The sequence below is a fragment of the Rana temporaria genome, chromosome 10 (genome assembly GCF_905171775.1).
Source record: "Rana temporaria chromosome 10, aRanTem1.1, whole genome shotgun sequence".
NCBI lineage: Eukaryota > Metazoa > Chordata > Amphibia > Anura > Ranidae > Rana > Rana temporaria.
This window is the reverse complement of record NC_053498.1, coordinates 103,991,838-104,063,926: the sequence shown is the minus strand read 5'-3', so window position 1 is coordinate 104,063,926 and position 72,089 is coordinate 103,991,838. Positions and strand designations below refer to the sequence as shown.

Here is a 72,089-nt window from a genome sequence, read left to right as displayed (position 1 = left end):
ATTAGGTGATGTGCATCTCTGTAATGGGAAGGTGTGTGGTCTAATGACATCAACACCCTATATCAGGTGTGCATAATTATTAGTCAACTTCCTTTCCTTTGGCAAAATGGGTCAAAAGAAGGACTTGACAGGCTCAGAAAAGTCAAAAATAGTGAGATATCTTGCAGAGGGATGCAGCACTCTTAAAATTGCAAAGCTTCTGAAGCGTGATCATCGAACAATCAAGCGTTTCATTCAAAATAGTCAACAGGGTCGCAAGAAGCGTGTGGAAAAACCAAGGCGCAAAATAACTGCCCATGAACTGAGAAAAGTCAAGCGTGCAGCTGCCAAGATGCCACTTGCCACCAGTTTTGCCATATTTCAGAGCTGCAACATCACTGGAGTGCCCAAAAGCACAAGGTGTGCAATACTCAGAGACATGGCCAAGGTAAGAAAGGCTGAAAGACGACCACCACTGAACAAGACACACAAGCTGAAACGTCAGGACTGGGCCAAGAAATATCTCAAGACTGATTTTTCTAAGGTTTTATGGACTGATGAAATGAGAGTGAGTCTTGATGGGCCAGATGGATGGGCCCGTGGCTGGATTGCTAAAGGGCAGAGAGCTCCAGTCCGACTCAGACGCCAGCAAGGTGGAGGTGGAGTACTGGTTTGGGCTGGTATCATCAAAGATGAGCTTGTGAGGCCTTTTCGGTTGAGGATAGAGTCAAGCTCAACTCCCAGTCCTACTGCCAGTTTCTGGAAGACACCTTCTTCAAGCAGTGGTACAGGAAGAAGTCTGCATCCTTCAAGAAAAACATGATTTTCATGCAGGACAATGCTCCATCACACGCGTCCAAGTACTCCACAGCGTGGCTGGCAAGAAAGGGTATAAAAGAAGAAAAACTAATGACATGGCCTCCTTGTTCACCTGATCTGAACCCCATTGAGAACCTGTGGTCCATCATCAAATGTGAGATTTACAAGGAGGGAAAACAGTACACCTCTCTGAACAGTGTCTGGGAGGCTGTGGTTGCTGCTGCACGCAATGTTGATGGTGAACAGATCAAAACACTGACAGAATCCATGGATGGCAGGCTTTTGAGTGTCCTTGCAAAGAAAGGTGGCTATATTGGTCACTGATTTGTTTTTGTTTTGTTTTTGAATGTCAGAAATGTATATTTGTGAATGTTGAGATGTTATATTGGTTTCACTGGTAAAAATAAATAATTGAAATGGGTATATATTTTTTTTTTGTTAAGTTGCCTAATAATTATGCACAGTAATAGTCACCTGCACACACAGATATCCCCCTAAAATAGCTAAAACTAAAAACAAACTAAAAACTACTTCCAAAAATATTCAACTTTGATATTAATGAGTTTTTTGGGTTCATTGAGAACATGGTTGTTGTTCAATAATAAAATTAATCCTCAAAAATACAACCTGCCTAATAATTCTGCACTCCCTGTATATATATATATATATATATATCAGAGACCCTAGAGAATAAATCGGCAGTTGTATTTAATGTCACACTGTATTAGCGCAGCAATCTTTCAAACACAATTTTTTGGGAAAAAATACACTTTAATGAATAAAAAAAAGTGAAAGATGATGTTACGCAGAGTAAATTGAAACCTAACATGTCATGCTTTAAAATTGTGCACACTCGCGAAAAACTACGATATTTAAAAATCTACTACATTCGAGACACGATTAAAGCGGAGGTTCACCCAAAATGGAACCTCTGCTTGTCGGAAATCCCCCCCCCTCTCCGGTGTCACATTTGGCACCTTTCAGAGGGTGCACATACCTGTATAAAACTTTTTTGTATAGACTCCCACGGGGAAACACACAGGGAAACACACAGCAGGGACCAGTGAGGATGGCGCAACACGACTCGCGCATGCGCAGTAGGGAACCGGGCAGTGAAGCCACAGCGCTTCACTTCCTGATTCCCTCAGCGAGGATGGCGGCAGGGGAAGCCGAGAGCCGAGCGTTGGCTCGGCTTCGGCTGCCGACATCGCGGGCGACCTGGACAGGTAAGTGTCCATTTTTTAAAAGTCAGCAGCTACAGTATTTGTAGCTGCTGGCTTTTAAATACAAATTTCTGGTGAACCTCCGCTTTAAAGCTGATTTCAGCTTTGTTCGGGTCTCTGGCCAGCCGGCGGATGTGCCGGCTGGTCGCTAAGGTCTCCCGATGGGTCAGGAGAAACCGGGCAAATAGAGGAAGGCGGCAGGAAGGGGGACGTCCCCTCCCGCTGCTTGTAGTAACAGCCCAGGACCTTTCCTATTTGCGTTTGTCTACTGTGGCTTGTCAATAAATACGTTGATTTTTTTAAGATTTATTTTACGATTTTTTAAGAGCAACGACCGGATCATCTTTTCTTCAGTAACAGCAAAAAGGCTGCTTAGCTGCATCAGTTGTTATTACACAGAGCAGACCATCAGCTCTAAAAAAAAAAAACAGTACCTGGGTGATACTGGCAGTTGCATTCTAGGGCGCTGAAACACATGTGCCAGAGTTGTGTTGCTTAAAGTGTTACTAAACACACAACAGTAAAATCAGTCTGTATGTGCAGTAAAGCATGCTTGTTATACTCACTGTGGAACCTAGGGGGTTAATCCTCTGCATTGCGTAAAAAGGCTGTTTGAGCCTGTCTTCTCTGATCTCCCCCTTTTCACACTGTCCCCAATCCATCTCCTGATAGAACAGAGCCTTGGGGACACTCTGCACATGCTCAGTTTGGTGTGTATTGCTAAAGAGTTTTTTTCTTGGGAGGGTGCATGTGATTGGTGCAATCAGCACTGTCCAGACAGAAGGTCAGGTCCTGCATCCTCATAGGACAGTCAGAGTAGAATGAAAACTCATCCCACAGGCTTTAATTAGACACTGATAGAAGCACAAGACTGCTTTATACTACTGATGAGAAAAGGTATTTAGCAGTTTATATTTACTAAAATAATAGCATTTTCGTATTCTGTGTATTGTGGGAGACCAGATATAGTGAATGCAGGGTTCTGGCTTTAGTAACACTTTAAGTGTGTTGGTATGTTATTCAAAATAAAAGGCAACAAAACAAACTAACACTTGTAACATGTGTTGCAGTAACACCCCTTCCTGCAATGCACTGAATTGGAGAAGTGTAAACAGGATCTTAAAGTGACCCTGTTGTTGACAAAAAAGTAAAAACTATAAGCACCTGTAAAAAGGACAGTTTATACTTATCTTATCTGGCACCCCTTCATGAAATCTCTGCAGCAGAGTGGATATTCCATGACTAGGTACCGGAATGGGTATAGAAAATAATGGCTCTTATTTAACAGTTGCTGTTCATTTTTAATTGTCTTTATGTCCCTTTAACCACTTGAGGACCGCCGCACGACGATATAGGTCGACAAAATGGCACGGCTGGGCACAAGGGCGTACATGTACGTCCCCTTTAAGAGCCCAGCCGTGGGTCGCGCAGCGCTCCATCGGCGGCACGCTCACGACCTGGTCCTCTCCTTCGTGACTGCCCCCACGGGAACAGCGGACCCGATCGCCGCCGGTGTCCCGAGATCGAGTCACAGAGAGAAAGAACGGGGAGAGGTAAGTGTAAACAAACCTCTCCCCGTGCTTCCTAGTGTGGCTGTCACTGATCGTCTGTTCCCTGTGTTAGGGAACGACGATCAGTGATGTCACACGCACAGCCACGCCCCCCACAGTAAGAACACTCCCTTAGGGCACACTTAACCCCTACAGCGCCCCCTCCTGGTTAACCCCTTCACTGCCAGTGTCATTTTTATAGCACTTTTCTCTGTGAAAATGACAATGGTCCCAAAAATGTGTCAAAAGTGTCCGATGTGTCCGCCATAATGATGCAGTCATGAAAAAAATCACTGATCGCTGCCATTACTAGTAAAAAAAAATATATATTAATAAAAGTGCCATAAAACTATCCCCTATTTTGTAAACGCTATAACTTTTGCGCAAACCAATCAATAAACGCTTATTGCGATTTTTTTTACCAAAAATATGTAGAAGAATATGTATCGGCCTAAACTGAGGGGAAAAAAAATGTTTTATATATTTTTTGGGGATATTTATTATAGAAAAAAACAGAAACCGCAGAGGTGATCAAATACCACCAAAAGAAAGCTCTATTTGTGGGGGAAAAAAATCGCAAAAAGGGGCCAGGTCCTTTACCTGCATAATGGTCCGGGTCTTAAAGCGGGGGTTCACCCTAAAAAAAATTATAACATTACATGGAGCCGACCTATGAGACCGACAGTATGCTTTTTTTTTTTTTTTGCGTACATACCATTATAGGGCTATTTTCACCCCCGGCTTTCCCGCGGGAGTGGGCGTTCCTAATCACAGGCTGTGATTGACGTGCTTCCGACCGGCGCATACTGCGCGTCACGAGTTGCCAAAAGAATCCGAACCGACGTTCGGCTTCTTTCGGCAACTCGTGACGCGCAGTATGCGCTGGTCGGAAGCACGTCAATCACAGCCTGTGATTAGGAACGCCCACTCCCGCGGGGAATAGTGATTGACAGGAGAGAAACTGCTGCAGTACTAAGGTAAGGATCGCGATTAAAAAAAAAAAAATGGATTAGTTATTGTTTATGCCTGCTAGTTTACTTGAGCCAAAGTCAAAATTTAGGGTGAACCTCTGCTTTAAGTGGTTAAGAAAAAAATAACCTTTTATTAATTTTGCTCTATACTTTTGTGATTAATGTTTTAGAGGAGAAAAGGACAGTTTTCAAATCCCTGTATGGGACATTGCCACCGAAACAGATTTTTCATATTTTTGATAGTGGGATCATATGCTGGCTGATTGCCTCTGGAACTCTAATGACAAAAGTTCCTTGCTAGAATTTCGAGTTTCTTCAAAATGCCAGAGCCGTTCCAAAGCCCTGTGATGATTTCACCATATTTTTTGTATTATAGAACAAACAGATATCTATGGAATCCAGCTGACAGAGTGATACCATCATTCTGGCTGGGTGGGAGGGGACAGAGACACAAACAGCTATTATAAGGAATTCCTACTACTTGAGTCACCAAGAAAGATTCCAACTACATCTGTATTATCAGTTCTGGCTGGAGTTCGCTTATAAAGTCCAACCCTAGCCAAACCTTTTTGTTTTGAATAAAACGAGGAAAAGCCAAACTTCAGGATTAACAAATATTGTCTAAATACAAGACGAATGATAATACTTACTTAAATCTGGGTGTGCTTTGTGCATTTCATCAACATCTGTGCAATAATCCTGGGTGAAAATTTGCCTCTGTGCAGGATCTTCCTGTAATAAAGACCAATCTCTCTCCTTGTGCAGGTTGACTGGTCTTCTTTATGCCCCCTCTTGTTTTCTACAGGTAGCCTGCAGTGGGTTGAACTGTTGGGCTCCTCCCAAAGTTCTGCTCTCTGAGCAGACTTTCTATAGCACAGTGATGATGTCTCTGGGCCAGATTCTCAGAGGAGATACGACGGCGTATCTCCAGATACGCCGTAGTATCTCTGAGTCCGGCCGGTCGTATCTATGCGCCTGATTCATAGAATCAGTTACGCATAGATTTCTATTAGATCCGACCGGCGTAAGTCTCTTACGCCGTCGGATCTTAACTGCATATTTACACTGGCCGCTAGGGGCGTGTACGCTGATTTACGCCTAGAATATGTACTGTAAATCAGCTAGATACGCGATTTCACGAACGTACGCCCGGCCGACGCAGTACATTTACGCCGTTTACGTTAGGCTTTTCCCGCCGTAAAGTTACCCCTGCTATATGAGGCGTATATGTGGCGTATCAATGTTAAGTTTGGCCGTCGTTCCCGCGTCGAAATTTGACAAAGTTACGTCGTTTGCGTAAGTCACCCTTGAATGGGGCTGGACGTCATTTACGTTCACGTCGAAACCAATGACGTCCTTGCGGCGTACTTTGGAGCAATGCACACTGGGAAATTCCACGGACAGCACATGCGCCGTTCGGGAAAAACGTCAATCACGTCGGGTCAGGGTTGATTTACATAACACACGCCCACCTCTTCAAAATTTGAATTAGGCGGGCTTACGCCGGCCTATTTACGCTACGCCGCCGCAACTTTCTTTTAAGAATATGGCACTTGCCTGTAAAAGTTGCGGAGGCGTAACGTAAATAGGATACGTTACGGCCGCACAAAGAAACGCCATTCTACGTGAATCTACCCCACTGCTGCCTCCACAAGGCGGGTTTGCAAAGGCATTCCGTGCACACAAAGTGGATTTATATTCTTTGTGGCAAATCAGGAATATATTTCGGAGTTTGGCTTTAAATGCTTTGTGTCCCCTTTAGGGTGTTGTCACCTGGACAGGATGTGAGTGTAAAACTCCCTTATGTGAACACAGACAGCAATCAAATTCTGAAGGTATAGGCTACCATTTTTTTCATAATTTAACTTGATCTATCACAACATCATTGATTATAATATTAACCACTTGCCGACCGCCGCACTCCTATTTAAGTCAACAGAATGGCACGAGCAGGCAGATTGGGCGTACAGGTACGTCTATTTAAATCTGCCGCCCAGCGGGCGCGCGTTGCCCGCCGCGTGCCTCGCGATGTTCGCTGTTCCCGGGAGTCCCGCGATTGTGGTTCGGCAAGAGCAGAACAGGGAAATGCGACACTGTCACTGATGACCGTTCCCTGTGATCGGGAACGGCCATTAGTGACGTGTCACGTGTAGCCCCGCCCCCTTACAGTAAGAATCACTTCCTAGGGAACACTTAACCCCTGCAGCGCCACCTAGTGGTTAACTCCTTTACTGCCAGTGTCATTTTTTACAGTAATCAGTGCATTTTTATAGCACTGATCGCTGTAAAAATTACAATGGTGTCAAAAGTGGCCGATGTGTCCGCCATAATGTCGCAGTCATGATAAAAATCGATGATCGCCACCATAACTAGTAAAAAAAAAATATTAATAAAAATGCCATAAAACAGTCCCCTATTTTGTAGAAGCTATAACTTTTGCGCAAACCAATCAGTAAACGCTTATTGTGATTTTTTTTACCAAAAATATGTAGAAGAATACGTATCGGCCTAAACTGTGGAACGCGGAAGTGCCAGACGATTTTGTGCTTATGCACTACACCTGCCTCAGACCTATAAACAGAACAGCGTGCAGACTGCACGCTGTTCTATTATTGTCGGCCGTAGCCGGCTTGGCTATTATCAAACTACAGGTACCATCAATCCTTAAGCCTGTAAACCATGCCACCCTGGATGCCTGCCTAATTGAAGCTAATGCAGACTGCCATGCTGGGACACCTTAAAGATATCTTCCTCTAGAAGACGCTGCACTACAGAAATCCCATTGCTTCTATCATACTACAAGACTCATCCTCTGCAAACGGATAAGTAGCAACTTTACGTCATTTATACTGCTTAGAGTTACCTGCTTCATATATTGCCCTTATCAAGTACTGTATTGAAATCTGGATTATTGAATACAATCTTGCTGCTTGGGATTACTTAGTGTGTCTTCAGCTGTCCACTGTAGAATATCTTAAAGGGACATACACTATCAGCTCGGCTCAGCTATACTTGCCTCTCCTACGCAAATATTAATTGCATACAGTATTCCTAATTGCTACGTGCTTGACATACGTTCTTAAATGTATATGTGCTTCGTTCCTAAATTGCTGAACATGTTCGCTGTCATGGACATGCAATAATGTCTGGCAGCTTACCTTCTTCTCATGTCTCCATCAGAGGCCTGACTCTCTTCTGACTGCCTTTTTATCACCTCTCCTTCCTGTATGGCCCCACCCCAGGCCATCCCAGGAAGTCTATATTAGCTGTTGCACTGCAGGTCTGCTTTGCTGTTCAACCGTGTTGTTAGCTTAAGTTCCTGTCTCCAGTGTGCTACGTTTACCTTCCTGTGTACCGTTTTTGGCTTGTCCCTGACTTCCCTGTGACCCTGACCTTTTGCCTGTCCCTCGGTTACCCTTGTCTGCCTGTTGCCCTGACCTCGGCTTACCCATCACTATCGCTTGTCCTGGTTGCTGCTTCCCCTCTCTCCCTGCGGATCGTGACCTAGGGGATCCCAGGGGTCGCGACCTGGATCCAGCTGCGGTCATCCTCACCACTAGAGGCTCTGGTGAACACAAAGCTGGGTCTTAGACTCCGCGCCCTGGGAAATCTTGGGTTCACGCTTCCTCTCTGATTGCAGGAGTCGGCTATAGGGTTCACTACCCTGTGGTGCATCCCTGACCCCAACGTGGTGCACTTGTCACCTGGCCATAGGTGACCTGACATTCGCTCTAACTTTTTCATGCTAAGGCTCGAAGGTATCTCATACCTGCTTCCTTAGTAGCCCAATGCATTCCTTTTATGTTAAAGTGATATGATGTAGAGAACCCCCAAACTCCTGTTCTCTGATTGGAGTGACGCCTCGGGTCCTGTACTGATAATCACTTGCATTAGGAAAAGTGCATTGGAGTCTCTAATGCAGTTGTGCTCATTGATCCTTATTGTAATCTTTCTATGCTACAGGTTGGAGGCATGTTGTAGTACCTCCACCCTTAGTAGCTCATCGCATTCCTATATGTGAGAGAGATGACGTAGAGAACCCACAAACTCATGTTCTCTGATTGGAGTGACGCCTGGGGTCCAGTACTGAAATCTCACATAACATACGGAGGGAGGTGCATTGAATTCTTTCCTTAAACCGCAGTTATGATTCACTCCCGTTCACCGTAGTTTGTGACACAGATAGAGAAAGGAGCTGTGTGTTAGTGGGCGTCCTGACTCTCCTGTAGTCCAACACTCCACACCAGGGAGAAAGCCTTGTATTACTGTGTGGAGTTACAGACAGAAGAACAGGAAGTGAGGATTTCTCAGAAGAAATAAGGACATTTAAAAGCAAAATCGAAGGATGAGGTAAGTGAAGGAGGACTGCACTAAGGTAAAGGAAGCTATTTAGGGGAAAAAAATTGTACATTTACAACCCCTTTAAGTAGATGCAATGTTAATTGGCAGACTCAGAGACTTCTATAGGTAGACAGCTATACAGGGGAAGGCTTCCAGCCGGATACCACTTCTGTATAGGTAGGACCGCTGTCTCCTATTGCAACAAATCTTGTAACAGTCACTAACAGTTGTTGTATTTAACTATTGGTAACACAGATAGTCCTCCCCGCACTCTACTGTCTCCCACTGTAGGTCTTCACTCACCGAGCTCCAAGTCTCTCACTAAACTCCCAATCGCCACTGGATCCCCGGAGCTCCTCCACTTCCATAACTCTGTATCTTCCTCAAGTATCACCCCCGCTTCCCTGCTGGGTCCCTGGCTTGGCACTCACAAATGCTCCTCAAGCATCACCCCTGCTCACCCACTAGGTCCCTGGTTTGGCACTTACTGATGCTCCTCAAGTGTCACCTCTGTTGTCCCGGGGGAGGACCTGCCCAATAGGAGACCCAGGAGACCCAGCAAAAGGCTAATGTCTCGGGATAGGCCTGGTGACCCCATTAAGGGGGATCTACAGCTCAAGTTGCCCTACAGTCTTGCCAGGTCGGCTTAAAGGCTCTTTGACTGTATGGCTGGAAGTTCGGGTGTTAAAATCCTGTGGCAGAGGATTCCGGACATTTCGTTTTGCTCATAACCAGTCTGTGGCAGAGACTGTTGCTGATCATTGTTCGTGCATCATTCCGGCTGCTAGGCCAGGTGAGAGGGGCCTTTCCGGGTGAGCAATACCCACTTTAGAGGAAGTGGTGAATGACTATTGGGACTTAGAAGTTTTTCTTCAGTGATCTGTACTGTGCACCTGAACCTTCCCCCATTCATCCTTCTACGTTCCTGCAATTTAAAAGAAAAATAAAACCTAACAGCTTAAGGTTTTACGTCTGGAGCTCTTTACAAACTTTCTTCCCTTAGACCAGTGGTCTCCAAACTGTGGCCCGAGTCCCGGATGCAGCCCTTTGCTTGCCTTTATCTAGCCCTTGGGGCACTATTCCTCCCACTAATACATGGCACTATTCTGCCATCTGACACCGACAATGAAGCACCATTTCTCCCACTGACACAATTAATAGAGCACTATTACTCCCTATGATACCAGCAATGGGGCACTATTCCTCCCTCTAATACCAGATGTTCATCAGCAATGATGCCAGGAAAATTTCTACTCCCGCTTGCCAAAGTCCGGCCCTCCAAGAGTCTAATGGACAATAAACCGGCCCTTTGTTTAGAATGTTTGGAGACCCCTGCCTTAGACGACGAATGTTGAGGTAACGTGCAAGGCCCAAAACTTAAACCAGCAGCTCCTATGGGGGTAGTGCTACACGAGCAACCCTGCCTAAAAACCAGGGTGCTATATCTGATACATTATTATTATTATTATTATTATTATTATTATTTAGGTACTTATATAGCGCCATCAATTTACGCAGCGCTTTACATATACATGGTGTGTATACTCTATATATACACATATGATAAGTCAGGCTCTCTTTAGGCTCCATGCACACTGGAATAAAAAACGTTGCTTCTACAGGAGTTTTGTGTTCTGCCTGTAGAAGCAACTCAAAGTTACCCTTTGTGTCCATACACATTAGGACGTTTACAGGCATATTTTTAAAAACAACGTTTAGAGGCAGCAAAAAAAAACCTTCTCATTCGCGTTTCTGATTGGAGTTCACTGGCAGAAAAAACGTAAAACTCTCCTAAACTCATCTAAACTTTGTACAAAAAATGCTCTATATGGACGTTTTTTACTCCAAAAAGAACAGACGTTTTTTTAAGCACAGTGTGCATGGAGCCTAAAAGTTATCTTCGAACTTTTACTTTCTTTTACTTTTTTTTTTTGATCCACAAAAAGTCTTAGTGCTTGGGCTCCTGCAGACAATATTTGTCTCTTATTTGTGTTCCTTCATACAGTGTAACCCCTTATTTCAGCTGTTGATACTACAATTGCAACACTGACATCTAGAGGGCAGAAAGAAACAGGTTCCACACATCGTCCAACATTTACTTTTACTGATAAGCCCCATGCTTCTTCTACGTTTGTGTACTGCAATTTATTGATTAATAAAATATTGCATTATTTTGAAATAACAGATCCACATCAGCGAACCAACAGCAGTTACTATGCCAGCACTGTATACAGTGAATTTATAATTTGACTCAATCCCAAAGTTTGAGTTGTCGCAGCAATAGGAGTAGAATGGAAATATTCCAAAGGGATTGTTCTGTAGACAACTAAAATTGGGGATAAAATTGGTTTGTTGAGATTTCTCTTTCACATCCTGTTGTCACTACATTAAATGCAGTGAAGGAAAAGAACATCTCTCGACACAGATGGCCCAAATAATTATATATATAGATATATAGATATATTTTAACCATTCCCTACCCTATCCAAAAGGACTTTAAATATACTTTATTTTAAAATTTTAAATAAAAAAGCTAGATGTCTCAACTGTATACCAATATTTTTAGACGCTAACAGACTGGTTAGCTGTGGACAATATCTCTGGAAATCTATCAGAGGAAACGCACATTTTTGTAAAAAAAAAAAAAGCATGAATATAGTCTGGCAGATTAGGTTTATAAAAAGCTGCAGCTCGGCTGTGTGCAAAGAAAGGGGCTCCTTATTCCCATCTACCCACAGCGAGCCATCACACCGCAGGTCTTTAAAAGGAACAGAACAAGCAGAGTGTGGAAAGTTTGTTTTTAACTTGCAGCATTATAAAGTATTCGGAACATTTGCTGTATTTTGGCTGCTGTGGAACTCAAAGACACACGGCTGCTAGATTTGAATCCAAAAGGAAGCTCTTTCCTTTTGTGTTTGAACAAAACAGCTTTAGATTCAAGAAGATGAATTGCAGCTGTTTGATCTTTCATATTTGACAAATGTATTTCAAAATCCAATTGTGCAGATTAACTTTAGTAACAATCAGTGGTGGCTGGTGCTCACAATTTTTGAGGGGGCGCAAACAAACTGAATTAAAAAAAAATAACACAATTGCAGCCACTTTGCTCATCAAACACAGCCACTGTGCCATCAAATGCTGCCAGTGTGCCCATTAATTGCTTCCAGGGTGCCCATCAAATGCTGCCAGTGTGCCCATCATATGCTGCCACTGTGCCAAATGCTGCCAGTGTGCACTTCATATGCTGCCACTGTGCCAAATGCTGCCAGTGTCCCCATCAAATGCTGCCAGTGTGACCCCCGCCCGTTCGGCGTCTGCCCGGAACTTACCCTGTCTTGGTGGGGCAGCGGGTGATGGCTACGAGCAGGGTCCTTCATGTCTCCTGCGGGGCCAGGCACTTCTCCACACCATCCTCATGTCCTGTCAGACGTCCGATAGCGCCGCCTGTTGTTTCAGCCAATCAAGTGACAGGGTAACCAGACCCGGTGCACCTGATTGGCTGAGAGGCGGGTCAGTGTTAGGGAAGCAATGTATTCGGTTCCCTAACACAAGACTGAGTAATCAGCGAACGCACAGCAGTGCGCCTGCTGTTTATCCTTTTGGAAGCCTATTAGAGCCCACAGGCTCTAATCAGGAAGCCTATGAGTGCCTATCCTATGGCTCTAATCAGGCGCTTCCAAAACACACCCGCCGCTGTAATTCATATGCCCGGCAAGGGGCCGGGCACATGAATAGGAGGCGGCAGCGGCGACCATAGATAGATTCATGCAATTCATGAATCTATCTATGTGAGAGAGCAGGAGAGGGGGGCAAGCAGGAGAGGGGGCGGCACTCCTGTCCTTTATGGATGCACTGCCACTGGTAACAATATTCTTACCTTAAAGCAGACCTTCAGTCGTTTTTTCATCTTTCCATATATTAAATCTTCTGCCCTTGTTGTTTTAACTTTGGATAGTTAAAACAACAAGGGCAGAATATTTAATATATGGAAAGATGAAAAAACGACTGAAGGTCTGCTTTAACTTTGGATAGTAGGGGAGCTGCGGTGGCTCAACGCAATTGGCACTGCGCTGACAAGCCATTCACCTCTGCAGCTAGGGGTTCGGATCCCGGTCTCGGCTACATGTGAATTGAGTTTGGTGGTCTCAGCCCAACTCCCGGTGGGTGTGCTATGCGAGGTAAGCTTGCGCTTAGTACGCCCACCCCCCTCCCACAAAAAAACCACCACACTTACACGCACTCGAAATTGGGTTAACATGCATGCACTTTTGACCACGCGGTCTCTAAAAAGAGAGGCGAAGGACTAACGGGGCTGGTTGAGCGGGCTAGATCCTCTCACTCCCTTTGCCTCTCAGTCCCTCTGCCCCGTTGGGTAGGTAGGGCAGGCTGTGTGGGAGGACCCCTTCACACACCCACCATTGCCACCCGGGGCATGGAGAAAGGTGGCAGATTGCCTCTGGGGGAGGCCTGCCTACTCCCAACTCCTGCAGTCCGGCTCCTCTCTCGAGTACACGCACAAAATACACTAAAAAAAAAAAAAAAAAACTTTGGATAGTAAAACATTTTTTTTCTGCCAGTAAATACCTTATACAGCCCACTTCCTGTTTCTTGTTTGGTAATTAGCCTAGATTTATAACATCATGCATAGCTCTCTCTGTCACTCTCGAGAGTTTGCCAGGAAGGGAGAGGGGGGGGGTGAGTCATAAGAGGGCCAATGAGAGCTGCAGGGCTGGAGGTATGTGTCTGTGTAAATCCCGGAAGTGAACAGGCAGCAGCTTCAGGTGCCCACAGTTAAAATGAATAGAGCCATACTTAGTGGGGGGAGATTTCTGCAGCATATTTGGCAAGTACAGAATCACAGTATATATAAAATAATATGCAAAGTGGTTGGAGGAAAGGTTTAGAATGGCAAAGATGTTTTTATTACAAATTGTGTGTGCAGACTGCAGTTCCTCTTTAAAGTGAACCTGTGGTTTGTCCTTGCTGGTTCGAGTGCATGTAGACAGGAAATGAGTGAAAGAGGCTGGAAGAGATCAACATCACAAAATGCACCACCTGTGTTCAGGTGCCATCTATTACATTGACATCTAAATGTGGTGCGGTTTTGCCATGAATGTCACACGATAAATTGCTGCAAACCGCAATGCATGAAGTCTGTCACCCAAAAGAAGCTCCTGCTAATTGCAAATATTTATGATAACCAATGCTTTAGCAATATCAATGCCATCAAATAACATTTTAGATCGAATTTAAAGTGGTTGTTAAGCCACTACTTTAAAAACCTCCCATCCCCTCTGTAACATAAAAATATATGTCTCTGTATCTTTGCTATATAAAAAAAATGCCGATCTGTATCTATATCAGAGCATCTCCCGGCGCTCATGTGACTCTCCAGCGGGTGGGGCCAAGCACTCCCGATGATGTCAGCCAGGGAGGAGAGGGAGAGCCAAAGAGTCACGTAAGCGCCAGGAGATGCTCTGATATAGGTACAGCTCGCATATTTTTTGTATAACACAGGCACAGGGACACATATTGTTATGTTACAAAGGGGATGGGAGGATTTTATAGTAGTTATGAGAGCAGCAGGAGGGGTGGGGGCAGGCACTGACATGAGCAGACAGGCAGGGAGAGGGGGGAAAGGAGGACAGAGAAATACAGAGCAGGGCTGCGGATGACGGAGGCACATAAACTGACCACGGTGTCAGGGCTCAGCTGCCATGATAAACCGTGGTCAGTTTACAGGGGGGAGGTTATAGCCAGGCAGGATCAGTCAGGTTTTTTAGGTGATAGAAGGGGCCAAAATTACACAGCACAAGCACTGTGCTATATAACATGTTTTAATGGAACATTATTATTATTTTTTTTAAGGTTAACAAACACTTTAACAATGACATCACTGTTGTTATGGTCGACTAGTGACTGGGTGTGCAAAGATGAAAGTGCCAAAAGCAGAATGTACAGTATATAATGCAGATTCAATTTTGGTCAACTCTTATATCATAACATTCCAACGCGTTCAAAGGGTCCCCATATATCAGGGTTTTGTACTTTTGAACAAAGTGTGTAGTGGACTGATTAAAAATGGGAGGAATCTTGAGGGGTAATTATTATGATTGTTCCTAATGCTGCTTTAAGCAGCATCACACCCTTGTGACCCAAAAGATAAAAACATAGGTCAAGTCAGAGGTGCAGTCCAAAGCCAACCGCAATGAGTGCTGGTCAGGCTCCATGCTGGGGATGGCCATTATTAAGCTTCAAGAGCAAAACACCTTGGAGGCGTGGCCTGGCCAGAGCCTAGGCTGAGGCTGGCATTTATCATTTCACACTGGTCTGCTTCATGATGTGCGTCTCACAGACATTTTTTCTGCCACAGCATCACACCCTTCATATGTCCCTCCTTTGCATAGTGCCTGTTATACCCTCTGAACTTCTTATTTGCACATACTGCCTGCCATCATACCCTCCACACTTCTTGCCTAAGACATCATAAAACCCTACACACACCTCTTCCTAACATACTGCCCACCTTCATTCCCTCCACAGTCTCTACTGCACATTCTGCCTGCTGTTATTTGCTTTGCACTCCTCTCTGGCACATTATGCCCGCCATCATACCCTCTGCACTCCTCTCCTGTACATACTGGCTGTCATAATACCCTACGTTTTTTTCTCCTGTACGTACTGGCTGTCATAATACCCTACGTTTTTTTCTCCTGTACATACTGCTCGTAATCATACTCTACATACTTCTCTCATACCCTCTGAACTTCTCTCCTGAGCATACTGCCCCCCTTCTTCTCTTGAACATACTGCCCACCATCACAGGGCCATTTGAAGAAATTTGGAGGCCCCAAGCAAAATGTCTGCTTTGTACATTTTTCTTTAATACATATTACCTGATTCAAAAAAGAAGCAATAAGATGGAAATGGGATGGTAAAGAAAGAAAATGGAAAGAAAGCTATGGTAATTGTTTATGATACATATCACCCAGCCAGGTAGAGTTATGGTCAGCAAGCTACCATATTTTTCAGACAAAATGGGTGATGACTGCCTCCCCCCTTACCCCCCCCCATGTTCCTTTTACCCCCCTCCCTACCGCGTACCGTGTGGCAGGAGACTCAGTTTGCTGTTCCTGGCCGTGGACTAAAAGGAAGTGAGCACTTCCTGTCAGTCTGCCCGGGAACAGGAAACTGAATCTCCTGTACTGCGCGGTACCCGGCCAGACTGCAGCAGGAGGAGGGATTCAGGAAGAGGAGCTCAGCCACGCTACAGGCTGCATCATTTATAGGAAGCAGCAGCGCGGCAAGGGCCCGCCCTGCTGGGGCCCCAGGCCAGCTTGGGGGCCCCAATCAATTGCTTGTTTTGCCTGTCCTGTTGCGACAGGCCTGCACCATCATACCACCTGCACTCTTCTCCTAAATATACTGCTACTATCATATCCTCTCTCCACTCCTCTCCTGTACATATTACCTTCTATTATACTCTATGCCCTCCTCTCTTGTACATACTGCTCACCACTTTAACCTCCACAATTAGCTTCTTTACATACTGTTTGCAATCATACCACCCACAATTCTCGAATGTACATCTACATACTAAAATACTTTCTTTCCTTGATATTGTTTGTAATATACCTGAAAAATTCACATTTCTAGTTTGCATGCACCGCTGCAAAGAGCTTTCATTGAATCAGGAATTAATTTAGCAAACTCAGAGTTCACTGGGTACAAACTCTGCAAAAAAAAATTACTTAGTCAAAGAGCCCCATTGGGCTCCCTGTGGAGGCACAGTCAATTATCTAATTTAACTTGCATTATATAACTTAGCGTGTGTAATGTTCACATTGTACTATTCAGTGACATCACTACTTGTGAGACCAGAATTCCCTGTTATGGGTTGACGAGTGTAATTACATCAGAGTTCTAATCTCTGTGACCTGTAGCCATAAGAAAATGTACATTGCACTTCCTGCAGAAAATGCCCCCTAACCTTTTCAACTGTATTTTACCTTACCAAAGCCATATGATATTAACTAGACAAACAAAACATTTCCCGTATGTTGAGTATGTTTGGAAATCTTTTCTGGCTGTCACAGGGCTATATTTCATGTTCAAGGAGTTAGATTTGGGTGGCTATAGACTTCAGTGGGCAAATTCATGCATACACTTATACGTATTTATTATATAAAATGTTTTATAACATTGCTACATGTGATTTTTGGATAATTCTCATGTGGTTTGCTATGTTGGACTCCAACTTCTTGTTGCGTAAGTCTGTGCCACTTCCCTGTGTGTCCCAGAGTCCGTAATTAAATTCCAGTAGATGTTACTTGGAATACCAACCCTGCACCTAGACTTGGCTAATCAACTGATCTGAATCACAGAACCTAGTAGACTTTAAAGTGCACCCGTTATTAAAGTGAGCCCAAACCTTCCTATCCATTACAGCAAGGGAATCTGCCTATGTTTGATCTGTAGTTTTCATGGTGCTGCACTTGCGATCATTTATGACACCAGCCATTTGATGGCGTGACAATTCAGTTGAGAGCACAAGCAACTGTGACAGTTATAGCTCACAGCATGCCTATAATGTAACTGTTTTGGTAACTAGTTCGCTTGATGGGTTTAGCTTTAATTTAAAGTGAGGCTCAACATAATAAAACAATTCCTGCGAGCAGGCAGCTCTTTATTGCAGAACAGACATGCTGCTCTTGTTCAATAAGACACACTTGCCTGTCTGCTTGCAGTCTCTGTTGAACATACACTTAGTGGTTGATTCACTGTAAGTGGAGAGAGCAAAATCTGGTGTGGCTGTGCATGGTAGCCCATTACAGTAGCTTCTAACTTTAGCACACATTGTCATTGAAGTCTAAAAAGGATTTTCTTAATGGCTCCACGGTTACAGAATGGCCGACTTGTTTCATTGTGTAGGTTTGTGAGCTTTGGCATTGGCCAGTCGGATCGATTTACTAACACTGGAGCGTGCAAAATCTGGTGCAGTAGCCAAAAAGCTTCTAACTTCAGCTTGTTTAAGCTTTGAAAAAAAAAATGGAAGCTGATTGGTTTCTATGTAGAACTGCACCAGATTTTGCACTCTCCGCCAGTTTTAGTAAATCAACAGTGAACAGTTTTGAATTACAAATTACATATTATAATACATTTGCTGACTATTATGTGGTCACCTGTGCGTTCCTGCAGGCTGGGTTTGCACAGGCACGACAGCACATTAATTTCAAGAGCTGCCATGCCGACATTTCCCGCAGAAAAAGGTGCATGCACACATGGAAACCACATGGTAATTTTTACCATGCAATTTCCCTGCGACTGCAATTTTATATGCATATGACAGCCTCACGCAATTTCACAGAGCAGCACATTTTCACTGCGGTGCAGTGGTTGCTGGTGTGGAAATTGCTGCAATTGCTGTACCCACAGCCACACACAGAGGAGTGAGCCAAGCGTTAGGGAATTACTCTCCAGTGGTTTCATGCACCAAGACCCAGGAGATTAAAACTAAGTTTCTGTTGTTGCTAAAACTTTTTTCTGTGTGATTTATGTATTGTAATACAGAAATATAAATTGTACCAACCTGTGGAAAGTGGTACCATAGAACAGGGCTCAAAATTTCAAGTCCTGAGCTACTAGCCAGGACTCAAGAGTTACTCGCCACCAGTTGCCCCACCTAATTCATAAACTGCCCTGCGCCTAATTGCACCCGTAAGCACGCCCTCGTAGATTATCTCATGGAATGACAATATTTTATGCAGAATTAAGTACAAAATTAAATATTACCAACATCAACTTTAACAAAATGGGACAGGGCACTGGGGGCAGACCAGAGGGACAGGGCACTGGGGGCAGACCAGAGGGACAGGGCACTGGGGGCAGACCAGAGGGACAGGGCACTAGAACTGTGTCTCTTCAGTATTCTCTTGCTGTCTCCCATGGCTTAATGAGAATTGTAAGGAGAGCACCTGTGTACTACTCTGCCTGTGCGCGGCTCACCAGACTACTTTTCACGAGCATGCACCTTTCCTCTTCGGCCGCCAATCTCATCTGGACTCTAAGTGTAGGCACAGATTGGAGGGAGATTGGTCATGCAGCCCTGTCATCACTCGCCCCCAGCTTAAATCCACTCGCCAAATGCTAGTAGGCGAGTGGAAATTTTGAGGGCTGCCATAGAAAAAAGTATTATCTATTGTGTGCAGTGGGAATACAAATTGTAATACCAAGGAATAATGGAAAGTATTTTGTGCACGCAGTTACTGATTACAATACTGCCAATCCATTTTTCACTTGAAACAATAACATTGTTTCATTGGTTCAGCAGGACACAGCTGATATTCGGATCTTGTGTACCCAGGTTTATTGTTAGTGTAATTTATGTGTTGCCCAAGTCAATTCCTCTTCATCCAAGATGGCCCAGGAAGATCTCAAGGTTGGAAACCCCTGATGTAATACTGATCAGATTGATTTTTCTGTGGTGAGGCAGACATAATGACACTGGGGACATTTGTTGATATCTTCAACTATGTCTTCATTTGAGAATTCTTCCCTAGCAGCAACATACATGGTTACTGTGACCTAACCGCTACTTACCATTATTAAGTCATATTGGGTTATAATGTCAACCAGTGGATTTTGTTTGGATAAACATTTTAAATTCAATTCTCAGTTAGGATCACAAGTCCTTAGCTGACCCTAACGGGAAATAGTAAATTTAGCAAGGAACAAAGCACCAAATACAAAATGCCATAACAACCAATCATATTCCATATTTAATTAATGTGTGTAACAGCAACACCCCCTGGTGGGTCTCGCACAAGAAGCAGAGTCTAAGCCCCCAGAGCTCTTTGTTGTGTGCTGGTACCATGCTACAGAAATAAGTAGCACTCCACCAATGGAGAAGCAAGGACTGGAAAGCTACAGTGTAAAAACAGTACACTAGGTAGACAACAAGAGAATAGTTGGTTCCAGACAGGGCTCCAGACAGGGCTCAAGGGCAGGCAGTAAACAGGTCAGTCTGGGTCAGCACTACTCAGGCAATCCCGCAGTGATTTTCTATCACTTTCACTTTTGATGATAACAATAAACAGTACAAATAAAAAGAGAGAATCTCCCTAATGGGTGCACAGACAGCAATAAAAACACAACAGAAGTTCTAATCCTTCCGCACTCTATTCAAAACTTTAGTTATACTTTAAAGTGATTGTAAACCATTGTTTTTTTTTTTTAAATAACAAACATATCATACTTACCTCCACTGTGCAGTTCGTTTTGCAAAGTGTGGTCCTGAACCTGGTCTTCTGGTGTCCCCCGGCGGCGCTCGCGGCTCCTCACTCACATTGGTAAATACTCTGGGAGAAGCGCTCTCCCTGGGGGTTACTTTATGGGCGCGCTCCCGAGTCCATCATTTGCGCGCACAAAGAATGCCAAACTCTCCCCAACCCCCCGGCGCCCACTGCGCTGCTATCAATTTATCCAATCAAGAGCCAAGAACCCTGGGCAGAGAGGTAGAGTGCGTCTCCACCGAGCAAACAAGCAGGCTCAGGTGAGTAAAACGGGGGGACTGGGGGGCCGGTAGTGTTAGAAGTTTTTTCACCTTAATGCATAGGATTCACTAAGGTGAAAACACACAAGTGTTTACAACCCCTTTAACCTCCCTGGCGGTATGATTAGTTCAGATTTTAGGTTGTGAAAGCGGTACCATTATTTTGCATGGAAATTTGGCGTTTTATATTGTAGGCCTGCAATTCTTAGGAATAACTCACTTAAATCACTAAAATAGACATCACGGGTATAATAAAATGTGAAAATCATAAATTATAATATAATAAATAAATATAAATAATTATAACAAATAATATAATAGTAATAAAAATTATTACTTTTAATTTTTTGATGACGAATTTCCCCAAAATTAAAATAGCTAAATTCTGCAAGTGATTCTAATTTATTAGCTGGTCTAAAACCACATTTGACATAAAGGGACACTTTTTGGTTGCTATGGACTATCTCCAGTTTCCAGGCAGAAAGAACAGTTTTTATTATATAAAAGTGCATGCAGGACACTGGGGACAAGGGGGGTGTGTATTTTTTTCATGAAGTACTGTAATCTATAAGATTACAGTATACTGTATGTATTGTGTTTATTTACTTTTTTAAATTTGGCGCCAATCTCCGCCCTGTGCATCGTAACGTCGCAGGGAACGGAGTTTGGCGGCACACGGGCATTGTGTGAATCGAGCGAGGAGACAGCGCGATCACACAGTGGGGAGGCATCGCAGGATCCAGGGACAAGGTAAGTATTTCCCTGTCTGTGGACACTGCGAGCGATAAAAGTGAGCCTTAAACAACTGTACCCGATAACATTTTGTCTGGAATTTTCTAAAAGTGCATCAGAAACTTTGGAAATGGTCAGGAAAGCTTATGGAGAAGCTGCGCTATCATCTGCATAAGTGTACAGATGGCACAAGGCCTTAAAGGAAGAATGAGAAGGTGTTGAAGACAAACAATTAGGACACCCCTCTTCATAAAAAACGGAACTGAATGTGGATGCAGTGAGGTCTGTTCGCAACCGTGACCAACAGCTCACCATAATCAGAATGATTGCAGAGGAAATGCAACTTACCAAGTCAATTATTCATAAAATCAGGACTTAGGATATGAACAGGACTCAGGATATGAACATGAGAAATTTGTGTGCAAAACGTGTTCCAAAGAACTGGTCATCTGATCAAAAGGAACAGTTGGCTTGTTTGGAAAGAGAGCCTGAGTTTTTGAGCCGAGCCACTAAATAGGCTCTGACTGCTATCCCACTTGAAGACTTTCAGGTATACTATGAAGAATGAAAAATTCACTGGGAGCGATGTGTACACATACAAGGTGCATACAATGTTCAAATGTAAAATGTTACAAATATATATATATTTTTAATATCATTCTCATTACTTTCTGAACACACTTTGTATACATATACCAATTATAACTTTAAGCCCAACTCCGGGCAGTGGGGCTGTGCCTGCACTGCATGGGTCAACTGCTTGTTTTTTCTAGAGGTGAGCACAATGTTTTTTCTCTCCTCATCCGACGATCCTCCAGAAAACTAAGCTCCCCCACTGGAAGATTTATAATAAGCACAGAAACACAACCAGAAGGTATTATTAGTAAATAAAATGTTTTATGCATTTGTTTAGCTAGCTGCAGCTTTTAGTACAGTCTGTTTGTAGTGTTGCAACCCAGCAGCTCTTTCAGACAATACAGTGATAAACAGCAATAATGTTTCAAACACATTTGGCATAAAATATTCAGAAGACTAACTTTCTGCTGTTGAGCCTCTTCATTTGCATATATGCCAAAGTCCTTTTACCCACAAAATATGCTTCAAAGACTGTGCCACCCAAGAGAGCCTTACAGACATGTTAAAAAAATGTAACTGATTACCATGCTTTTTTGCACACAACCTATCTTAAAGAAATCTCCAATTAGTAATTTACTTAGAGTGCAGTGATCAGGAGTATGTTACATTGAACTCAGTGTACAGAATGCAGTGGTCAGGAATATGAAATGTACTGCATTGACTGCATATCCCACACCAGTGTTTCTCAACTCCAGTCCTCAAGGTGCCCCAACAGGTCCCCACACCAGTGTTTCTCAACTCCAGTCCTCAAGGTGCCCCAACAGGTCCCCACACCAGTGTTTCTCAACTCCAGTCCTCAAGGTGCCCCAACAGGTCATGTTTTCAGGCTTTCCATTATTTTGCACAGGTGATGTGATCAGTTTCACTGCCTTAGTAATTACCACAGCTTTTTCATCTGAGGGAAATCCTAAAAAAATTAACTGTTGGGGCGCCTTGAGGACTGGAGTTGAAAAAGACTGTCCCACACAGTGCTGGGGTGAGAGCCATGTAATGTTATCACAAAGAGTGTAGGGACCAGGCTTGTGTAAAGCACAGGCCCGTGTACAGAGTACAACCAAAACTTCCCCCCTCCTCCCAGTACAAATCCCTCTTCCCCTCAAGCCCATATCACCCCAGTACAGCATCTTCCTCACAGCCAGTACAGATTTCCCTCCAGAGTCCTAAAACCCCCACAGCACATACCCTCCTCCCAGTCCCTTCCAGTAAGGAACCCCCCCTCCAGTACAGACCCCTTTCCCAGTACAACCCCCCATTCCCACCAGTACAGGCCGCCTCTCTCTACCAGTACAGACCCCCCTCCAGTAAAGTCCTCCTCCCTCCCCACCAGTACAGACCCCACTCCAGTACAGATCCCCTCTTTCTCCCTAGCAGTACAGACTCCCCCTCCTGTGTATTCCTTCTTCCTCTCAATCAGAACAGGCAGCCCCCCTTCATCTCACCAGTACAGACTAATTTTCCCGCTTTAGTTCACTCATCAGATGCAAAGGAGACAAGCAACAGCAGCAGCAAGCTCTCTCTTCAGCTGTGCAATGTGACTGGTGCTAAAAATGACCTTTCTTCAGTTTTCCTTAATTTGGTTGTAAACCCTTACATATACACAGTGAAGTGACTGACCTCAGGTGATAAGTGACTCATGCTGATATCAGAGGAACATAGCAAACAGAAATTAGTGCTCTGGTTTGAGACAAGTACACAGTATATTGTATAGGGATATGCTTTGTTCATATTTCATGTCTGAGGTTCATAACCACTTTAACCAGTTAAGGACTCCTTCACGCCGATTTACGTCGGCAGAAGGGCACGGCTGGGCACAGGCACGTACCTGAACGTCGCCTTTAAGAGCCCAGCCGTGGGTCACAAGCGTACCGGGGGACGGCGCGACATGGTCCTGTTTTCCGTGATTAAGCCTGCGGGACCCGTGGACCCGATCGCCGCCAGTGTCCCGCGATCGGGTCACAGAGAGGAAGAACGGGGAGAGGTAAGTGTAAAAAACCTTTCCCTGTTCTTCCTAGTGTGGCTGTCGCTGATCGTCTGTTCCCTGTGTTAGGGAACGACGATCAGTGACGTCACACGCACAGCCACGCCCCCACAGTAAGAACACTCCCTTAGGGCACACTTAACCCCTATAGCGCCCCTTCCTTGTTAACCCCTTTACTGCCAGTGTCATTTTCACAGTAATCAGTGCAGTGGCAGTATAGCACCGCTAAAAATAGCAGCGCTATACCGTCGGAATTGCCACGGGATTCGGCCGCTAGCGGTGCGGTATTAACTGCAGAGGCGCATTACCGCGGTTTCCCATTGCTTTAAATGGGAAGGAGCGGTATACACGGCGTTCCTCTCACCGCTCTAAAGATGCTGCTTGCAGGAGATTTTTTTCTCTCCTGCCACCGCATCGCCTCAGTGTGAAAGCCCTCGGGCTTTCTCATTAAGAAGGCTGGGCAGGAGTTTTTCAGGTGGTATTTAGGCGCTATTTTTAGCGCTGTACCGCCTGAAAAACTCAGTGTGAAAGGGGCTTTATTATAGCAAAAAGTAAAAAATATATATATTTTTTTTAAATTAACGCTCTATTTTGCTTATGGCGCAAAAGAAAGCTCTATTTGTGGGAAAAGAAGGACACCAATTTTGTTTGGGAGCCACGTCGCACGACCGCGCAATTGTCAGTTAAAGTGACACAGTGCCAAATCGCAAAAAGGGGCCAGGTCCTTTACCTGCATAATGGTCCGTGTCTTAAGTGGTTAAACCTGGTACACACTAAAAAAATTGTTTTTGTTCAATCCAGCGTGCTGAATGGGAAAAAAAAAGATTTCTGTACCAACATAAGAGATGTTAATGTGGCGATATCGCTTGCTGTTCTATTGTATTCTCCCTCCCCACAAGAACCTATCAGTGCTCATAGCCATTTGCTGCAAACGCTGATTGGATGCTGGTTTTGCATGTCCATTTGACAAAAGCCAGTCATTCTCTGTTGGTTAGGATGCTGTACACACTGATTGAATGTCGGTTTCTGTTGAACTGGCTGATACCAGTCGATATTCGGCCTGTCTAAACCCAACATTATAAATGAGCCGAAGGGGAACATGCATTAAAATGATCCAGTGAAGCTTGTTTGTATGAAAATCTTGCCACGTACTGAGTGTGATCCCATCCCTCCAGCTAACTTACTATGGATTCTTCCCAAGCTACGCGGGAAAATCTGCAATCCAATTATTAAACATTCTCTCTCACTATGGGATAGCTATAAATCCAAGTATTCACTGGTGTCCCCTCTCAACCCACTGCTTTCATTTTATAAAAACCCAACATTTTATCCGGCATGGATCTTCCCTAACACATTCAAGGAATGGGTAAGGAAAGACTGTATATATGTCTATAAATTTTTGGATTCATCGGGTATCATGCCCTTCCCGACAGTATGTAAAAAATACGGTATACCTCAATCAGAATTGTTTCAAATACCTCCAAATAAACATTTTTGTGGAAACACATCTGACTTCTTCGGCTCTGAAAAACCAGATGTCACCTTTTGAAAGTATATGTAAAGATAATCCACATGTAAGAGGTACAATTTCGGTTCTGTACTTGCAGTCACTATCCCACAATAACACAACAAAGCTTCCTTATGTTCAGAAATGGGAGAGTGACCTGGGTATAGAACTTAATGCCTCGGATTGGAATCAAATATGGCGAAACACTAAATCGGCTTCCTCGAATATAATAGCATTGGAAGCGGGCTATAAGGTATTAATGAGATGGTACCTGGTGCCAAGCAGAATAGCTAAATATGCACCAAACTGCACCGGACATTGCTATAGGGGTTGCATCACCGAAGGTACATATTTTCATACTTGGTGGACGTGTCCAATAGTACAGAAATTCTGGGATAAGATTTTCAAGATGGTAAATGCGGTGACTAAATTGAGAATACTTCCAGACCCTAAATTGGCACTACTGAATTTAAAGCCCATCAATCTAACACACACGCACTTCAAGCTACTAACACAACTCTTTACGGCAGCCAAACAAACCATAGCAAAAGCTTGGAAAACTCCAATTTTATCAACGACGGAAACAAAAAATAGAATGAATATTGCTATGACGCACGCCAAAATGGAAGCGTTAGAAACGGACACGATCGCCAACTTTGAAAAAATATGGAACCCTTGGATACAATATGCTATATCAGAAAATTTTAATAAAGGTGTAATGATGCCATGGTAGCTTTCCTATACAAAAATAACCATTGTACATTTCATGCTTTGACGACGGATCCTAGCCCATCCCTGCAGACTTCCTTACCTGACCCCCCCCCCCATTTTCCTTCCTTTTCTTCCCTTCTTCCTTTTCCTGATCTGATACTGCATAAGGTAGTACCCTCGTGTATCTACCGTTAACTTTGAAAAGGTAGCACATTTTAGAAATTTAAAGTTGATAGGTAGTAAGGTTACATTAAATAAGGACGTATTATCTTTGATATATTATCCACTAGCCACTAGGACAAGTTGTAAGGATTACATATTTGGCTATGTTAACTACTTAAACTCTTCCTGCGATAGTACACAGAACATGGCTAAAATATTCCCGTTTATTGTTGTTTAAGAAAGATGATACTGTTAGTCAATCTTATGTTATAATAACCACCTGATTACTGTAATGAATGAATGCTTCATGTACAATTTATTCTTGCATTTAATAAAGATATTCTTGACAAGGAAAATCTTGCCACGTTTTCATGCTAATGCATATCCTATGTCGGGACATACATATGCAAATCCAGTATCGGTTTGCAAATGAATGAGCTGTGGGCACATTGTACTGGGGCAGACCACAGTGCCTATTATGCCCTTATGTATACCACGCAAATGTAGGACTTTGTTCACCAACCTAACATTGCCAGAGTAAACAGAAAATCTCCAAAACAAATTAGATATTCATGTTGTTTGATTGTATTGACTTTAGTAAATGTTTATTGCACAGGTTAATGTCCTTTACATATTGCCTTGTTTATTACATAATAATATTTATTTATTACATAATAATATGTATATTGTATGGTGGATTTGATCATATTGTCTAAATTTCAGCCACTCATGCAATCCACTCTGGCTGTGCCCATCTTATCACTGAAAGCCCAGTTTTAGCTAACAAGTTTTTCTCCACCAAGTACATGTTTTGCTTGAGGATCAAATACTTATTTTTCTGACTGAACTGCAACTCAATTTATAACATTTGTATCATGTATTTTTTCTGGATTTTTGGTTGATATTCTGCCTCTATAATTTAAATTACACCTATGAAATAATGAAATAAATAACGGTAATCCTTCCAACAGTTATATAGAGAATAATGATGCTTCTTTTTAGTAGAGTGGAGATGGGTAAGGATTTTCTGTTTTAAATCACAATTTTTATCCTCATTGGGGACCTGTGTGGTCCCCGGAGCAGGAAGTGAGTGGAAACCTCTCCAACACCGACACAAACAGCTACAAACCTACCTGACAGAGATCTTGGCCTTTTTATATAAATCTATTAGGCCTCCTACAAACGACCGAGTTTCTCGGCAAAAACCAGCAAGAAACTTGCTGGGAGATATTTTTTTGCCGAGGAAACCGGTCGTGTGTACATTTTCGTCGAGGAAACTGTCGAGAAACTCGACGAGCCAAAAAGAAAGCATGTTCTCTATTTCCTTGACGGGAATGGAGAAAATTGGCTTGTCGAGTTTCTCGACGGCTTCACAAGGAACTCAACGTGTTTCGCCCGTCGAGTTTCTCGGTCGTGTGTACGAGGCCGTACAAATAATTTGGCCTATAAGCGGGAAATACCTCAGTGGGTTTCATGCTGAGCTAAAACCTATATCCATATAACTGCCATCGTTGCTGTTTTGTGCTGGAAGTGTGCTCACTCATGTGCCGCTAGCATCATGACTTTGCTGTAACCAATGGCTAAATTGAATTTAACTTTTGTCCAGGCAATGGACATTTGACTATTTAAATATTCTTAACAAGCAGTCGCTTTACAATATTCTAAGTGTTTATACATTATACATTTACTATAAGTGTGAAAGGTCTTCCAGCTAAGTTCAGTATTTTTTATGTTCAGCTAAAACCGTCTAATCACTATAGAGTAATTAGCACTGTTATGTCTTTCTGTAGAATAGGTCACTCTTTATATATACACATATTATATACTGTTTACACTGGATGCATGTGCTCAATGGAAATTTATGATTGTTCACATAGTAAATGGCAGTAAAGCTTTAAATGCTCTCAGACCCTGTAAACTTTCCAACACAAAAACATCTTTCCTTTATATCACTGTAAGGTAATAGCCATGGATAACAAAGTGGACAGATACTAGGTAGATGCATAAAAGATAAGTGGCTACTGCAGTGCCTAATATATTTTCCTTGGACTTGTTCTTCCATTAGGGCCTGCCACTGCATGTCACTAAGGATGAGCTTTGAGTTCGACTCGAACAGGGAACAATTTGGGATGTTCGCGGCAAATTCGAAAAGCCGCAGAACACCCTGGAAAAGTCTATGGGGGAAATCTAAAGTGCTAATTTTAAAGGCTTATATGCAAGTTATTGTCATAAAAAGTGTTTGGGGACCTGGGTCCTGGCCCAGGGGACATGTATCAATGCAACAAAAAGTTTTAAAAAAACGGACGTTTTTTTCGGGAGCAGTGATTTTAATAATGCTTAAAGTGAAACAATAACAGTGAAATATTCCTTTAAGTTTCGTACCTAGGGGGTGTGTAAAGTATGCATGTAAAGCAGCGCTTGTTTCCTGTGCTTAGAACTGTCCCTGCACAAAGTGTAATTTCTGAAGGATAAAAAAGTAATTTAAAATCACTGCTCTCGAAAAAACTTTTTTTTGCATTGATACATGTCCCCAGGGGCAGGATCCGGATCCCCAAACACTTTTTAGGACAATAACTTGCATATTAGCCTTTAAAATTAGCACTATAGATTTCAAACGTTCGAGTCCCATAGACTTTAATGCGGTTCTAAAGTTCACACAAACTTTTGGTCTGTTCGCAGGTTCTGGTGCGAACCGAACGGGGTGGTGTTCGGCTCATCCCTACATGTCACCTGTTACCTGCTGTTTTTAAGAAGCAATGTTTTTTCATGATATGTAATGGTGCCACAGGATGTAAGGTTCTTTTATTTGGAGCTCCCACCTAAAAGTTGCTTGGGGACCATTTCCTCACACTTATACTTTGGAAGCTGGGTATATAGGGAATTGTTGGTGAAGCTTTTGGGCTAGAAATGATTCAATAGAGGTCTTTCATCTTCCTGTCAAAGATGGTCAGACAACATGTTTCTGCATGTGGTGCTGGTGTGCACACCCTCTTTGGGCAGAGCATTTGGATTACTTCACATATGTCAAACACAAGGCCCGCAAGCCAAATCTGGCCCATCAGGCTATGTCATGTGGCTCTTGCACCCAGTTTTGCAGACAGAATGTGGTGAAACTCCATTCTGCAACCTCTTGCTCTCACCCTTCGCTCCCGCCCCCTGCTGTCACTTATAAACACAGAAGGCTTCTATGTTTACAAGAGACAACTTTGCTCTCAGCAGACCCCAGATCTTACAGATCTCTGTACGCACCCTGGCGGGGTCAGATCTCCAGAAAGGACGAGAATGATCTCCAAAAAGTGAGAGGATGATCTCCCTGCAAAACGAACAAAGCTGTCTACACAGGGAGGTGCTAGAGCTGGGCCAGGTAGGAGAGAGAGATGTAAGGAAGCTTTAGGGGGGGGGGGCTGCTTGGGTTGCACACCCTGCACTCTGTACATAACGCACTCTTGAAGCCTGCACCCTTAAATGCTGAACTCTGTACATAGCATAATCTTGAACTCTGCACTCTGTAAATAACTTACTCCTGCTCCTGAAGTCAGCTCTCTGGACACAGCACACTCCTGAGCTCTGCACTCTGTATGTAGCGCAATACTGAACTCTACACTCTGTATGTAGCTTAATCCGGAAACACACCCCTGAACTCTGCATTCTCTACATAGCACACCCCAGAGACTCCACCCTCTTGGTTAAAAGTGTATGTTAGCTAAACCATGGCAAACTGTGTGATTGTGGGTGTGAAATTTGAAGTTTAATGTTTTGGAACTTTGCAAAGTGTATGACCACAGGAGTATGGAAAAATACCTGCACACTCTGTTGATGTTGGATGCTTTGTTACTGAAACTGTGTTTATAATGTTAAACCAGCAGGGGCCAGTAATGAATATGGAGCTGTAATCTGGTTAGGCTAGGTTGGACTTTGCCCAGAGCTCCTAGATGGGTGGTGGTATCCTGTTGTTCCACTCTAAGGGCCACTTCACACCAGGATCGCACAGAAACACGCGAGTTCCCATTTTGCAGCTAATTCATTTGATTCTCACCCTGCTAGCAAACTAACATTAGCTAAGAAATTAGTACCTACAAAATGGTTACCTACTGTATGTAGCAGAATCTTATGGTGTTAAAATAACTGTGGTCTTTGTTCAACCTGACAAGGTTGCTTTACAGTAAGCAAAAATAACCTAAAATATGTATAATACATTTTAATACCCCTATAGTAAACCACTTGTGTTGCAACAGCAAAAGAACCTCTTGCAGTAATACCTCTCAAGACTTTCTTGGTATTTGATTGTCAAAGTCACTGTATAGCTGTCAGTAAGGTTCACTGAACCCTATTTCTGGAGACTTCTATTCTCTCGTAGAACAAGAAAAGCTACAAATGTCACAGATGTCAATCTGTTTCAACCAAAACGACTTCCAGTATTATGTTTTCACTAACACATCTATGCAAGTATTTTTGTTACATGCATAAAGAAGTCACACATCTGGCATTCCATTATGTGTTGTAAATAGAGAGGAATGTCAGGGTGTATTGGATCGGCCACTCCTAGGGTTTGATTCGTCTCAAGGATTGAGCCCAATACATGACCGATGATGTATTTTTGGCACATACATTTAGTTTCTTTTGCACAATAACACTACTAAACACTTATAAAGCAAAATGTTCGTACTGTCACATCCTTCCATCTTGAATGTTTCATAGTGTGATTGGTGGGGTTAAAGCCCAACTCCAATCAAAACATTTTAACAAGTTTAAGAGTAACAACCCCTACCAACATTTATTGATGTCTGTATACCTATTTGTGAGGCTTTTCTTCACCTCTTGTCTGTTGTTTGATGGGTGTCAGACAGAACAGCAAGTTAGGGGAAATCACCCCATCAGTACTCAGACAGCAATAAAAAAAAAGTTGACTTGTAGTGTGAAGAAGGTTTACAAACTCTGTCAAGATTTTATTGCTCTTGTTGACATCATAAAAGAAAATTTCCACCCCTCGCTTCCCCACCAGGTTATTGGTCTCAGAATAGGAACTGAGGCAAAATCTCCTCCTCAATTAGCTTTCACTGGTCTATCAAAAAAAATAAAAAATAAAAAGGTAAATTTATCTGGAGTTGGGATTTACAGCTCGACTCTAGGCAGATATGAAAGACACATATTAAAAAAAGCTTTGTATTTATTAATAAATCACTAAATGTATTTTATTTTAAATTCAAGATGTGTAAGTGCCTGACATCAGCCTGTTAGGCTGGATTCACACCTATGCATTTTTAGTGCTTTTTGCATTTTGCAAGTTTGCACTACAGTCCATTTAACATGGTTTCCTATGGAACACGTTCTGTAGTGCTAATCTGCAAAATGCAAAAAGCACTAAAAATGCATAGGTGTGAATCCAGCCTTAAGCCCTGTACACATGATCGGTTTGTCTGATGAAAACAGACCGATGAACCGTTTTCATCGGACAAACCGATCGTGTGTGGGCCCCATTGGTTTGTTTTCCATTGGTGAAAAAAAATAGAACATGTTTTAAAAGTTTCCTATGGACAATAAACCGATAGAAAAAAATGATCGTCTGTGTGGAAGTCCATCGGTCAAAAATCCATGCATGCTCAGAATCAAGTTAATGCATGCTCGGAAGCATTGAACTTCATTTTTCTCAGCACGTCGTAGTGTTTTACATCACCGCGTTGGACACGGTCGGATTTTTGACCGATGGTATGTAGGCAAGACTGATGAAAGTCAGCTTCATCGGACATCAGACAAAAAAATCCATCGGATTAGATTCCATCAGATATCCGATCGTGTGTACAGGGCTTTATACTGCAGGGCTGGACTGTGAGAGGAAGATGCAGTACAAAAATCCAGTCAGTCAGTCAGTCACTCATGTGCTACAAGAAGCATTCTGATAGGATGAGTGAGCAGAATGTAAGAGAGACAAGCTCATCACGTGTGCTGCTTCTCCTTTTGCTGTCCAGTCACAGGACAGGAGGGGTCCAGGACATCCTGGGCACAGAGGAATTGGGTTTAATGCTGGACAGACGGAGGACATCAAGTGGTAAGTACTGTGGGGGAAATCTATGAATTAAAGGTGAATATTACAGCAAAAGTTATTTTCTTTTTTGTACATCACGGGACACAGGGCCTCGTTAATTACTTAATGGGTTATATCTCACCTTCAGGTGCTAGACACTGGTGTGATCAATAAGACAGGAAGTTTCCTCCCTATATAACCCCTCCCATACCGGGAGCACCTCAGTTTTTTCACCAGTGTCTAAGGTGTTGGTCATGGTTAAAGAATGTGCTAAGAAGAAGCTCTGCTAAGGATCCCTGCAGGGGTTTAAGGAGCTACACAATCCGGATCCATCCAAGAAGGCCAAAATAACGCCAAAGTGCATGGTACCCGGGCCTCGCAGAAGAGCAAGGTTTTGCCTGTAATGTCTCCTTTTTAAGGACTGGACTCTGGGATCCAGCACTTTGTGGCACGTATTAAAAAATGCCCAAAGGTTTCTGGCAGAGTGCCTTACTGGTCCAGGGAAGAGGCCTCCTTTGAGTAGGAACCCAGAACCCTGAAGGTTGGTCCAACACAGCCCCGCTGTGATGGGTGAAGGTTGGAACTGTCTGGTCTTTAGCAGTATCCTGCGGCGGGGATAAGGTAAGTGAGGACAACCCTGGGAAATTCTTGGGGTTCTCTTCTATGAGTAGTTGGATGTCTTACCTGTTTTCTGCATTAGACATCTGCGATTCGTTTTGTACGGATTTATAAGAATTCGTACATTCGGAAGCATCTGAAATACAAATTTTATATGAAATACTGTCACAAACTACGGTGAACAGGAGTGAACCACAACTGCGGTTAAGGAAAGATTTCAATGCACCTCTTTATGTTATGTGAAATTTCAGTACTGGACCCCAGGCGTCACTCCAATCAGAGAACAGGAGTTTGGGGGTTCACTACATCATATCACTTAACATAAAGGAATGCATATTGTGAGATTTTTCAAGACAAGTTGATTTTGCATCCAGTTCCATCTTTTTTTTTGCCATCTGAATTGGAAATTAGTTCTTACTTCATTAGCTTCAAGATTGGTAACAGAGGATTGGTCTAGAGTGGACCTGCTGCAGGTTATTTCCACAAATCTGCAAAGAACAGAGGATTTCAAATTGGTGGGTAATCTGTTCGTCTTACCTGATGGCCCAAAGAAGGGAAAGGTGGCCTCTGAGAATTCTTTCCTCGTTTTATAGTCCAGGCCATTAAGTGGGCATATGTAATTTCAGCCCCCCCCCCAGATGAGGTCTCGGTACATTCTACTAGAGCAACAGCAGCTTTGTGGCGAAGTTATGTCAAGGGGCCCACAGAAGTGGTCTGTAAGCAAGCTGGAAGTCCCCTAATACCTTAAATTGCCATTACCAGCTAGAAGCAGCTTATGGTGCTTTTTTGTCTTTAGGCACATCTGTGCTTTCTTCTGCTCTCTTCATTTGATTAATTAATTCAATTTCCTTGGCTTTAAATTGGCCCAATGTCTTTCTTTTTGATGATGTTGGGTGTGATTTCTTTCTCACCCTATCTGTTTTATGCTCGCTATATCCCAACAGTAGGCTTACATGATTAGTCCCAGGAATATGAAAAATTGTTTTCCATACTTACAGTAATTTTCCTTTCCTGGAGGCTCATCATGTTAACCTAGGATTTCCCTCCCTGGAGTTCTGTTGCAAGGCTTTTTATGGAACGCTATGGGAATCCTACCTTTTATTTTAGCAGGGCATAAAAGGGGTGGAGCTGACCCAAGAGTAAGCTGACATGATGAGCCACCAGGAAAGTATGGATAACAATTTTCAGTATTTTCATATCTGCATGGTCTTTTCCTCTCACAATCCAAAAGGATACTGGCAGAATAAAGGAACACAGTCGTTCTGGAAGCTGCTGGCTTCTTTCTGATAATGCTAGTTTCCTGGCTGTTGCTAGCATTGATACTTGAAGATACAAAATACTATGGATGGGATTTTACAGGAGACAAAAACAATAACACAAATAGTATACAAAATGTTTATTGTACAAATATATTAAAAGCACATAAGGGGACTAAAAGTGCATATGGGTCCCCTGTACATATTTTTCACATTCATAGACATATTAATACCAATTGACAAAGACCTAACAAGGTCATAAATGTGAAATTAACCTTAATGCGTTTCAACTTCCGTTGTCTTCCTCAGGGGGTCAATACAGTGGGTATCTCTACAAGAAACAATACAATAATCAAATAATACAAAAATGCAACTAACAAAAACATTCATTCATAATGATATGACATTGCATAGTAACATTATAAACAAGACCAAGGATATAACAGTAATATTACATTAACAAAAAACAGTGTCCACTCCCCCCACCTATAACTGGCCATTGCAGCAAGTTGCATAGGAAGGCAACATATGATATAAACAAGACCAAGGATAAATCCAAGGAAGGATCCAAGCTTTACTCACCGGCCACCCTGCTGACAACCGAATAAACCTATTTCACAGTATGCGTTAAAACGGGGTTTAGTCTGCACACATTTGCAAATACATGTGTAAGCCACAGAGCCTCGTCACGGCACCCTGGTATAGTAACATAGTAGGTGAGATTGAAAAAAGACCATCAAGTCCAACCATGGGTGTCCGCTCTTAGGGTTAAGGGGGGCGAGTGACCCCCCCTGGAAGAGGGGGCAAGTGACCCCCCCTGGAATAGGCAAGGGTCTGCCATGCTTGCATCTGTAGCTGTGCTGACTCTCTCTGTGTTTGTGCAGTCGGCTCCGCAGCTGTTGCCAGATCAGTGTCACGGAGCTTACAGAGCTCTTTACTGCCACCTCTGGCCGCTTCCTATATGTGCACCCTCGTGTTTGCTTTGCTGCCTGTAATGTATTTTCAAAGGGACATGTGGAAACAGGACTTGGGAGAAGGAAGACCACCGTGACCTTACAAGTGAAGGGAGGAGGCTGTTTGTGTACAGGGGGGGCTGACATATATACAGATGAGGGGGGCAGCTGAGTGCATACAGGTATGATCAGTGAAGGGGGGGTGCCAGATATAGGAAAGATCATATCATCTGTCCTGTCCTGTATACAGCTATATACACCCATCTTCCTTCCTTCCTGCATTCCTCCATCATCACTCACTGCAGATATACATCATCTGTCCTGTATATAGGGCTGTATATACCCACCTTCCTTCCTCTATATACCAATACCATCCACCCCCTCAATTTACACATACTGTACACCCTCTGTATTATACATTTGATCAGCACAGTGAGGCTGCATTTCATGGGCACATGCCTGCGCTTTATGGGATAATGACTAAGCCCCTCCCCTCCCCTTCATGACATTGTCAAAGAAGCGGAGCATAGGTGACCGTAAAATTCTGCCCCCCCTGAAAAAAGTTCTGCGGAGGCCCATGAGTCCAACCTATGTGTGTGATTATATGTCAGTATTACCTTGTATATCCCTGTATGTTGTGGTCGTTCAGTTGCTTATCTAATAGCACCCTGCTGAGACCACCGCCTGTGGAAGGAAGTTCCACATCCTTGCCACTCTTACAGTAAAGAACCCTTGACGTAGTTTAAGGTTAAACCTCTTTTCTTCTAATTTTAATGAGTGGCCACGTGTCTTGTTAAACTCCCTTCCGCAAAATAGTTTTATCCCTATTGTGGGGTCACTAGTATTGTATTTGTAAATTGACATAGCAAAAGTACATAATAAACACACTCACAATGTTGGTGGCGGGGACTAACCCGATTAAAGGACACCCCGGGATCCCATCAGGCAACCAGTTTCTGGGCATTTGTGATCTGTCTGACATAACTTTATAGCATTGATACCTTTTAGGTCACTGACTCGGAACAAGCATGTAAGTGAAAACAGTGAAGTCAGAACTTATCTGTATACCTGTTTCAAGTCATTAAGTTAAAGTTCTAAAGCCAATGGATCAAGATGACAGGACTTCCTAAGTAGGCTATTGAGGAAGTCTGCGAAGCGGACGTAATGCATATAGTGGGTGGAGCCACCCAATGAAGTCATACCATGGCAATCTTGGTTTCTTGAGTGTGGAGTACTGAGAGAGATGGTGTCGTATATTGTACATAGCACTAGTTGTACTTTTAACATGTGAGTTTTATCCTTTAGTAGTATTAAATTCTATATACGGAGAGCACTTTTGGTCCCATTTTTTGTTTTTACATGCTAAATAATTATTGGAGCGGTGCAAGTGGTGGAGACAAGCAGGGTGTCTGAAAGACAATTCTTTAAATAGCCCAAGAGGGGGCAAAATTCATTTTGACATTAAATTAACCATAAAGGTCAAAAGTTGGAGGTGAGCATTTATAACCTGCATGAGTGGAAAACATGCATGACACTATGGAGTTGATTTGCTAAAACTGGAGAGTGCAAACTCTGGTGCAGATTTGTACTTTCCAGGTCAAGCCCCATTAACATAAAACACGCCCCCTTAGCTAAATTTGAATTAGGCGCCATTACGCCCGCCCGATTTACGCTACGCCGCCGTAACTTAGCAGGCAAGTACTTTGTGAATCAAAATAAAACCTTAAAATAATTGAGGCCAAATGGCCTCCTTACAAGATAGTCAAACCAATATTTCTATTTAAATTAGAACATATTACACAAATGAGCATGTTTTCAGTTTTTAATCCTGAACTGTAGCCCATCAGCCTGGGGCTGTCTTCTGTAATCTGAGGATACATATACGCATTCTAGTCATTGTCCAATTTGCTGAGATTGAAAGGATTGGCAGGACTGAAGTCAGTAAATGTCTACATGTTCCTTCAGTTATTCAGTATTTCAAAGTTTTATTCTGTGAGGTATAAGATTGTAGTTCTAAGAAATTGTGAACGGAAACAAAAGCATGTAGTACAGTATTTAACAAAAGAGCTATTAGAACAGCCACCAACCCCCCTCCAGACACATAAAAATACATCTTTGTGTGCTTGATGTAGGATTCCCTCTTGTATAAACTGTCATCTATAATGGAGCACACAGTATATTATCTCTGTGCCCTCTGAGACTGGTATGAAAGGCAGATTTAGGACAAAAAAAGTTATTTGGAAAATATATAATTAGTGTATCCAAGGGTAAAAAATACATTTTTAATTAAAAAACAAATATAGTATGTAACTGTGTGCCAGACAGTACTACATACACAGCAATCAGTTACTAAAAGATAAAATGGATCATGTCAGCAAAAAAAACCTATAGTTAGATCCTATTTGCAAACCAATGTGAAAGAAAGGCCACTGCAGACCCCCTGGAAAACTCCTTGATATGGAACCTACACACGCACACCCCCCTGGCTTTACAATGCAGGACTGCCTGTACAACCTTTTGCTAGGCTGAGCGCTGTCACATGGGGAAGGAGAAGGGGAGGGTATTATGAATCCAGTGCAAATGCTGACTAAAAGTCAGTAGTTGCATATCTAGTGGATGGAGGTGCGTTGTGCAGTGTGCTCCTGTGCCGCTGTCCTCTCACACCCCCACTGGGTGTGTGGCTGGAGAGACCCTACTCTAAACAGCAGTTGAGGGGACCAAACTGCTCTATGTCAGTGTTCCCCAACCCCCGGTCCGCGGCCCACTACCGGGCCGCGGCACTTCTGCAGCCGGGCCGCGAGCAGGCGGCATGAGAGAGCCCCACATGCGGACCGCGGCACTCTGCCATTCGGACCGCAAGGAGACTTTTCTTCCTCCTGCGTCGCTCATAGAGCCGACAGCGGGAGGCGGAACAATTCTGGGTGTAGGGCGGAGCTGCCCGAGGTTATCAAACAGGCGATTGGTTGCTAGGACTGTCCTTCATCCTAGCAGCCAATCACCTGTTTGTTACCTCGGCCCTCCATCCAGAACTGTCCCGCCTCCCTCCCTGCAACTTTTCTCCTCATGCTGTGCCTCCCTCCGATCTGTCCCTAAGTGTGGGGGACGGAACCGAGGACTGTAATGTGTGGGGGACGGAACCGAGGACTGTAATGTGTGGGGGACGGAACCGAGGACTGTAATGTGTGGGGGACGGAACCGAGGACTGTAATGTGTGGGGGACGGAACCGAGGACTGTAATGTGTGGGGGACGGAACCTAGGACAGTAATGTGTGGGGGGGGAAGGCTGAGGACTGTAATGTGTGGGGGGCTGGAAGACTGAGGACTGTAATGTGTGGGGGGGGAGGCTGAGGACTGTAATGTGTGGGGGGGGAAGGCTGAGGACTGTAATGTGTGGGGGGGACTGAGGACTGTAATGTGGGGTTATGATATAAATAGGGGCAGATGACAGTACTGTTAATGGGGGAGCCCAGAGTATGACAACACTACCAGTGACAGGGTGAGTGTGAGCAGGGCCTAGCGGGGGCACTAGCTTCATCTGTTGGGGCCTTACCACATCTGGTGGCAGGCAGCATGGCAAGTGACAATCCGCATCTGGTGGCAGGCAGCGTGGCAAGTGACAAGCCACATCTGGTGGCAGGCAGCGTGGCAAGTGACACACTCAAAGCTCCCACTGATTCTGCATTATGGTGGGTTTAACTTTATTTTTTACTACAATGTAATAAATAGAAATAATGCGCTGACAAATTGCCCGCGAAAAATCGCTTACCCCCCGCATGCCATCCCCAACCTCTCCCCAACCGGGCCTTGGAAATTTTTCTTCCATGCAGCCGGTCCCCGGTGCCAAAAAGGTTGGGGACCACTGCTCTATGTGGATCCCTTGTTCCCAACACTGCAGAGGTGAGAGGCACAGCTGTCTGCTATGTATCAGAATGGGCTGTGTGATTCCCTTTCTCACTCTTATTCCCCCTGAAATATTAAAGTCTTAAAAAGGCTCCTTTTCTCTTTTCAATAGACAAAAGATGTTTTTCTATTATTGAACCATCTAACTATTTTCTTTATATGCAGTCCTCTATCAGTACTTGTATACACCATGACAAATCCACAAGGTCATCTATTTGGAGATGCCCTCAACGAAAATACATAGTGTTCACGGAAATCTTTTTAATACTCAACGCTTCATCATAAGTGGCTCAATGTGTGTGTAACAATAAAAATAAAAGCTGTTTTCATCAAGCTCCCTTTGAAAAGGAGGTTAATATAGGAATGTCTGTGACTAGTGTTTTATATTCATATGTCAAATGACTTAAAATGTAAATCTTAAGAGAATAAACATGCACAAAGATGTACCTGATGCAATGTACTCTGAGAAACATTGCTATCTTAACCCTTTGTGTGTTCTAAGTTATTGTGTATAATTCTTCTATCAGTATTGGTATACACACCATGACAAATCCACAAGGCCACCTGTTTGGAGATGCCTTCAAGAAGAACACCCATAGTGTTTACTGGAATCTGTTGAATAGTCAACGATTTATACATGGTTCAATGTGTGTGTAACAGTGTAAATAAAAGCTGTTTTCATCATTCTCTCTTTAAAACAGAGGTCCAACTTAAAAATAAATAAAATAAAAGCCAGCAGCTACAAATACAGCAGCTGCTGACTTTTAATATATAGACACTTACCTGTCCATGTTGTCCGCAATGTCGAATTAGAACATGAAGCGTTGCGGCTTCACTTCCGGTTCCCTACTGCACATGTGCGAGTAGCGCTGCACGTCTTCACTGGTCCCTGTTGTGTTCTGGGAGCTGTGTGTCTCCCAGAAGACAGCAGGGGCACAGAGTAGGTTCCGGAAGTGGCGTAGATCACTGAAGTGATCTATGCCAGGAAGTGGGAGCAAATACCTGTATTAGACAGGTATCGGCTCCCCCCTCCCCCCCTGAAAGGAGGTTGATATGGGAATGTCTGCGACCTGTGCTTTACATGTCCAATGACTTAGACCGCGTACACACGATCGGTTCAAACCGATGAAAACGGACCGAAGTTCAGTTTCATCTGTCCAAACCGTCCGTGTGTACGCCCCATCGGTCTTTTGTCCTTCGGACAAAAGTTAGAGAACTTGCTTTAAAATCGAACCGATGGACCGCTGACTGATAGGTCCAAACCGATGGTTAGTACACAAAAGCATTGGTTCAAAACCCGCACATGATCAGAATCAAGTCGACGCATGCCAGGAAGCATTGAACTTCTTTTTTTTCAGCACGTCGTGTTTTACGTCACCGCGTTCTGACCCGATCGGATTTTGAACTGATGGTGTGTACGCACATCAGACCATCAGGCCGCTTCAGCGATGAACCAATGATAACGTTCCGTCGGACCATTCTCATCGGATGGACCGGTCGTGTGTACGCGGCCTTAGAATTTACATCTTTAGAAAATAAACAGTTGTACATGATAGCAATGTTTCACAGAGTATTTAATAATATATGTCAACCCTTAGTGTGTTCTAAGTTATTGTGTATAATTCCATTCAGCACAGCCCCCCCCCCCCCGATGTGGACCTATATGTGGTGCTAGACATATATCGATTAAGTATTTGGAGATCATACTGTAAGACAGAGCCTAGTTTGTGTGGCCACTCCCTCTTAATGATTAAGATGATCATCATCCATTTAGCTCTCAACACACTGTATTGTTTACTATATTTGGTCTTTAGATGGCTATGGTAATTTTCTTTCACATAGTTGTGTCTTTTCAAATGATAGCCCTCCAGGGAAAGGAGATATTATGATAGGTATATATCATTCATTGGATGAGATCCTAAGGTCTTTAGAAGGCGCTTCATCTCTTTTCATTAGGCAGAAAATGTTTTTTCTCTTCATGCAACGTCTTACTATTCTTCTTATATACAGTCTTCTATGTATCGGTATTGATATACACCATGACAAATCCACAAGGCCACCTGTTTGGAGATGCCCTCAAAGAGAATACCCATAGTGTTCACTGCAATCTGTTCAATAGTCAATGATTCATAAGTGTCTCAATGTGTGTGTGCATAAAATAAAAGCTATTTTCATCATCCTCTCTTTGAAAAGGAGGTTGATATGGGAATGTCTATGACCTGTGTTTTATATTCACATGTCAAATGGCTTTGAATTGAATGCTTGAGAAAATAAACATGCACAAAGTTGTAGGTGATAGCAAAGTTTCTCAGTGTATACTGTATAACCCTTTGTGTGCTCTAAGCTATTGTGTGTATTTCCACCCCCCAGATATGGACTAATACGTGGTACTAGATTAAAGGGTATTGCCTCAATTGAGTAGTTGAGCATATAGGGGTGGGTACCATCATCCTTAAATTAGACAATAGGGAAGGGGAAAGGGTTGTCGGGTGCTACTCCAAAAAGCTGCCACACGACACCAATAGCGTTGTGGACTATCTCGGTATCCAGGGATTAGGACAAGGTGATTTTAAAAATATAAATTTATTAAGACACAATTCCAATTAAAAGCAACATTAAGTACAACAATACATGGACATGGTTGTTGTATAACGTTTTGTTTAGCTCACAAATAGACCCCACTGGTATATGAGGAAACAAAGATGTAGGTCCAGACGTGATCCTCTACATGTTTCGCGATATACGTCGCTTCTTCAGGAGGAGACGACCAAACACATCTATAGAAAGATACAATCTCATAGTTACAAAATCAAAAGTATTTAGAAATGATATTAGAAAAAACTGACAATAAAAACATTGTTTTTGGAGTATTTAAGTCAGGCAAGGCTCACCAATGTAAACCCAGAAGGGGCATCAGACGGCATAAATAGATGCACCCCAAATGGGTTTTTCCCCCCACGGCGAACATGGAAAGCGATAATTGCTACACGGACTGAAATGATAAAGAAAATACAACAAAATTTTACTGTGGGTCCACACATACTGGGGATGACAGACACACAAGTGGTGGAAAGAAAAGGCAGGAACAGAGAGAAAGGGAAAGAGGAGGGGGGAAGGGGAAAAAGGGGAGGATTGGGATGTGGGGGGAGGGAAAGGGGAGAGGGAAGGAGGGAGAAAAAGAGAGAGGGCGGAAGAAGAAAAAGAGTGGCGTGGCTAAGGGGACTTCCTGTGTACCCTGCTACGCCAATTTATTCTTGGTGTGGGAGAGATCAATTTTTGGGAATGAGTCTCTACAACCTTTCTTGAATCACGTATTATATTGGTACAGGTTCATTGATGATTTATTCGTTATATGGACAGGTACAGAACCACTATTGATAGAATTTATTGAACACTTAAACATCAACCAGTTTAATTTCCGCTTCACATTTACCTATGATCACCAGTATATTTCCTTCATTGATCTTAAGACCCGGTACACACGAGCAAACATGTACGATGAAACCGGTCCGTCGGACCATTTTCACTGTACATGCCTGCCAGAGGGCTTCTGTACGATGGTTGTACTAACCATCGTACAGAAGTCCGCGCGTAAACAATACGCGGGGCGTGTCCGCGTCGTCGCCGCGACGATGATGCGGCGACGTGGGCGGGCCTGCCATTTAAAGGCTTCCACGCATGCGTTGAAGTCATTCGACGCATGCGAGGGACGGCGGGCGCTCGGACATGTACGGTAGGTCTGTACTGACGACCGTACATGTCCGAGCGGGCAGGATTCCAGCGGACGGTTTTAAAACACGTCCAGGAATATTTGTCTGCTGGGAAAAGGCCTGGCGGGCAAATGTTTGCTGGAATTCGGCCCGCTCGCGCCTACACATGACCGAACATGTATGCTGGAACTGGCCCGCGGACCAGTTTCAGCATACATGTTTGGTCGTGTGTACGGGGCCTAAGATTATCAAAAATTCCATAGGCCAAATAGCAACGGACTTATTTCGGAAACCTACCGTGGGCAATACGCTACTCCACGCCCCCAGCTCTCACCCACCCTCTTATACGCAGTATTCCATATGCCCAGTATCTCAGACTGCACTGTAACTGCACAGAGGACAGGGATTTTTATACCCAAGCGGCTGCCTTACCTGAGCGTCTCCTGACCCACACCAACCACCAGCCTTTATTAGGGCTTCTGCATGGACCCATTTGTCACTACTTTATGGTCCCCCTCGTGCAGAACGACCACAAACAGTGAAAATTGTCACCAAATTTTCCACTCACCACAATCAGTTACGTACACTACTGTCATAACACTGGCACCTTTTAACAGACTACCATGTTCTGGGCAAATATGTGAGACCTAACCCAGAATTGGTATTCAGGAGAGCCACTACTTTGAAGGATAAATTCACCAGCAGCCACTATAGGGCAAGCGATGGCGGGTGATAGCGGGTCCTCGGGTACTTTTCATTGTGGCCATTGTCCACGATGTCTGTGGATTCAAGAAGGTGCCACCTTTTACTCTCCCCAATGAAGAAATTATCTCTCCCCCTCAACATGCCAATTGTGGCATGAGAGGAGTCGACAAATAATGGGAAATCACTTATATTATTCAACCAATGGCAAGCTCACCACGGTGGGCCACCATATGGGAATTCACCATAGATTCCAACCTGAATCTGTTAAATTCCTAGTTTTGGAAGTCATCCCAGGGGGGGTGATTGGGATTGCGAGATCCTGAGACGAGAGATTATCTGGATCGAGCGACTCTAACGCCCTCACACCCTCTCGCCTTAACGAAGCACATTCATACAAATATTTTTATGAACAAGTAATTCCTTGTTTCATATATTTTTACTTTTCCCCCCGAGTTGCTCCTGGTTCCCTCTCATTTGTTTTCTGTATCTTAACCTTCTCTTCTGTACACTACTCAGCTGTATCCTCTTTCATCACGTTTCTTTGATGCTATACTGGGTTAATGCTATGTCCTATGAATAGATTTCTGTTTTTCAGGTATCAATTGTAACCTTCTGTGATTAATTGTGGTGAGACGTGACTGGAGAATAATTGTTTTTGTCTATGAACCTTTTGTTACACAAAAAAGGGTCGCCTTGGGACTTTTGTTAACCACTTGGCAGGTTTGTGCCACTTTGGCGACTTGGATGTAACCATCTCCCTTGTCGCCATATCTGACACACATACCGCCCTGCCACCCAATGTTTATAAAGTCATTATTTTTTCTTCTATTTACTAATACTGTCCGGCTTGCCCCACAATGTTTAATCAGAGGTCTGAGGTGTAAATTCTTCCCCAGCGGCGGACATGCGGCTCTCAAACAGGAGGAGGGCTCCTTATACGGCCGGTGGCCTCCCCCTTCTTCCCCTATAGACGACCTCCCCATCTTAATTATGAGGGTCACGCGCATTCGCAGCATCACGTTTGCGCATGCGCAGTGGGTGAGACGAACCTGGCGTCTGCCTGTGCATTCTGAGGCAATGCCGGGTTGGAGACCTTAAAAGGCGGCCCAATGGCGGCCTTTTCATTATACTGCAGTCAGCTGTATTCATCAGCCTATTCATCCTTAATCTGGACAAAGACCAACGTCTGTACTGACCCCCGGGTGTTACACCATCCCTACGTTCCTACCGGGTGGGTAATCCACTTATTGACTGGATTCACTTATTTCCCTTATCCTTCATGTACTTTTCCTCCCTCCCAACACCCTACCTCCCCCTTTCCCCTTCCTCTCTCCTCTCCCCCTTTTCCTTCCCTTTCCCCCCTCCTCCCTTCCCCCCCTCTCTTCCTTCAACCCCCCTTTTTCCACAACCCTCCAACCCCCCCCTCCTTTCATTGTTCCCTTTCCCCTAACCCTTTCCCTTTCCTTCCCACCTTACCGCTCTTTCCTCTCCCCCTCCCCTGAATCAATCAATGTCGTTCAAAATGCATGCACCAGGAAGATTCAACTGTAGTGAATGTCAGATTCAATGCTTGATACTGTAAATATGCCCTTAAGAATTATAAAGTGCAATATGTTCTGTGATTCGCCAAGTTCAGTACAGAAGGCATGTGAAAATCCTGCTAAAGCTGGCTGCACTAGAATTCCTATAACCTAGGGCCAGTTTACTGTCTTTCAGACTTCAGGGAAGCCGGATACTGACCAGTGGGGGTAGAAAATGCCCCAGGGCTCAGCATCAGTGATAATAAACACAGCCCCAGTGCTGGTGGGCAGTAGGAGGAGGAATAGTGCTCCATCATTGCTATTAGTGGAAGAAATAGTGCCCCATTGTTGGTGTCATTGGGAGGAATAGTGCCTCATATCGTTGGGAGCAATACAGCCCCAAGGGTTGGATGAAGGCTAGCAAATGGCCACATCTGCCCCTCGGGCCACAGTTTGGAGACCCCTGCTTTAAACTAATGTTAGATTTGAGACATGAGGCATCGTGAATTAGTGCTTCAGTTGTAGCAGTACTTGAAGTTTGCTAAAACCTTGCTGAAACCTGGTAAAAGCTACTGTCAGCACTCCCTAAAGTTGGCATTCACCACTCACACACTGAGTCCCCAAATAAAGCTGCTAGTTGCTAAAAGCTTAAACGTTTTTAAAAAGTAGTTCTAGACTCAGATTTGTATTACATTAATGCATTCTAAGTATGAAGATAACAATTTTTTTGTTGCAGCAGCCCCCTTATCCTTACCTGCGACCCATCTCGATCCAGCGATGTGCACGAGAGCATCGGCTCTCCGGGGACTTTTGGCTCCCGCTGCTGTCAATCCCAGCCACCAATGAGAGAGGGGGCAGGGCCAAGCCAGGGCTCTGTGTGTAAATGCCGCACTCGGAAGGAGGGAGGGGCCAGGAGCTCAGACGGGGGGCCCGAGAAAAAGAGGATCGGGGCTGCTCCGTGCAAAACCATTGCACAGAGCAGGTAAGTATGACATGTTTGTTGTTTTCAAAAAATTAAAGCCAAGCCTTTAACCATTTAACCCCCGGACCATATTGCTGGTCAAAGACCAGAGCACTTTTTGCGATTCGGCACTGCGTCGTTTTAACTGACAATTGCGCAGTCGTGCGACGTGGCTCCCAAATAAAATTGGCATCCTTTTTTCCCCACAAATAGAGCTTTCTTTTGGTGGTATTTGATCACCTCTGCGGTTTTTCGTTTTTGCGCTATAAACAAAAATAGAGCGACAATTTTGAAAAAAATGAATATTTTTTACTTTTTGCTATAATAAATATCCCCCAAATATATATATATATTGTAATGTTGGGGTGATTTAGCATCTGGGTAGAGCATACCAGTGAGCAGCAGAGTCCACGCCAGTTGTACTTTTTAAGGGTTTGTTGACCCACTTTTATTAAAAGAAAGAAAAACGTCCATCCAGACTTTCCCACGCAGGGGGTTTCAAGTTTCTACAGCAATAAAGAAATGGTCAAACGAAAATGCCAAGCCACATGGCTCTCTTCAGAAATACAGCCCCTAGGCTTACACTTCAGCCCTCTTGGCCACGTACCAAAGTACCTGTACAATCACTGTACCTTCTCTCAGCTTCTGTGCTGCTCAGCCCACAGCTTTGGGTCCTCTGTCTATACCATGCAGACATGCATGCTTCTCCCTTGCTTGCCTGGACTCCTCGGGAGGGTGGAGTCCAGAACACTGGTCTTGATTCTACTATAAGCCCAGGACCCACCTGTTCAATCAACCAGCCAGACTCCTGGCTGTTTCCAAAACCCGGTCCCAGGATTGGAGATTCCTGCCTATTGGAGAGTCCTGGGCGACCATTACCAGGACAGGGAACTGTATCACATACCCCCCCCCTTTGTTTCGATCCAGAGGGAGGAACACCAGCACCCATCATCATGGTTGGGACACCTCTGTGCTGGCTGTCAGCCACATAGGCCCAACCTTTTTTCCGGGTGCGCTTCCAGGTACATCCCACCCTGGATCTTAACCAGCTATATTTCCCTACACTCAGCCTTCTCCCTCTTCTTTTGGGGTTCCATAAGCACTTCCTCTTTTGAAATTTAAACAGGGCACCCCTGGTCTTTCTACCAACCCTTCTGCCTCCACGCTTCAGGTTCCCAGGTTTCCCAATACCTTTGGACACCACACTGTCATGTACCTTTAACAAATTATTTGGTTCATCATTGATATACATATTCAAACCAACTTTACACCTCTCAATGTTGCAAAAGTCACCAATGCCTTTTTTCTCAGTATTTGCTAGGGCAGAGTCTGCAGAGGGCACACATACCAGAGGGTTGCCATCACCCACGGGAACCTCAGAGGACGTCACCTCCCTGGGGTTCACCCTCTCTGCAGGCAGCTGTCCTACCACTTGACTTGTTCTGATGCCATTTGTATTTTTATCCACCTGAAGAGACAAGTTCTCTTCTGATCCACATACAATTTTTACTGCACTTATCTGTTTGTCACCTAAACCAAACATTGTACTGGGGACCCCAGTCTCTTTAACCACCTTCGGTTGGGCCCCAGTTAGGATTTCTGCTGCTTTCTGGTCCACACTTGGCCCTTCCATCTCATGTGATGGTACCACTGGTACAGTATACACGCCCTTCACCGACAACTGACCAGTACTAACTTGAACCATAGCAGCAGAAATGCCTTCTACCTGGCTGTTAGGTGGTGAAACCTCAGACACTTTCTTTTCGCCAAAGCCTCTCCCATAAACCTCTTGTACAGGAAGTAACCCATCAGCATACCTAGAGGCAACTTTTAACACTAGTAATACAGTCATAAATAAACCATTTTTGTCTTGTCTTCCTTTGTGCTGTACCACCTGCCACTCAGGGGTCCACCTAATGGTACTCCGCAGTACCAGACTGTCTGACTGTGGTGGAGACACCCCAGTATAGACTGGCTGTACATCCCAAAGTGTAAGCATCTCCTTTAACACTTTTGTTAGAAAGCATACCCTTGGCTTCGGATTGAAATCCTTCCTGGGGACTTTCCTGACACTGGGAATGCAGACAGACTCAATTGCTGAGACGAGAGAGGTTGCAAGGTTTAATGAAACCTTCTCCCAGCTGGAGACGACCACAGCCTGGTGCTCTACCAGAGCGCTGCCAGGTGCTTGACTCACACTCAACTTCTCAGGTTCAGCACCAATGAACTGCTTCACATTACCATTGACAACATCACTTTGACACGCCACGTCAGCATCATTTTTGTAGGTTGCGGACAAAGTGTCTGCTGTGTGCTCGCCCTTATGTGGTCCATTTTCTCACGAGGGTTAACCCCTGCAGCAGCCACCGCGCCCTCAGGTATAAGCTGTTCTGCCATCCCTCCTGCTGGCACAGCAGAAACTTTGTCCACCTTACTTTTATGCATGAAAGCCTCATCTATCAGGGACATTAGATTTTTACCCCAACTATCCCAATCTGTTGTAGCTGTGCTCCATTCATCGGCGCTCCTTAGCCCTGATCCATCCGCCCAAGGACACACATTAGAACAGATGGGTTTAGTTGCAGATTCATTACCCAAATTACAAATCATGGCAGACTTTGGTAACACATGTTCTAGCACCACAGGTTGCAATACACCACAACCACCACCACCTTGCTCGGGCGGCGCTTCATAAGCCTCACACACCTTTGCATTTTTCACATGTTGTTTTAACCCACCATTTACCTGCACATTTTTAGTACTAGCAGCTTGCACTAACACATTACCATTATACGGTACAGTTCCACTCTGTCCCACCAGAGTGACATACCAGTTGTCCATGGCAACCTCCGACTTCAATACATGAAGTTCCCTGGAGATTTCTGGGGACAACTGTGCGGTCTTACCATCAGTTGCTACAAGCAACGGCCCATTTGTGACAACAGCTTTTGCTCTGAAAGAACCTGGGGTTTTTCCAACAGCAGCAAACTTTTCATTAACAATAACACTTATAGCATTTTTCGTTTTTGCAGACTGTCCTAGCCCACTGCCTACTTGAGACTGGCAGACATTAGACACAACACTTTTAGTCATCAATACAGGTTCTGTTTGGACTTTAACCCCTGCATTCCCACTTTGTAGGGAGAAATAATCTTCAAGCACACATTTAGTGGCCCCACTAACTGGGGTCACTCTCACATCATCATGGACAGTCTCGTAACCAGTTCTTTTATACCTGCAATCAGCAGTCCCAGACATCATTTCATTAAAGACAGTCTTACCCACCGCAGTAGTTGGGATCACCATCTTCATTTGAGTACGTTGTCTTAAACAGTCCTCAGCCACACATTTACTGGCCAACTCCCCCTGGTGGCCACGGGATGAAATCGCACCCCCTGCAGACACAACAGAAAACTCCTCCTTGTTGCCAGGGGTGACGGCAAATATATTTTTACAGGAAACTGGCTCAGCATCATTATCTCCAGGTGCACCCCAGAATCTAGGGCAAGACAACATTTCGTGTCCTAGCTGGCCACATTCCATACATGGAACAGGACGACTTTTCTCCAGTGCGTTTCTCTCCTGATGATTCCCAGCTGGCAAGAACGCACAGGGCTTTTTGTGGGGACGTTGAGGCAAATCTCTCCTGCAGCTCTTCTCTCCAGGCACAACTTCCACTCTTGTTGTCATGGGAGATCGCACTCTCCCTGCAGAGCTTTGCTGGTTCTCTCCAACATGCTGTATTGGCTCCTTCGGAAGCCACTTGTCACGACCCTTGCAGGCAAGCACACCCCATGGTCCACAGACAGCCCGACTGGTCTCCTCTGTGTTGCTATGGGCAACCACTCTCCGTCCTGGCTTTTGGTCAGCCTCTCTTCTGGCACATAACATAGGATTCGCAGACCTTTGTTTTGCTAGGTAGCTTTGCATTGGAGCCAGGGACAAAGGACACTTGGAGACTGCATGCCCCCACTCGCTGCACCGCAAACAGCACACTTGGTTTGCGGTCTTGTCAGGGTTTCCCACACTGCATCTGCTGGACCCTGTCCCAAGCTGTGTCACTTTCACAATTTTTACAACAGCTGCTGGTTTAACTGCAGCAGTGTTGCCAGGGGCAACAACATCCCTCTCCCAGGCATGGACATTTGGCAGATGTCTCTTTTTATCAAAGGTTGGCTTCGCTTCCACTTTAGCTTGGTCCAATCCTGCCAGGTGTCGCTTGCACCAATCCACTGCAGATTCAAACGCTGGTGGATGCTCCACATTAGCCATCTGTGCACTCATTGCACCAGGGTTGCTAGGGACAACAGCAGCCCTCTTTTCCCTTGGAAAACTCTGTTTGGGTATGTATGGGGTTCGATCAGGCGGTAACAACCCCTCCAGCCTCAGAGCTCTATCTATCATCTCAGCCATCCTTGCTTCTTTTTGGCATCTTGATCGCCCCATACTCACAATCACTCCCAAAAAAAATTTGCACAGTTCAGCAACAAATTAGAGCACTGTCTCTTTAAGGCTAGTCACCTTTCTCTTGCAGGTTCTCCTCACCTGCACACACACAGATTATGCAGTTTCTGGCAATAGCTCACTGGTATTTGCAAGGATCTTCAGTCCATGCCCGCATTCGAGCACCAATTGTAATGTTGGGGTGATTTAGCATCTGGGTAGAGCATACCAGTGAGCAGCAGAGTCCACGCCAGTTGTACTTTTTAAGGGTTTGTTGACCCACTTTTATTAAAAGAAAGAAAAACGTCCATCCAGACTTTCCCACGCAGGGGGTTTCAAGTTTCTACAGCAATAAAGAAATGGTCAAACGAAAATGCCAAGCCACATGGCTCTCTTCAGAAATACAGCCCCTAGGCTTACACTTCAGCCCTCTTGGCCACGTACCAAAGTACCTGTACAATCACTGTACCTTCTCTCAGCTTCTGTGCTGCTCAGCCCACAGCTTTGGGTCCTCTGTCTATACCATGCAGACATGCATGCTTCTCCCTTGCTTGCCTGGACTCCTCGGGAGGGTGGAGTCCAGAACACTGGTCTTGATTCTACTATAAGCCCAGGACCCACCTGTTCAATCAACCAGCCAGACTCCTGGCTGTTTCCAAAACCCGGTCCCAGGATTGGAGATTCCTGCCTATTGGAGAGTCCTGGGCGACCATTACCAGGACAGGGAACTGTACTATCACAATATATATATATATATATATATATATATATATATATAAAAAATCCTCAGTTCAGGCCGATACGTATTCTTCTACATATTTTTCGTTAAAAAAAAATCACAATAAGCGTTTATTGATTGGTTTGCGCAAAAGTTATATCGTTTACAAAATAGGGGGTATTTTTATGGCATTTTTATTAATATTTTTTTACTAGTAATGGCGGCGATCAGCGATTTTTTTCCGGTACTGCGACATTATGGCGGACACTTCGGACACTTTTGACACATTTTTGGGACCATTGGCATTTTTTATAGCGATCAGTGCTATAAAAATGCATTGGATTACTTTAAAAATGCCACTGGCAGTGAAAGGGTTAACACTAGGGGGCGGGGAAGGGGTTAAGTATGTTCCCTGGGTGTGTTCTAACTGTAGGGGGGGTGGCCGGCGGCGATCGGGCGGCGTGCATGCGCCCCTAGTGGCCTGCACGAGAGCCGACGTATAGCCGACCTGCTGCCATAAAACGACAGCGGCTGGTCGCGAAGTTGTTAATATCATTTTAATAATGCTCTTCAGATAACTGTTTGCAAACCTAGATCAACAAATGCCAACCTGTTTTGGGTCTTAAGCCTTGTACGCACGCACTTTCTTGCCGAGTAAACCGTGCGTGTGTATGAGGCTTTGAGGTTTCTCATCAAGAAAACTGCCCAGAATCTAGACGAGAAAAATAGAGAACCTGTTCTCTATTTTCTCGTTGTGAGATTCTCAGCAGTGTTTTCCTGCCGAGAAACCCGAGCGTGTGTATACTTGCCTCTCTATGAAGACACACGCATGCTCAAAATGACTTTGACACATGCGCGGTAGCTTCCAAGGCATAGGTAGGGTGAAGCAAGATGGCGGCGACGGCATCGAATGTGATGAGCGCATGCTCGTCGTAGTCGATGACGTCACCGCATTCTTGCCATTCAAAAGTTCTTTTGAATGGTGTGTCTGTACACTCGGCCAGCAAGAGAATCTTGCCAGGAATCTCATCAGGAAAAACAACGTTTTTGTCCTGCCGAGAATCTGGACCGTGTGTACAGGGCATTAGTTTAAGGTACGGTTTGAGGTTGTTTTTTACTTGGGAACAGCTATATTATTTCCTGTATAGCAATACTAGTTATTTAACCACTTCCCGACCGCTGCATGTATATGTACGTCCACAGAATGGCACGTACAGGCAAATGGGCGTACAGGTACGTCCTTGCCTTCTAGCGGGTGGGGGGTCCGATCGGGACCCCCCCCCCCCCCCCGCTACATGCAGCAGTCGGAAACCCGCGGGGAGCGATCCGGGACGACGGCGCGGCTATCCATTTATAGCCGCTTCGTCGCGATCGCCCCCCGGAGCTGAAGAACGGGGAGAGCCGTATGTAAACACGGCTTCTCTGTGCTTCACTGTGGCAGCTGCATCGATCGAGTCATCCCTTTTATAGGGGAGACTCGATCGATGACGTCAGTCCTACAGCCACACCCCCCTACAGTTGTAAACACACACTAGGTGAACCCTAACTCCTTCAGCGCCCCCATGTGGTTAACTCCCAAACTGCAACTGTCATTTTCACAATAAACAATGAAATTTAAATGCATTTTTTGCTGTGAAAATGACAGTGGTCCCAAAAATGTGTCAAAATTGTGCAAAGTGTCCGCCATAATGCCGCAGTCACGAAAAAAATCGCTGATCGCCGCCATTAGCAGTAAAAAAAAAAAATAATAATAAAACTATCCCCTATTTTGTAAACGCTATAAATTTTGCGCAAACCAATCGATAAACGCTTATTGCGATTTTTTTTACCAAAAATAGGTAGAAGAATACGTATCGGCCTAAACTGAGGGAAAAAAAATGTTATATATGTTTTGGGGGATATTTATTACAGCAAAAAGTAAAAAATATTGCATTTTTATCAAAATTGTCGCTCTATTTTTGTTTATAGTGCAAAAAATAAAAACCGCAGAGGTGATCAAATACCACCAAAAGAAAGCTCTATTTGTGGGAAAAAAGGACACCAATTTTGATTGGGAGCGACGTTGCACGAGCACGCAATTGTCTGTGAAAGCGACGCAGTGCCGAATTGTAAAAACGCCTTTGGGCATTTAGCAGCATATTGGTCCGGGGCTTAAGTGGTTAATTGACTTACTGTAATTTGTTTCATGGGGATGCTCTTTAAAGTATATGTGATTTTTCTCACTAAAATTGTTACTGTAATTTGTTTCATGGGGATGCTCTTTAAAGTATATGTGATTTTTCTCACTAAAATTGTTAACATTTTTGTAGAAATATAAAAATTCGATATTTCATATTACAAAACATGGATACTACTGTCAACATTTTTTACCAAAGCAGCAATTGTCTGTTCAGATTTTTCCCACTCACTGCGTCACTGAATTACCCGGGGCTCAGTTAATTAATTGATTTAACATCTTCAGCATCAATTACTTTGTAGAAGCATATCTAACTCAATCACAAAGTGACTAGGGAGAACAGGAGCACACTAACCTCTCCCAGGTGTCTTGTTGACATTTGTGTTAGCAATTCACAAAATATTATCTTCAAGACCTGCTGGAACTTGGAAGACAATGAAGTGAAATAAACATAAGGCATTTTGAGGCTGGGGAAGATTGCTCATGAGCCTAACCATTATCCTGCCTCATTCCTGATAATAACACAGGTACAGCCCCAATTACACAAAAGTTAGGACGCTGTAAAATCTACATAAAACAGAATGCAAATCTCATAAAACCATAGTTTATTCACAATATAAAATCAAAAACCTGTATAATAAAAAAAATTCCCATTCTAAGGCCTCATGCCCTCGGACGTTTTTACAGCCGCTTTTAGGAGCGTTTTCACAGCTTAAAAACGCCTCTCTATGTTGGCCTATGGTCTCATGCCCGCCAAGGCGTTTAGGAGCTGTAAGTGGCATAGGCGTTTTTAAGCTCCAAAAAAAAAAGGACCACCAGGTTTACTGTCTGTGAACTTGATTCGCCATGCCATCCAAAAATGTGAGGTAAGGCTCTATCATGCAAAGAAGAAGCCATATCTCAAAATGATCCAGAAACACCACCATCTTCCCTAGGCCAAAACTCATTTAAAATGGTCTGTTGCAAAGTGGAAAACTGTTCTGTGATCAGACAAATTGATGTTTGACATTCTTTTTGACAACCACGGACATTGCATACTCCTAACTAAAGAGGAGAAGGACCTTCTGGCTTGTTATCAGCGCTCAGTTCACAAATCTCAATTTCTGATGATATGGGCGGGCATTAGTGCATATGGAATGGGCAGCTTGAACATCTAGAAAAGCACCATCAGTGCTAAAAGATATGTACAGGTTCTGGGTGACAGCTTTTTCAGGGAGGGCCATGCATATTTCAGCAGGACAATGCTAAACTGCATGCTGCATCTATGGCAACAACATGGCTTTGTACTCAAAGGCCCAGATTATTGTCCACTGGGCGTAAGTTTTTCAGGCAAGTGCTTTATTCACAAAGCACTTGCCTGTAAAGTAGCAGCGGGGTAGCGTAAATCACGTGGCGCAATTCAAATTCGGCAGGTAGGGGGCGTGTATCATTTAAATGAAGCGCGTCCCCGCGCCGAACAAACTGCGCATGCGCCGTCCGTAAAATATCCCAGTGTGCATTGCTCCAAATGACGTCCAGCCCCATTTACGAACGACTTACACAAACGACGTAACTTTTTTAAATTTCGACGTGGGAACGACGGCCATACTTAACATTGGCTGCGCCTCATATAGCAGGGGCAACTTTACGCCGGGAAAAGCCTAACGTAAACGTCGTAACTTTACTGCGTCGGCCGCGTGTACGTTTGGGAATTCGCGTATCTAGCTAATTTGCATACTCAACGGGGAATGCGACGGAAGCGCCACCTAGCGGTCAAAAAATGCAGACTCTCAATGCAGACAATAACTGCAGAAAATACAGTTTATATCACTGGAATTCCCTTAATGCCCCTACTCCCACCCCACAATCTAAAAAGCCCACTTTTTAGAGTGCCCGACTTATCCTGTTTGAAAGGTGTCTCCAGACTCCGGAACGCAGTGGGACCAAGTTGTGGTACCAGACTGAGCTACATCCGTGATGGTTTTGTGGGGAAAGGCGAAAGAAGAGGGACACTGCTCTGAAATCCAAGATGGTGCCGCCGCGGGGTCCCTGCAGCGTGGACAGTGCAGTACAGACAAATCCAAGGACTCTGTGAGTAAACCTCCTAAAACACCCAAGAATGCCAGTGGAGACCCCCTGACCAAAGACATTCGGGTTTAAGCCCAGAAATTAGCAGGCACACTGACTATATAGGAGCCGGATGAAGGGGGGGGGGTCAACTCACAGCACAGGGATCTGTGGAGGAAGGTGTTATGGAGTGCACAGATGCCAGCCTCATGCCAGCACAGGCAGAGAAACTGGAGGAGAACAGTGAGGATGAGGAGCCTGTTCAGCCAACTCTTGCTGAGATCCTGAGGGCAGTTAACAAATGCACTGCCTCAGTTACTACCCTACAGGAACGCTTCGGTAGCCTGGAGGGGGCAGTGTCACTGATCAGACAGGACATTCAAAAGATTCGAGAGCGGACCACAGCGGCTGAAAGTAGGATCAGTGATGTGGAGGACAAACTCCCCCCTTGATAAGAGAATCACAACATACTGCCAGGATGGTTACCGCGGATGATCTTGAGAACCGTATGAGAAAGAACAACGTCAGAACTGTTGGTCTCCCGGAAAAAACAGAGGGTAGAGACCCCACCGAGGTTACTGAAAAATGGCTGCTGGAGGTGTTTGAGAAGGAGGTGTTTACACCCCTTTACGCTGTGGAGAGGGCCCACAGAGTGCCTCTGAGACACCATCCCCCAGGTCATCCTGGGGGATGGTGTCTCAGAGAGATCATTCTGCGGCTGGCCAGGGAAAAGCAGAACATACGGTTTAATATGCGGTTTCGTGTTTCTTTCTATCCTGACTTCTCCGCGGATGTACAGAAGAAGAGGTCGCGGTTCACGGAGGTCAAGAAACTACAGTTACAGGCGAAAAACCATCTGTTGTGCTGCAGCCCCCCAGCCCTCCCTTTTATTTACCTGAAAGCTGTCACCTTCCGTCCGGGAACTAGCACACCAGCTCTAGCTGGTGTCTCGTGTCCTGATTGGATAGATTGATAGCAGTGCAGCCATTGACTCCCACTGCTGTCAATTAATTCCAATGATGTGCCGCCAGGGGTAGAGCCGAGTCCTGCATTCTGTGTGAATGGACACAGATGCAGGACTCGGGAGAACACTCGCATGGGCCTTCTCCAACGTGGACACTCAATGCGGGTAGGAGCCACCAGCGCCGCTGAGGGACCCCAGAAGTGGAGGACCGGGGGCCACTCTGTGAAAAATGAACTAGACAGTGGAGGTAAGTATGATGCTTGTTATTTAAAAAAAAAAATAGGGTTTAAAACTCTTTTCAGCTGTAACTAGTTATTTTGTTCATTTGCAGGGCTTCCTCTACCACACTAAATGCTAAGTGCATTACACACACACACACACACACACACACACACACACACACTCTACATTGGTAATCAGTATGGATACCTTGAAAAATATATGATATCTAGAGCAATTAAATCTGTTTGACAGTAATAAATTACTAATTAGGGGCCTCTCCCTTCCAGTTTGTGACCTTAACTTATTTTCATTTCACAATTTATTATCCTGCAGGCAAAGGGGTCACCATTGTCTCCTATTAAATACTAATGTTTGACAGTTTGAAAGGTAGTTGGATTGGGAGATTTTCATAAACTCAATGAAGGTAAAACCTGTCCGTATAGTAAAAGTCTCACTCCCTGTGGTCACTGCCTAAGGGAACATCTGACTAGCGAGTAAACCAAATACACCAGAACTGCAATAATATTCAAAGATAATTATGCCCTACAGGTAGAGATAACAGTATAGTTGTTCACGTGCACTAACCTAAGGTGACCAGAACTTCTACATAAAATGCATTTGTTAAATGGGAACTTTAACTGTTTTCTAGTCCACATTTAAAGAGAATATTATACACGTTACATATAATTCTTTACTTGATTATCACTTTTTGTTGGGCTATATTTTCATGATTTTTTATATAAAATATAGATTTGTAATGTCCTTAGTCTAAATTTAGTACTTCTGGGCCGTAGTCAGCCTGAGCATGTATTGATAGCTCTGCTTTCCTAAGCTCAGTGTTATTATTTGCTTCTGCCTGCTTAAAGGGGTTGTAAAGGTATAATTTTTTTTCCCTAAATAGCTTCCTTTACCTAAGTGCAGTCCTCCTTCACTTACCTCATCCTTTGATTTTGCTTTTAAATGTCCTTATTTCTTCTGAGAAATCCTCACTTCCTGTTCTTCTGTCTGTAACTACACACAGTAATGCAAGGCTTTCTCCCTGGTGTGGAGTGTAATGCTCGCCCCCTCCCTTGGACTACAGTAGAGTCAGGACGCCCACTAACACACAGCTCCTTTCTCTATCTGCAACGTAGAGAGCGTCCTGACTCTCCTGTAGTCCAAGGGAGGGGGCGAGCATGACACTCCACACCAGGGAGAAAGCAAAATGGAAGGATGAGGTAAGTGAAGGAGGACTGCACTAAGGTAAAGGAAGCTATTTAGGAAAACAAATTGTACCTTTACAACCCCTTTAAGGGACTGTCCCTGGCAATAGTGTAAGAAGATCCGAGTTATGAATATTTTTCTCTCTGGCCAACTGTCAGGAGGTTTATTGCCAGTGTTGCCCTCTAATGTTTGTAAGTGGCTGTGCTGCTTAATGTTCATGTTATTTATGCATATCAATTCTTGGTGTGTCTGGGTTAGGAAATTCCTTGCCCTTTCCAAATACGCAGCAGCTGAAAAAAAATCATGGATGTGATCGTGTCCCATAGGAAAACATGTAAATGAACTGTAGTGTGTTTTTGCAAAAAGCACCAAAAAACAGAGGTGTGAACCCAGGCCTGAGATGTTTAGTAACATAATGGAATTAAAAAAACAAAAAGTACGAAAAGAGCAAATAATCGTTACTGTAAGGCCCCGTACACACGGCCGAGGAACTCGACGTGCCAAGCACGTCGAGTTCCTCGTCGAGTTCTGGGATGAAGCCGCCGAGGAGCTCGGCGGGCCGCCTTCTCCCATAGAACAACGAGAAAATAGAGAACATGTTCTCTATTTTCTCGTCGAGCTCCTCGGCGGCTCCATCGAGCCAAAACTGTACAGACGACAGAGTTTCTCGGCAGAATCCGGGTTTTGACCGAGTTTCTCGGTGAATTCTGCCGAGAAACTCTGTCGTGTGTACGGGGCCTAAGAGGTTCATTTTTTTACTGTGGGACAGTGAAAGTAATATTTACAGTAGCGATTTGCTTTTTTGTACTATAAAGGGCTAATTTTAGTTTTTTTAACCCCATTATGTTACTGGCCAATTTATCGATTATGAAAATTGTAACCGATTAATTTCATAATCGATTAGTTGTCGATTAATCGATTAGTTGTTTCGGCCCTAGATTGATTTTTAAGTATATTATTGATATATTTCTTTGCATTTTGAGGGGAGGTGTTTTGTAGTATAACACAGGTTTTTTCAACTATCAAGTTATTTATATTATTTATATTTATTAGGACATCCAATAGGTGGGATTAATCACTCGCAAAGTAGATAGTTGATTCCTCCATCACGGGGAGGTGTATTGTAGACCACTTATTTGTTTGTAGATCTAATATGGATTTATTTCTTATGCCGCATACACACCATCACTTTATGTGATGAAAAAAAACGACATTTTCTGTGAAGTAAAAAACGACGTTTTTGAAACTTCAATTTTCAAAGACGAAGTTGCCTACACACCATCGTTTTTCTCACAATGTTCTAGCAAAGCGAGGTTACGTTCACCACGTTTTTCCATTGAAGCTTGCTTCATAAGTAGCTTCTGGGCATGCGCGGATGAAAAAACGTCGTTTTAAACTACGTTTTTGCTACACACGGTCAATTTCTGTGAAGTAAAAGTTGACGCTTTGAAAAACGACACATAAAATTGAAGCATGCCTCAATTTTTTTTGGTCGTTTTTAGAAGACATAAAACGACGTTTTCCCCCACACACGGTCAATTAAAGTGACGTTTTTAAAAACGTAATTTTTTTTCATCACATAAAACGACCGTGTGTACGCGGCATTAGTGTTTGGATTGAAGAAGCACAGCAGCATTAAGGGATCGGGTAGCACTACACCACATATATTTCCTTCATTCTAGGTATATTCTCACCGCTGGAGGACATATCACTTGGTGACAGTTGCTGCCACCTATATATTCCCTATACCATTGCGCAAACATAGTCTAATTTATATATTTGAAATAAAGTCTTGTTTCTTTTATAATGTCCCTTAAAAATCAATCTGTAGTTTCCATACCAGGTAAAATGAGCTACACTCAGTTCCCAGATATATAGTAATGACAGAATGCAAGTTTTTTGTGTGCATTGCATGACTAATGTGCAGCTGAGATGTTAGATCACAGAAAAGAGAGACCTTGGGGGAGAGCAAAACACAGGTGCATCCTGTCTCCATGCCCATCGTTCAATAAGAGATTGTAAAAGTTTTAATGAACGGTCTCAGAAGCTTTTCAGTCACTAATGTTTTCAGGTCTGGTTAAAGGTACACACTAGGAAAATAAAAATGCATACCTCGGACACAGCATACCGCCCGAGCAGTTGAGTTTTTTATCCAGATATTGCTATAGCAGACCCAGACTTTAGATTCATTTTATCTGTAACTCGGTGACCCTGGAACACACCTGCTGGTAATGCTGAAACACATTCCATTCTGAATCTTACAAACAGACCCTGAAATTCATAAAGATTGGCGCAGTCCAGATAGATTTTGAAAAAAAAAACCTTATAAATGTGGCGCACTGTGCGCCAAATGCATGTACCTGTCTTTAACCCTTACCTGAATTTGGCACACGCTGTGCCGCTTTAAGGACACACGTGAAACATTTTCATAAAATCTGTCCACTCCAGGATCTCCCTGTACGCCAAAAGACAGTTCGCCTTAATTAGCTTCCCTTTCCTAAGGCCCCTTTCACACTGGGGCGGGAGCCACGGTGGCGGTATAGCCACGAGATTCGGCCGCTAGCGGTGCGGTATTAACCCCCGCTAGCGGCCGATAAAGGGTTAATATCGCCCGCAATGTGCCTCTGCAGAGGCGCATTGCGGGCGGTATTGCCGCGGTTTCCCATTGTTTTAAATGGGAAGGAGCGGTGAAGGACCCATATCCAAAACGCAAGTACTGCGTTTTTACCGCGATTTTGACACAATTTTTTTTAACCTGTTTATATCTGGTTGTTAAAGGAAATGTAAAAAAAAAAAATTGCCGGCTAAAAAAAATAAAAAAAAATTAAAAAAAACGCAAATCGCGGTAAAAACGTGTGTTGAAAAAACGCAGCAAGCACCGCAAAAACGCTCAAAAGCAACATGCATAGGTGTGAATCGAGCCTAAGTATGGTGTACCATCATCTAATTTAGAAGGAAAAAGACTGGGAGGTCGGCCCCAGAACGGTCACCCATAAAGAGAGTTTTAAAGGACTATCTCAGGAACCAACGTATAAAGCGTATACTCAAGGTTTATTAAAAATATTCAATCCTTTATTAGTAGAAAAAAACATAACACCTGTATATTTAAATACATCATAAACATCATAAAAGGTGCATGGTAACAATCTATGTATATTACCAGCATGTCCACTGCTAGGGAGGATCAGGATATTATGGGTTTCCACGGATAACATTGTTCTCAACATGTTTCGCAGGATTCTACCACTTTATCAGGAGAATATCTGTAATCAGTCATTAGGATAATAAACACCAGATATTGCAGTATATATACACTGAGCAAAATTATAAACTGGAGTGGGAGAAGAACCGGAGAGCGCGGAGAAGATGCCGGAGAGCGGAAGAAGAGGCTGGAGAAGTCGGAAGAGACCCCCAGAGTTGGAAGAAGACCCCTGGAGCTGCCTAATAAATTACTTTAAAAACCTGTCAAGTGTGTTTTTTTTATTCACACTTTCCCCCCCAGGTGAATGGGTAGGGGTACGATGTACCCCATTCTCATTCACATAGGATGGGGGGTTGGGATGTGGGGTCCCCCTTATTAAGGGTGCAGGGCCCCCCACCCCAAGGCACCCACCCCCCCATGTTGAGGGCATGTGGCCTGGTATGACTCAGGAGGGGGGCGGTCGCTTGTTCCCACCCCCTTTCCTGATCGGTCAGGCTGGTGCTCGAATAAGGGTCTGGTATGGATTGGGGGGGACCCCACACTGTTTTTTCAGTGTGGCGTTCCCCTTCAAATCCATACCAGACCAAAGGGCCTGGTATGCTCATAAAGGGGGAACCCATGCCGTTTTTTTTTCTTTTTTTTAATTGGCGTGGAGTTCCCATTAATGCAGAAGTTGCATGCCAAAGTCGGATCCGTTAATACGGAATCCGACTTTGATCTGACTTCAGAAAAAAAGTAGTGCAGGAACTACTTTGGAGTCGGCACAACTTTAAGTCATGCCAATATTAATGGTAGTCATTCAAAATCATGGAGAATGACTTGTCATGCGATTTTGGAGTCCTAAATCGTGGGACAAGTCGAATAAGTGTGAAAGGTGGCTTAGACAGATTTGTGAACAATATGTAGCAGAATCTCTGACCTCTTCCTGTCTAATGCAAGCCTTCAAGGCCAAAGATAGCTGACATCCTTCAATATGTGGTGGGTTGTGAGGCATAGTGGGTGCAAAGGTGGTAAAAATCATTGGGCACCAGACACTTCTTGGATGTTAAAGAGGTTTTATTTCTTTTAAAGTCCTTTTTATATTTTGAAAGGGAAAGAGGGTTAGGGCCAGGACACACTTGAGTAGTTTCCATTTTAAATGGCAGACTCCAAGACTTCAACAGGACAGCCGTACAGGGAAGGGCCCCAGCTAGGTGCCACTTCTGAACATGCAGGATTGCTGTCTCCTATGGCAACAGTTCCTAATTCAAAGTAACAGTCCTCTCAGCTGTACTACAACTTCTCCTTGTAGTTATTCAGCCCCTGGAGCTCCTGGTCTCTCACTGGACCCCCTCAAGGCTTTTGTAGTGGTAGCTCCCTCAATCATCACCCATGCTTCCGCTGGGTCCCTAGCTTGGCACTTCGGATACCTTCAAGCTTCACCCCCTGCTTGGCACACAAGGCTGCTCTGCCAGTGTCACCTCCACTGGTTGGGTCCCTGACTTGATGACTGCCTGAAGTTTCCAGATTCTCCACTGTATGCGTTCGGTGAGAATACTGCTCCTGTACTTGCTTCAGTTACTCAATGTGATCCCTGGTAAAGGCGATTGGTCCCTTAGTGGTGACAGCTTCCCTTCTACCTCTGACCATGACAGGTTCTCCGGCCGACAGAACCGTCACTTTTGGTTGGACTGCAAGACACAGTCCCAACCCTGCGCTGCCCTCTTACTTCTGGATAGGCCCTCACACAGCCTGGCAGCCTGATGCCCCCAGGATAGGCCCAATCTCTGGCCTAGCAGCCCGAGGCAGATGACACACATCCACCCAGATGGCGGTTTTGGTGGCACACAAGAACTTGGATCACCTGACCTCACCCGAATATATAGGTTCTCCCAGCAGGCCAAGGGATTCAACAAAATCCCTGCCCATTGGCTGAGATATACCATATACCCATAACCTGTCCTTAAGTTGTCCTTCTCAATCTAAAACCTCAAAGTTACCGGCCACCTGGTGGTAGAAGAGGAAAGTACAACCAGGTCAAACTTAGGGAGAAGTCAATGGATCCCTAGTAATTAACTGCAGTAGCTATTCCTGACAAGGAATTTGGCGAGGAGCTCCCTGACTAAACCCCAGGGCGCTACAAGGGCTTTTGTTTACATAGGAAAAAATTGGAAGATCTTTGAGATCTCATGATAAATAGGGGCAAACACAAAGGGGTTGTGTTTATAATTTTGCTCAGTGTATATAGAGTTATATATAAAGACAATTTCCAACAAACAATAAGGTAGAAAAAACTTAAGAAAAGAGGGGAAAAGAGAGCGATGTCCCTTACCTGGGACCCATGCCTAACTGGAGTCACAGCTCCACCGTGGTTCCCCCACGGCGACTAAGGGGGATGTGGAAAAATGGATGGGTGTCTATATTAGTTACATAATTAGTAAGGCTGAAAAATACAGTTGTCCATCCAGTTCAACCTGTGTAGGTTTATCAGTGTCTATAATGATTTCCCATATCCCTATATGTTGTGTCCTTTAAGATGTACATCTAAGAGACTTTTGAAAAAAATATCCATACTCCCCACAGCCACCACCAATTGTGGGAGAGAGTTCGACATCCTTATTGCCCTAACAGTGAAGAACCCACTACTCAGTTTAAGGTTAAACCACTTCTCCTTCAGTCTCATTGTGTGCCCTCTCCTCCAGTCTCTTCGCTTATCCTCCAGTCTCATTGTGTGCCCCCATAGTTTATTTCCTATGCTGGGATCCCCATTGAGATATTTGTCATGTTCCCTCTTAAGCGTCTAATCTCCAGAGTTTTATAAAGTGTCAGGATTATAATTTTGTCCCTGGGGTATATCCCTTTTTTATGCATGCTATTCTGCCTGCTTTGTTAGATGCATGCTATTGCTTAATAACATCTATTGATTCTCCCAGCTGTTTTACACCTAGTGAATATTTTTTATTTATGTTTTTTGACCCCAAGTGCATTACTTTACATTGCTCCACATTAAACCTCATTTGCCATTTGTCTGCTCACTCTTTTATTTTATTCAGGTTATTTTACTCACTACCTCAACCTATCCGGCTATCCCCTACTCTTGCTACCTTCAGGCTATCCCTGAAAACTCACCTCTTCAGGGAAGCCTATCACGTCTCCAACTAACCTTTTACCACTTCCATCAGCTCATTCCCCACAGTTACAACCTTTTGTACCACCTGCCCCACCCTATTAGATTGTAAGCTCTTCTGAGCAGGGCCCTCTTAATCCTCTTGTATTTTATTGTATTGTAACTGTATTGTCTCCCTTTTATATCGTAAAGTGCTGTGTAAACTGTTGGCGCTATATAAATCCTGTATAATAATAATAATTTAGCAAAATTGAGCAATAATGAGACTTTATTACTCTGCTTATCTTTGTGTCATCCACAAAAACTGAGACTGTACTATTTATCCCATACTCTATATCATTTATGAATATGTAGAATAGAATTGGTCCCAAGACAGAGCCTTGGGGTACCCCACTTACCACTCCAGACCAGTCTAAGTACATGTTATTTATCACTACTCTTTGGACCCATCCCTGTAACCTAACCAGTTTCCTACCCAAGCACAAACACCAAGATCAAAGCCTGCAGTTTATGGGGGACAGTATCAAATGCTTTTGCAAAGTCTAGATACACCACATTCACAGGCCTCCCCCTATCTAGATGGCAGCTCACTTCCTCGTAAAATGTCAGCAGATTGGTCTGGCAGGAACTTCCTCTAATAAACCCATGCTGCTTACCACTAATGATATTCTTCTCCTCAGTAAGACTTTGTATATATTCCCTAATCATCTCCTCCAATAATTTACCCACCATTGATGTTAGGCTGACTGGCCATTAATTCCAGGGAATATGTAGCTGTTCTTTTTTGAATATAGGTACCACGTTGGCTTTTCTCCAATCAGCTGGTACCAATCCTATCATTATGCTGTCCACAAAGATCAGGTATAATGGCCTGGCTATAACTTGAATGAGTTCTCTGAGGACACTTGGGTGTAAGCTATCTGGTCCTGGTGATTTATTTGTGTTAACCACTTGCAGCCCGTTATATAGCAATATGACGGCGGCAAAGTGGTTTAGTTATGCTGATCGGACCTCATCTGACGTGATTAGGATAACAAGCCGAAGCGTGCCCTCTGGGGGACACAGCGCGGCGATCGGAGTTGCTGTCTGTCTGTCTGTCTGGCACACCGCAACTCCAATCGTGGTATGGAGTCTCTGACAGAGGCTTCTTACCACATGATCAGCTGTGGCCAATCACAGCTGATTATCGTGTGAACCAGGAAGTGCCGGTAAACGGCTTTCCTCGGTTCACTCTGACAGGGAGAGCCGCCGATCAGGGGGGGGGGAAGCCCACTGACAGCTGATGACTGATCTGTTGTTAAGGACACGGCGGCCAGCTTCACGGCGCCCTCCTTAGCAACAAGCTATATACAGTGTAAAAAATATGCAAATTGCTGTAAAAACGCGTGTCCAAAAACATGGCAAGCACCACAAAAAGCACTGCAGAAACGCTTAAATGCAACATGCAAAGATGTGAATCAAACCTAAGTTCTCCTCATGTAATAGCATTTCCAGATCCACTTTTTTGTTAGTTGGGCTCCTAGCCTTTGTGTATACACCTCTTGGTGTTGTATGAGTGCATATTATATTCCCCCTTTGTTTCTCCTGCCTTTGTTTTTGAATTTAAATTGCCCACTCACTTACCCCGGGATTAATTATTATGGTTGTATTTTCACTGCTATTACTATTGCTGACTCTCCTATCACCCTATGTCACCTGCTCCCTGTCAGCTTACAAATTTTATGTAGAATACAAAATGCAAAATAGAATGCAACATTTTGGACTATAGGTGCAAATCAGAACACCTGAAAAAAAAAAAACGAAACAAGCTGAATGAGTTCATAAGAACTCAACTCAGACAGTCTCCCTATAGCATCTATGTGATATACCGGCTGGTCCTTACACAGATATTGCTTTGCAAATGATCAGATTTATTTGGAATGAACGCTTTGTGACCTGGTCATCACTAATATTGAATGAAATGACATGAGATGTTGAAAATACACAACTGATCTTTAAGTGCCTTCCTTGCTTAATCAAAGGAAACTGCTAGTCTACAAATATCCTCTTTAGAATTAAAATTAACCCTATTTACCAAGCTTTTATCAGCCCACTCATCTCCAGCTCCCCTCTTTAATGACCTGATTCAAAGAGAACATTGCTTCCTGTGATTCCTCATCTATACCATCCAATTAATATGTCTCCTCATCAGCATAGTTCCAGGAAATGCTAGTCTTTATATGCTGTCTATTAATATTGTTACAGATAGCTCTACACCTAGAGTAAGAAGGATGTGCTTGTTTACTGACCTTTTCATTATGGATATAGATGCCCATTTTCATAATAGATGGCAGTAAATACCTGATAGGGGCTAAACACTTACCACTATCCAAAGCTAGAAAAAAAAAACAGTTTTTAGCCTAACACATACTTTAAAACAGAACTTCACCCTAAAGGGGAAGTACCATTTCATGCCCTCCCCCCTCTAAATTTGGTACATCTTTTGGCACCCACTCCCACTTTCACTTGGATCACCTAGGTATTAATTTGAGTGGAAATTCAGCCCCATGTCCCATTCATTAAGTGCTACCTCATATTCCCATCGCACACATTTCTGGATGAGCTCTGAAATTAGGGTGCTGCAGCAAAAACCAGCTAATGGCCTGATGAAGGGGTCCTGTGTGACTCCGAAACGTTGCACTCCCCTTGTGTTGTGATCATGCAATAAATCATCCGTTTGGACGCTATTCATGTCGTTCCATGGTGTGCTGGCAAATATCTATATTCCATTCACGAAGTGCAGCGAGGTTTGCGCATGCACAATGGGAAGCTAGCTGTGAAGCCGCAAGGAGTCACAGATGACTTCTAACAATAAATATGCCACAGCAGGGGACCTGAAGACTGGCAAATAAGCATCCTGGCTGAGGACTACTGGATCCCTAGACAGTTAAGTGTCCTTCAATAAAAGGTCAGTGCTACAGTAATTTTTTCTCTCTTAAATTGGATGTAAACCCACTCCCATCCTTTGTAAACTACTGCCATGGTGGTTATCTAAGGGTATACATGCCTCCTGCATGTATCCTAACCTGTCAAATGTTTCCCCTCTGTCTGTTATGAACCAGAAAAACTGCAGATTCTGTGGGCGGGTCTGTTGTCTGGATCACTGTGGGTGGAGTCGTGATGTCAGTAGATTCCCCACTCACCTTTACACTCCTCTTGGCCAGGCATCAATATTTCTTACACTGAACTTCTGCTGGTCTCATGGATTATGCCCCATGTTCACTAACATCCAGTCAAAAACCTGGAAAGTCACCACATGACTTCAGCATACCCAATTATGCTGAGGTGTGGAGCAGCCAATCCTGGGAGAGCTGGAGAAGAAAGGAGGAAGGATGTGAAGTACACCAAATGAGATATGTAAATCACCTGTCACTCACAGCAAGGGGGAGAAAAGGACTCCTATTTCTCTGTCTGACTGTTTTTATCTCACTAAAAAAGATAAGAGGATTGCTCAGAGCTGGATTAACTCTTTGTGGCAAGACGGGGCACAGATGACATGAAACTCTATACTATACAAGGTGCAAGCCTTAATAAAAAAAAAAAAAAAAAAAAAAAAAAAATCAGGTATACATCTACTTTAAGGTTAGGCTAGGCTAAAAAGTATTCCTAATTTGCTTCACTTGAAACCAGGAGTGAGGTGGGCTGAGACCTAAGTAGGTTTAAGGTGCATAAGTGTGTCTGACTAAAGTAGTGTGTGTGTGACTGCTGTTGTATTTTTATGGATACCCTCAGGGCCGGTGCAAGGATTTTTGCCAACTCAGGCGAAGGTGCATTTTGCCGCCCCCCCCCCCCCCCCCCGTCACGCATGTGATTTCGGTAGTGGCAGTATTTGTGCTATAGGGGGTAATCTGTCTGGAAGGGGATTTTTGCTAGGAGGGGATATAAGAGGCGTGGCTCAGGGTGAAATTTCAGTACCATTAGCGGTAACCCCGAGCCACACTCGGGATTGCATAGCTGGATCCTGGAAGAGGTAACTTACCTTGTCCCTGGTATCCCGCGATGTACTCCCGCTGTGTACGGTGGCCGGATCTTCCGCCCGATGCACTGTGTGTTCCTGCTTCAATTCCCTGCGAGCGTCGCGACGCAGGGGTGTGGAACCGGCTACAAGGCTACAAATTCAAACAGTATAAAACACAACACACACATAACATTGTAATCTTATTACTTATTACTAAATAAATTAAATTGACCTTAGTTTGTCCCCAGTGCTTTGTCTAGTGCCCTTGCCTGCAATTTTACTGTACTTTCTGCCTGGAAACTGCAGAACGACCATGGCATCAAAAAAGCACGCCTCTACCTCAAAAGCAGTTTATGACCTGCTGGAAAACAGGGATAGCGATACAGAATCGCTTGCAGAATTTAGTGATAGCGATTCGTGGGGAAATTCGTCATCAGACACGGAAAGCGATTTCAGCGATGATCCTGCGACTGTGCTCAGTGATGTGCAAAATAGTGCTCTATTGACTGCGATACGGATCATGTAGCGCCCCCAAGATTCCCATTTACTGGAGCACCTGGTGGCAATGATGGGCATGGGTTGGGGGACTTTCAGGTTTTTTTTGGCAGGGGCGCGGCATTGAAGGACCCGGCCTTGGGGCGGCAAAGGGAGTAAATCCGGGCCTGCATATGCCTGTGTAGAACTATTCTTCTCTCTCTCGCTCTCTGCGGCTACTGAGGTATGATGGTGCCACCTGTATAGTATTTAGGAGCAGAGTCTTTATAATCTGTGTGATCAGGACAGGCACTTTAACAAGCACAGTACCTCCACTCAATTGGGGCTTGTGAATAGCAACTGACTACCTATTTACCCTTCCACCCCTCCAACTTCTTTTCTACAAAATTCTGCAAATAAATCCTAGAAAAATAAGTGTACAGTGTGGACATTGGACTTTCTCAAATCTCTTCTATTACCCTGGACAGCGAGAGATAAAGATAATATGCTGCCCAAAATATCCAGCAGCTCCTTCAGGGGTTAGTGCTACATTTATTTGTAAAAAAAAAAATAAAACCATTTATTATTTTCCTTCCACTTTACAATTAAGTGCCACTTTGTGTTGGTCTATCACATAAAATTCCAATAAAATACTTTTACGTTTTTTGGTGGTAACATGACAAAAGGTTGAAAAGGTTGAAAATTTCAAGCAGTATGAATACTTTTTCAATGCACTGTATGTACTTGTACTTGTGTTTGGAACATTGTTGTTTAATATCATATTTTATTTTATATTGTGAAAACAATTATAACAATTTGTCTCCATTGATAAGAATGATGTCATCTCTGACGCCTTAGTCCGGATGTCATTATAAACACACACACATACACAGAGAGGAATTAGCCAGTAAAAAAATAATAGATATGTTAGAACCAGCAGACGGCTTCGACTGTAGCTAATGTAGTAGCAATCTTCAGAGTGTTTTTCTGGGAAAATGTTTTTATCATTTTAAAATGACCTCTAGCACATTGAATGCTCAGATGAACTATAAGATGTCTGGTGCTGATTCAGAAGACATAATAAAAGGAACTGCTAAATGTAGGTGGAAAGTGAGGAACTGGTGCCAAGTTATTAGAAGGCTCAAGGATTATTCAATTAGGAAGCGAAGAGGACATGAAGTTGGATTTGTATAAAATATAAATAACCATGATGAGCCACTGTAACTCCATGACCCAAATTATCACTTTTATGTTTAGAAAATATAAACTGGATTCTCTACTGGTTTCAGAGGTATTCCATTCAAGTGCAACAATAAACAGCCATACTGATTTAAATATATTAACTGTATATGGTGGATTATCCTCTGTGGGTTTCAGGGCGAGCAGTCATGGAATTTCATTAGGCCATAAGCAGCATATATTGTGTAATCTTCTGAAAATGCTAGTTCCCTGGCAATAGCTAGCTTCAATACCCCTAAAACAGAGACCCAAATCAAGCAAGCTGTAAAACAGACTTTTTATCAAGGAGGATCCCTTGAAATTATTTTCAGGTCTAAGCGAATTTCTGCCAGAAAAAATATGTATTTCCAGATCACAGTGCATTGTTGTCTCTAGTAAGTTGAAGATAAAATAAATTAAAGTGATATTAAAGCTTCTTTTTTCCAATAAAATAATAAACTTATAATTTTTACTTGTTCTGTGCAATGGTTTTGTACAGAGCAGCCCCAATCCTCCTCTTCTGAAATCCCCTGCTGGTGTTCCTGGCTCCTCTTCCTTGGTGAGTGCCCCCATAAAAAGCAGCTATGGGGGCACTCACGGGGACTCACTCCAGAGCTGTCCTGTCTGCGCCTAGTAACACAGACAGGATGGCTCGGCCCTGCCCCCAGCTTCCTCATCACAGGATTTGATTGGCAGCAGGCTCCTGCTGCTATCAATCTGCCCTGTGAGGTAGGACAGAGCCGAGAGTTCTCTCTCATGCACAGTGCTGGATCAGGAATGAGCTCTGATAAGTATAAGGGGGGAGGTATTCCTTAAAGTGAAACTTTATTCAGTAACTTAAAGGGTCACTAAAGGAAAAACAATGTTTTGCTGAAATGACTGTTTACAGGGTATAGAGACATAATAGTTAACTGATTCCTTTTAAAAATTATTAAAAATAGATAAAAATCAATCATATAATGTACCTACAGTTTAGTTTCATTTTTGCTGTTGTTTCCTGGTTCTCTGATGTACAGAGCCAGAGAGCCAATAGAGGGCAGTGAAGGTTTTGCAAAACGAAACTGGATTGGTGCTGAGGGGTTTTAGACACACCTCCTTGATTAGTCACCACAGTGAGAAATCTCCCAGTACTGTGGTGATCAGGAAACAGACAACCAGGAAGTGTCCAGAACAGAGAGGAATTACAGCAACATCAAAGCAAAAACGAACAATGAGGACATGAAACCAGGAATGCAGTAAGGTAAAGGAAGCTATTTAGCTAAAAAAAAAATCCTTTAGTAAACCTTTAAGTCCTGCTAGATGCAGGCTACCCCTTTTGCAGGTATAGCTACATAAAACATTAAAAATAAGTGCCTATAATGTTTAAAACCCAGTAATGCACTGTCTCACACTGCCCTACACATGCTCAGCTGCTCTATATGTTTTGCCACTGTTCCGTTGAAAATGGCCGATTTGCTGAGAGCCTAAAGATTTACCTCTATTCAGGGGCTCTGGGCTTAAAGCAGAGTTCCACCCAAAAATGGGATTCCGCTTTTAGGGAAAGTGACCCCCAGACGTGCCACATTTGGAGGGTTACAGCTCCCACTTCCTCCTGGGGCACCACAGCGCAGGAAGGAAGTTCACCTCTCCTCCCTCTTGGCAATCATCTGGGACATGTCACAGGTCCCAGATGATTGCTCGGCCAGTCAAGGTGCACGGCAAGGCTCGCGCATGCCCAGTGCATGCCCGGCTGTGAACCCACAGCCGGGCGCCCACAGTGACATTGCCGGCGTAGAGGAGGGGGGGCCAGACGGGGCTTTGTTCCCCCGCATCGCTGGACCCTGGGACACATAAGTGTCCGATTATTAAAAGTCAACAGCTGCAGAATTTGTAGCTGCTGACTTTTAATATTTTTTTTTTAGTTGGAACTCCGCTTTAAGAAAAATGGCAGCCTCCAGCAAGAACAAACAGGAACAATGCTAGAGGCAATTTAAAGCACACACTATTTTTGATAGCGTAATTATTAATGTGGAATGTATGTTCCTTTGTAAAAAACATTATTTTTCATCAAGTTGTTATGGGTAGAATGCATTAAAGTAAAAACTTTAACCTGTAGAACCACTTTAAAAAATTAAGAATGTGGCCGGAGAAGGCATTCGATAGAGTGGCATGAGACTATATGATGGAAGCATTAAAGTTTATTGGTCTTCCACACCGAAACCTTATACTCACGGTCTACTCTAACCCTACAGCGAGAGTCCGTATAAATGGCCACCTATCGGAGGCCTTCTCAATTTCTAACAGAACACGCCAGGGATGCCCCCTCTCTGATCTTTATCCTTATGCAGCGTACACACAACCGTTTTTCATGGCGTATAAAAATTACTTTTTTTTTATGTCATTAAAAACGATCGTGTGTGGGCTCCAGAGCATTTTTTGAGACGTAAAAAATGGGCATTAAAAATTTAGAACATGCTCTAAATTTTCTCGTTGTTTTTCACGTTGTCGTTTTTTCACGTCATGAAAAACGATCATG

At 43.8% G+C, this 72,089-nt stretch overlaps 1 long non-coding RNA gene across 1 annotated transcript; it reads right to left on the bottom strand.

The window, feature by feature from the left end:
* Positions 1-41,473: 41,473 nt before the first annotated feature.
* LOC120916088 lies at positions 41,474-41,897 on the bottom strand. Its single transcript, XR_005743952.1, has 2 exons — positions 41,801-41,897; positions 41,474-41,686 (listed from the first exon to the last, which is right to left on the bottom strand). It is a non-coding gene; the product is annotated as an uncharacterized LOC120916088 (long non-coding RNA).
* Between the last annotated feature and the right edge of the window lie 30,192 nt (positions 41,898-72,089).